Source organism: Saccostrea cucullata, unplaced genomic scaffold, assembly GCF_032062105.1.
Source record: "Saccostrea cucullata isolate Sc308-1 unplaced genomic scaffold, CSIRO_AGI_Scuc_v1 ctg2673, whole genome shotgun sequence".
Classification (NCBI taxonomy): Eukaryota; Metazoa; Mollusca; class Bivalvia; order Ostreida; family Ostreidae; genus Saccostrea; species Saccostrea cuccullata.
This window is the reverse complement of record NW_026935724.1, coordinates 1-66279: the sequence shown is the minus strand read 5'-3', so window position 1 is coordinate 66279 and position 66279 is coordinate 1. Positions and strand designations below refer to the sequence as shown.

At 33.4% G+C, this 66279-nt stretch overlaps 2 protein-coding genes across 2 annotated transcripts; both read right to left on the bottom strand.

Annotated features, from left to right (window-relative positions):
* Positions 1-15371: 15371 nt before the first annotated feature.
* On the bottom strand, positions 15372-39472 carry LOC134243629 (uncharacterized). Its single transcript, XM_062725874.1, has 4 exons — positions 39379-39472; positions 18726-19427; positions 18224-18263; positions 15372-15783 (listed from the first exon to the last, which is right to left on the bottom strand). Exons 1-4 carry the CDS (start codon positions 39427-39429, stop codon positions 15770-15772), a joined length of 807 nt encoding a protein of 268 aa, XP_062581858.1. The 5' UTR covers positions 39430-39472; the 3' UTR covers positions 15372-15769.
* Positions 39473-44825: 5353 nt separating this feature from the next.
* Positions 44826-59417, bottom strand: LOC134243628 (uncharacterized). The gene is made up of 9 exons (XM_062725873.1): positions 58398-59417; positions 55290-55463; positions 54471-54929; positions 53005-53253; positions 51258-51782; positions 50451-50548; positions 47311-48486; positions 46882-46930; positions 44826-45844 (listed from the first exon to the last, which is right to left on the bottom strand). Exons 1-9 carry the CDS (start codon positions 59254-59256, stop codon positions 45288-45290), a joined length of 4146 nt encoding a protein of 1381 aa, XP_062581857.1. The 5' UTR covers positions 59257-59417; the 3' UTR covers positions 44826-45287.
* Between the last annotated feature and the right edge of the window lie 6862 nt (positions 59418-66279).

Below are 66279 nucleotides of genomic sequence, written 5' to 3'. Positions count from 1 at the left end.
CTTTGACGAACTATGACCTCTTTATTCCCTTTTTTACCCTGTAAGTCTATGCCCCTCCCCTCCCGGCCGTGATGATTGGAACATCACAACTATGTTAAACTTTCATCGTCCCTTGTGGCCCCGTCCTTACCCCTGGGGCCATGATTTGAACAAACTTGAATCTACACTACCCGTGAATGTTTTCCTATAAGTTTCATCTTTCGTGGCATAGTGATTCTTGACACGAAGATTTTTGAAGTATGTCACCAAATTTTCACTAATTCTCATACCTAAGACGTAAACAAAGGTAGTGACTGTTCCTTCGCCAAGCGCTCGGCACTAGAAGTGAACGTCACGGGTCTTTCGGATATGACCTTAAAAACGTAGATCCCGTGTCACGGTAGGCGCTGGCACGATAAAGAACCCTCATTGCTCAATGGCCCTGAATGCCGAGTATAGGTCTAAATTTGAAGCCCATCACCGGCATACGGTGACGTCTCCATATGAGTGAAAAATTCTCAAGAAGGACGTTAAACAATATACAATCAATCAATCAATCAATTCTCAAGTATCTCCCTTTGAATTGGCGTGGCCTTTCATTTGAACAAACTGCCTAACTACCCAAGGATGCTTTGTGGTATGTTTGATTAAAATTGGAAAAAAATGATCTGAAGAAGTCGAAAATGTAAAAAGCTCACAGACGGACAGAGAGACGGACTACAGACAAAATGTGTTAAGAAAAGCCCACTTGAGCTTTCAGCCCAGGTGAGCTTAAAAAAAAAGAATGCACTTGTTGTGCCATTCAACTCGACCTTCATATATTGACGACGTACGTATTATCAGTTAACAATCAATGCGTCCATTCATATCTCGACATGATTAAGCCTAGTGAGCTAAGATAAAAGATACCACAGAGTCTGACACATCGGTTGCATATTTAATTAATAAATTTACTAAATATCTTACTTCAGGTTCATAATATTTTACTAGAAAATACATCAATAATAGCATACTTAACAGCAAAGCATTATGAAAAACGTGATGACTTCAACTTTTTAATCGTCAGCTTACCTAATTTATGGATCATCATATCCCTAAAACCTGTTAAATGAACATTTGAAAAGTTTAAATATCGTAAATAATCGGGATATGATCTGAATCTACAGAACTGCCATCTTCAGTGAGAATGCTCCCATATTTCTTAAACTAAAAGGCTTTTCTAAGCGCAGTACAGTTAAGGCAACACATGAAAAAAATATGGTAATGAAGTCATAATGAGGTCTGACGTCATGACAGTTGCTCCGCCCTGATTGATCCATATAAGGAAATGGTGCTCAAAATAACTATTTACCGATTTTGGCAACAATTTGTATTAAACAACAATATCTTCATGTTTAAATAGAAAATAATTAGTGATTTTCTCGTATATAAAATAGCATGTTTTTAATATAATTCTATTTTTAATGTGTCGTTTGTCTGCATTCGGCTTCAGCTAAGCGCTTGCACTCGGTGACTCGAAATGTTGTTTACATCTAAAAACGTGGCGACATCAGCTGAGATTTGCAGTGCACTTAAATGCAATAACCACACAATCTTTAAAGAAAATAGGGATGAAATAAGAGACAAGGCATTCCTTCTCCATTTTACAAGAATATGAGGGCATTATTTCGGAAAATAGCAGAAAACTGAGACGATTTGCACCAGCTCTAGCTCCGTAGATCAATCACTGCACTATTCCAGGCCAGGTATGTATACGCATATGTAGGTACATGCATGTGTATATCTACAATATAATATGTAGACATGCTTTTGTTAACATAAAAAACACCGAGTATGTTCATGTTCATTTAAATGTATTATTACAGTCAGTGAAAAACTGTAATTATGCAGTACCTTGTGTGTAACAACCCCCCTCCCATACTACGTTGCACACTTTTTAATTGCACTAAATATGTACTGAGTTCCTGTCAATTAGCTCATTTTCTTTGAGACAATATGTGTAATAATGGAGATCATCAGTAACACAAATTTAAACTAAATTGAATGAGATGATTTCATTGTTTCAGTCAATGATTCACTAGTGACTAGGCCTAAACAAACAATGATGTATTTTGACATACAAATATGCTACACAATTTAAAAAAAAATATCCCTAACATTGTGTTGAAAACATAAAAGCCCCACTTCAGATCTAAGGTTGTAATTTTCTAGAATTTCTAAATTAATGTAAAAAAAATTCATTTTTTGTTTAGATTACATGTACATTAAAAATATTTATATAATACTTTTATCATTGTAGCTGTCCAGAGTTTCAGGCTTAAAGAGTGAATAAATAAAAAATGCATCATTTCTTCCACATGGTATGTATACTTCTAAAGCATTTCACATTTTCAAAGTTTTCATGTGCTTTACATATTTGTTTTTTTTTTTTTCATTTTGTTAAAGAAGAAACTTAAAAATTTTTTTTAATAGAAAATATTCTATCAATAAATATTGTAAATGTCAGAGGTTTCACTTTCCTAGAGAAGTTTTGTAGCACATTTTTTTTTTCATTTATGTCAATAACATAAATTCACTACAATATAAATGTACTAGCGTAATTTGTTTTGCCAAATGTAATGCCATTTTATCCTACAATGTATATTTAGTAATCTCATAGCATATAACTGCATATATTGTGTTGTAGGCATAGCTCTTCCCAGATGTTGGACAAATGGATTCATTCAGGCAGCAAGTTTAGTTAATACATCATTTAAGGAAAATGGTATGCTCAATATAAGCTATAAACCATACAAAGTTTTGATAATAAAACTAACAGAAGAATTGAAAACATGTGTAGCGGACAGTATATAGGGAACTTATACTGCCTCGCCAGTGAGCTAGCTTTTCTGGTGATGCGGTAAGGTCTCCCTCTATTTCAGGCAAGTTAAGCAACGGCGAGCCTGTTGTACCTTTGGATGGGTGACCGCTTCACGCTACACATTTATGTAAATTCTATGTTAAATTTTTCCAAACAATTTTTTTTATTTCATTTTTTAAACACAAATTACTTTCAATAATGGTATTTCCTGATTTTCTCCTATTTTCAGAATTCATTTTATCCACAAGAACATGAGGTGATGGAAATAATTTGCACCTGCCCAGCATTCCTACAGTCTGTCATTAGATTTGAAAAGAAATGTTTATTAATAAATTTTCTAGATGAATAATAATTTGACTTTTTCATACATTTACTGTACAGGTGTTGAAAAGGCTATTAAGATACGAAAATCTTAACTTTCTTACTATTTTGTGTGGAGGGTACTCATGATCATCAATAATATTACCAAAAACAGGAGACTAGATATTTCCCTAATTGATTCAAAATAGGATAGGGGTCCACCATTTGTTCTGAGGGAAGGAGGGGGGGGGGGGCAGGCCAGTTTTCCCAAGTCGGATTTTTTTTTCATTTTCATGTCAATGAAGGACAGATTAATATTTATTTCCGATCAATAAGATGAAGGACAGATTATTTATTTATTTATTTTCCTCTTCATTAAAAATACTAAATGCAAAAAAAAAAAAATATAAAAAAAAAAAATCTGATTCGTAGTAGCGGGAGATCACTGATCTGCAGGTATTTATTTTTAAAATCTGCCAGTCCCTCACCCTCAAAATGAAATAGCTGTCCCCTTCACAAATACAGGAGTATACCCCAATTCTTTCTAATTAGTACCTTAAACTTATAACTTAGTTTATATCCCTTAATTAACAGTAAGCGGTCTGATTGAAAGCGATCGTAGAACATGACCTCGTATGCAGAAAGGAAAAAAATTAACACAAATGTGTGTATTATAGGCGTCGGAATCGTAATGAAAGGGGGCTGATTGAAAGAGGGGGGTGGGGGGTGGGGGCTAAGCCAAAAGAAAAAGGCAAATTCCAATGCCTATATTATGTATATAATTTGCAAATAAGTAGGAAGGCTAAGCCCCCACCCCCCAACCCCCCGGTTCCGAGGCCTATGCGTACAGAAGTGAGAGAGGGGAATATATATCTACATGTAATTAATTATTAATGAAAGCTATATTTGAATTAATCATTTGTATTCTACATAAATATATCGGCAATATTTATACCTATTTGTGTGTAATACTACGTGTATATACACATCGTTGAGGAAATGCGGGAGGTTTGAAAGACATTAAATGTATACAACGTATGGAGAACGAATACACAGAAAAGAAAGAAATGTCAAGGATTTTTATGCATACCGTTTGATTTAGTAAAAAAAAAAAGAGTCAAGTCCTGCCCGCATGTATATTTATTTTAAATTTACGAGGTAAACAAACTATATCAAGTACTCCAGAGTTATCTCCCATGCTGGGTCAGTGATGCGTTTGAAAACTATTATTAGATTGACTCTTCCAAGATTTCATTTTTTAATCAAAAAGTGCAAGGGCAAGGCGACAATCTAAAAAGTAGGTTTTTATTTTAAATTATTTATTTTAATGTATAGTTTTCAAAAAGTGATGCTCATTACTTTGTAATCCTTCAGTTAATTTATAATTCGTGATGAAATTAGGAAAATATCCTATTTTTCATACATTACTGTCTGTTTTAGCTGAATAACTTAATTATATCGGAAAACTAACTGAATGAGCATCACTTTTGAGAAAGTATAGATACATAGAGACAACATAAAACATTGTGCAGTAAATTTTTTGTTTGTCTTGCCCTTGCACTTTTTGGTTAAATTCGACATTTCATTTTTTGACCTAAAATCGGAGCCCACGTGACTTCAGGGGGTCACATGATGTCAAAAAATACCGACGTGAAAAGCGATGGACATACTCTTCAAGATAACAAAAAGCTGTTTTAACTAGAGTGTCTTGCTAAAAAATAAAACTGTTAAACATTATATGTATCGGATTCCGTGACATTTTATAGAAAATGTTGCCTTAACTGTACTGCGAGGATTTTTCCATTTAATTAAATTTACTTTGACTCATATTGTGGCCATGCAATATTCTATCCCTGGGTGTCACGTTTTGAACAAATTTTATTCTACATACAAACATGACCAATGGAACACTTTGATTGCTTCCCATAAGTTTCATCTTTCCCGGCCCAAAGGTTTTTAAGAAGAAAATTTTTAAAAGGAGAAAAAGGAGACTAATTTGTAATGCTCTCTTTCTGAAGAAGGTATCCTTTATTAGTACATTGGTCTAGTAGTTCTGTGAAAAGTTCACAGATGAATGGACATGCAGGTAGACAGCAGTTCGACGATGGAAAATTGTGATAAAAATAACTCACTTTGGCCTTTGGCTAAAGCTAGCTAAAAAAACAAGAATATACTAGTACTAGTAATTAATAAAGGCATGAAAACAAAATACGTATTGCCATATAACATAATATGTACAAACCTTTAATATTATTAAAACAACAACACAAATTGATTCATTTTTCAACTTAATATCAATATAGCAATATTATTGCTGAATAATTTGCATAAGTGTTCATTATCATATAACTGTTATTACAGTCATACGTCATCATCGATGAAACAATCGCCTTTTTAACGAAAAGCCAATATCATATCTCTCTACAAATGACAAAAATATCTATGAGAAAAAAATTTCAAGACCATAAACTGAACAATTAAAGTAAAATTTTAAGGTAAGTCACTCGTCAGCTTTTTAGAAAAGTTTATGCAGAAGCTTTTACTTCAAAACTACTTCTTACAATTCGATTTTTATAACATATTTAAATTCAACAATGTAAATTTTTTAACATTCAACGAAAAAACTGACCAAAAATCTATAAAGAAGCAAGATTTATGAGGAACTATTTTTTTTGGTGGAAGGATATTTAGCAGAAAATTCTGCAAATCTGCACATTTATAAAATTTAATGTAATGGAAATTTATACTCACATAATTTTACTAGGAGAATATTCTCCGTTTTGATATTACTTAAAATATTTAACAAAGGTCTTAATTTATATTTTTAGACTGTTTTACACCTTCCCTCAACAAATTTTTCCAAAAAATGAAAAAATATTAAAGAAGTCAAGATCAAATTTACACCATTTTTTGCCTGAAAATCACATATTTTTACAAATATTTCAAAATTTACATAACACACCCCACCTTTTTCTTTCATTATTTTAAACTACCCGATACTTGTGACTGATCAGCACTTAAGTCGTAAAAAGTTTGATATGAGTGTGATATTATGAAATCTATTTCTATATGTATTTATTCGTTTATATTTATTTTTTCATATCGTTTTGAGAAATAAAATCTTAAAATTTGATTAACCAAAAGTTCTATTGCGCACCTGGATTGAGTTGCCTGAGTAAAGTTTTCTTCTATGATTTCATTGGCTCTTTCATTTGATTGGTTATTTTCTATATTTTCATCCAATAATACATTTTCATTATAAGTATAAATTTACCGCGCTTTACTTTGTATATCAGAGCAGTAATACGTTTTCCAGAAAGAAGTATAGTTTAAATCCAGTGTCCATCATACGCATCTTATGGTATGTAACTTGTATATTTGATTATGTGTTTCATTGCCATATAAAGATTTGATTTACGTTATTATTTTGATTGCATACGTTTTACTTTATTGTATTTTTGCATTCAAGGTTGTAAATGAAAGGAGTCTGTAGGTTTCAATTTGAATTGTTTACAGTACACATTTTTTTCATGGAGTTTAATTTTTCTTAAACGTATACTGTAAGGTAAATTATCTCATATGTTATTTTCTCAATTTTTTGTAATTTTGACTTATTATGTATTTTGTTTATTTTAGATCAATGCCTTTATTTCCTGAATAAATTATGAAAACAACATCTGCCTTACTGCTCGGTTACATCATGGCGCTGCGAGAAACAAGACCAAGGCATTGATTATGGAACTTATATTCCACTGATGCATGTGTATGGTGATTTCTACTCATCGACAGTGTTCGATTTACCTGGGTTTTGTATAGTGAACTATTTTCATCGGAACGGTAAATGTTAATCGTGATCTTAGAATCAGAACTCTGAAAATGAATAAAAGAGATCTTCAAAACCGTATCCATGAATTGGAACAAGAACTTTTAGAAGAAAAACTTTCCAAGCCAAAAGTTGTTGAAAAACATACATTTATTCCGGAAAGTCGCAAGATTAAAACATTTTCTGGTCGACCTAAAACTGAAAATGATTTGTCAATTGATGACTGGATTGACGATCTTGAAGTAGCGTTTGCAGCTCGTGAAAGGACCGATGCACAGAAAGTCGATCTTATATTTACGCATTTGGAAGGCCAGGCCAAGGACGAAGTGAAATACAGAGAAGATATTCGTCATGACCCCTATGCACTATTGGATTGTCTACGGGCAGCATTCGGAAATCCGGAAAGTGTTATTACGTTACAACAACGTTTCTTTGAGCGACACCAGAAAGTAAGTGAAAAAATTCGTGAATATTCTTATGTGCTTTTGGATCTATTTCAGAAAGTGATTAAGAAAGACAGCAGTGTTTTCCCAGAGAAAGAGCGCACCTTGTGTGAACGATTCGCTAACGGCTTGTGTGACCTATTCATACGCAAGGAAGCGAAACGACTTGTTAGAAGCAAATACGGACCCGTTGATTTCTACACGCTACGAGATGAAATTATTCTATTCAGTGAAGAAGAAACAACGCAACACCATTCAAACACGCAGTCAAAGCTTCCAGACAGTAAACCGGTCGAGAAGATCAGCGATTAGGCAAATTTAAATGTCCCAACACCGGAATCGTCTACAGCGGATCAACTATTGAAAATCATCCAAGCACAACAAAAGCAGATCGACTCACTAACCAGCCTGATGAAAGATCGCAAAAGGAGTGAACAGTCTACGGAACGCCGTTATAGCAACCGTCCGAAGTGCTACAAGTGTGGAAAGCTGGGCCATATACAGAGATTTTGTCGTGTAAAAGTGAATGATTCGGAAAACAAGTAACATCTATTGACACGAGTCCGACAATAGATGACGGTCAACAGGACTCATCGTTTATGCAAAGCTTTATAGGGAAGTGTCCTGTGATGGATATTACTGTGTTAAATGTGAAAATCCCCTGCTTAGTCGACACAGGTTCCATGATTTCAACACTGACAGAAAGCTTTTACAAACAGTTTATTCAGCCATTAGGAACAACCACCATACAAGACAATCTAATTCGACTTAAAGCTGCGAATGGACTAACCATCCCATATGTAGGATATATAGAACTTGATATCCAGTACCTAGGAAAAACTATTCCTCAACGTGGTTTTCTTATAGTCAAAGACTCCGTAGATAGTGAAACGAGGAAGCGTAAAGAAGCTCTACCAGGTCTCATCGGTATGAATATTCTCAGTGTTTGGAAGGATATCTTATCTACTTGTAACATTCCAACAAGTGCACATTTACAGGAAGTTTTTACCGAAAGCAGCGTGTTCGATCACAGGATTGTTAGTGGATTTGCACGAGTGAGCGGGTCAATTCCTATTCGTATACCAGCAAATACTGCCATTGTTATAGAGTGCACTGGACCGCATATTGACAGTGATGTCATTGTTAATCCTTTGATTAATGGATCACATCTACACAGGAATTTCCGGACCGTAGATACGTGTGCTACCATAAACAGTGGGAAATTGTGGGTTCGTGTAGCCAATATCGGAGATGAGGATATTTCAGTTAAACCACGTACAAGAATAGGAACTGTGTCGAGATGTGAAGTTGATACCAACATATCAAATATTGGATTTAATCGAGTCGGCAGTGTTGAAGAAATATTTATTCAGAATTGTGACGTCTCAGAGGTTACGACCCTTGATGATAAATTCACTTTACCTGAGGACATTTACCATCTCGACTGTAGCAAAGAAGAAAAAACGTTAATAACTTCACTTTTCCAGAAATATAGTGACATTTTCTCCAAGAATGATGACGACATCGGAAGTACAGATACTGTTCAACATCGCATTCGCCTCACTGATGATAAACCGGTTTCTCAACAGTACCGCCGTATACCACCATCTCAGTATGAGGAAGTGAAACAGCACATTAGAAAGTTATTGGATAACGGTGTGATTAGGGAGAGTACCAACCCTTTTGCTTCGCCTATTGTACTTGTTCGCAAGAAAGACAATACTCTACGACTTTGTGTGGATTATCGCAAGCTTAACGAGAAGACAATCAAAGACAAATTTCCGTTACCCAGAGTTGAAGAAACTTTTGATGTGTTACACGGTTCTGTTATGTTTTCTACAATGGATTTAACTTCCGGTTACAACCAACTAGCAGTAGCAGAAGAGGATATAGAGAAAACAGCTTTCACAACACCTTTTGGACTTTATGAATTTATGCGCATGCCCTTTGGACTTACCAACGCGCCAGCTACGTTCCAACGTTTAATGCAGCACTGTGTCCGGGAAGAAGTTTTCAATATCATGTTAGTTTTCCTGGACGACATTATTGTATATTCAAAGTCTTTGAGTGAACATATTGAACGTCTTGACAAAGTGTTTTCTATTCTACGTCAACATGGCCTTAAACTGAAGATGCGGAAGTGTAAATTTTTTAAACCATCTGTGCAATATCTGGGACATATTGTGAGTAAAGACGGCATCAGTACTGATAGTGAGAAGATCAAATGCATTGTTGACTGGAAAACACCTGAAAATGTAAAAGAAGTGAAATCATTCTTGGGATTTGCGGGCTATTTTCGCCGTTTTATTAGACATTTCTCACAGATTGCGGAACCATTACTTGAAATTGCCAAACTTAATATGAAACATCCAAAGACAAAATTTGGTGATAAGTGGACTAAAAGTTGTCAGGATTCGTTTGAACAGCTGAAAACACAGTTATCTAGTGCTCCTTTACTTGGATACGCTGACTTCACATTACCATTCATTGTCGAAACTTATGCAAGTGCACATGGACTAGGAGCCGTTATTTCTCAAGTGCAGAATGGACGTACTGTCGTTATTGCATACGCTAGCAGAACTCTTCGACCTAATGAACGTTCCGCAAAAACCATGAGTAGCCTGAAGCTTGAACTTTTAGCACTTAAGTGGAGTGTGACGGAGAAATTCAGAGACTATCTACTAGGAAACAAGTTTGTGGTACTTACAGACAACAACCCGTTGAAATACCTTTCGTCAGCTAAACTTGGTGCTTATGAACAGAAATGGGCTTCACAACTAGCAGATTTTGATTTCGAAATAAAGTACCGACCGGGGAAACAGAATAGCAACGCAGATGCATTGTCAAGACTTCCCATGAAAAGTGTTGATGTTTTTAGTGAATGCATTCATGGATATATTGTTCCTTTGAATATTAAAACTGCGCATTCATCAGTGTTATTCATTGAATCAGCTACTGTCACTCATGCAGAAACATTTCCTGGATATTCAAAGGATAAGATCAGTGAATTACAAAGAAAAGACGCATTAATTTCAAAGTGTACGAATTTCCTGGAGACAAATACTGTTCCTAAACCAAGTTTTTCGAGGAAACAGAACAAGAAAGTGCAAGTTTTGTTTAGGCAGTTAAAGTCCTTATGTATTTCTGATGGTGTTATTCTCAGGAAGATTAAAGATCCAAAATTAGGAGAGCTCACGCAGATTCTACTTCCGGAGTGTTTGAAGGACTCAGTGTTAGAGTGTCTCCATGATCAGAATGGTCATCAAGGTATAGAAAGAACATTCAATATGATTCGACAGCGGTGTTATTGGCCAAAAATGTTTCTGGATATTAAAAACTACTGTAAAAAATGTGACCGTTGTGCAATATCCAAGATTCCACCACCCAAAGTGCATACCAATATGGGACACCTTACAGCATCCGAACCACTGGAGTGTTTAGCGATAGATTTTTCTGTGTTGGAAAAAGCGCAAGGATTTGAGAATGTGTTAGTGATCACAGATGTTTTCTCTAAGTGGACTATAGCCGTTCCGACACGAGATCAGACAGCCCAAACGGTAGCCAGAGTGTTAGTAAACGAGTTTTTCTTTAAGTTTGGAGTATGCAAACGTATACATTCAGACCAAGGAAAGTGTTTTGAAGCGGAGATTATTCAGCAGCTGTGTACTCTTTATCGCATTAAAAAGACAAGAACGACAGCGTACCACCCTCAAGGAAACGGACAGTGCGAGCGTTTCAACAGAACGCTACATGATTTACTTCGATCTCTACCCCCAGCGAGGAAGCGGAAGTGGCCGGAATACATCAAGGAGCTCGTGTTTTCGTACAACGTGACACCCCATTCGTCAACCGGATATTCACCCTATTACCTGATGTACGGACGCGACCCATACCTGCCGATAGATTTCCTATTAGGACGGAACACTAATCCTCCAACTGACGACATCAGTCTGGACCGGTGGATTGAACTTCAATCGGAAAAGTTACAATTCGCGTACAACAGAGCAAAGGCAGAGATTCAGCGTAACTAAGATGACCGGAAGCAGAGACACGATGCAGGAAAAGCGAATGATGAGTTACAGATCGGTGAACGTGTGTACGTAAGAAACAGAGGGATCAAAGGACGTGATAAGATTCAAGACAAGTGGAGACCAGAAGTGTTCATCATTGTTGGAAAACCGTTTCCATCCGTTTACAGTGTGCGTTTGGAAAACGACGATTCTAAGACCAGAAACGTGAACAGACAGGAGTTGAAGCCAATTCGTCAGTGATTGTGGTTGTGAATATGTGTGATAAGAAAGTTATTTCTTGTTCTGTGAAATGGAGGAATTCATTGATTCGTATTTATATCTATATGTATTTATTATTATGTGAATTTGATATTATTATAATCTGAGGACAGATTAACAATTTTCCAGGGGAGTATGTGATATTATGAAATCTATTTCTATATGTATTTATTCGTTTATATTTATTTTTTCATATCGTTTTGAGAAATAAAATCTTAAAATTTGATTAACCAAAAGTTCTATTGCGCACCTGGATTGAGTTGCCTGAGTAAAGTTTTCTTCTATGATTTCATTGGCTCTTTCATTTGGTTGGTTATTTCCTATTTTTTCATCCAATAATACATTTTCATTATAAGTATAAATTTACCGCGCTTTACTTTGTATATCAGAGCAGTAATACGTTTTCCAGAAAGAAGTATATTTTAAATCCAGTTTCCATCATACGCATCTTATGGTATGTAACTTGTATATTTGATTATGTGTTTCATTGCCATATAAAGATTTGATTTACGTTATTATTTTGATTGCAAACGTTTTACTTTATTGTATTTTTGCATTCAAAGTTGTAAATGAAATGAGTCTGTAGGTTTCAATTTGAATTGTTTACAGTACACATTTTTTTCATGGAGTTTAATTTTTCTTAAACGTATACTGTAAGGTAAATTATCTCATATGTTATTTTCTCAATTTTTTGTAATTTTGACTTATTATGTATTTTGTTTTTTTTAGATCAATGCCTTTATTTCTTCAATAAATTATGAAAACAACATCTGCCTTATTGCTCGGTTACATGAGAAAAATTTTATTGCCTTTTTTTTAATACCCCAAATGTGTTATTTTTAGTGCAAAAAGGTCACACAATAATTTACGCGCATTAATTTGCAAGATTTGTTTAATGATAAATATTATTCAAACTATTTTACGTAAAATAACATTTTATTTATTGCCATGCTTACATCTGATAAAATATAATAAGGGTTTAAGTAATTAACCAAAGAGATGAAATTTTAACGCAAAAAGGTCAACTTAAATGTACCGAAGATCAGTAAGATGAACACCGACCCCCTATTTTCTTTGCGATTTTGAGTAACACATTACGAGTACTTATCCAAAATATATTTCTAAAAAAATCCTTGATTTAACAAATTTCAGGAGTGACTTACCTTAAATAAATATATCATTTCACAAAATGATCATAAAACCCGATTTGTATCATGTTTATTTGAATGTTATCCGACAGTGCAACTTTTAGTTTCTTCAATCTGGTTGTTTAATAAAATTATCATTGTTTAAAATTTTGAGTAGAATTTGCTCTCAATTTTAGGACTTTGGGTCAGATTGATGAAAAAACATTTCACATTTCTCAAACTTTGTTCAATAAGGACTTGACACATCCGCAACTGATATATATCACATGTTAAAAACCCTTTCTATTCTCTCAAAATCGACTTCGTCTTTGAATTCTTAAAAGTAGTATGTACATTACAAACCATTGAAACAACAACAAAACTGATTCATTTTTTTTTGTTCAACTCCATATCATAACAGCAATATTACACTGCATTACGTGAAAATTGCACCAAAAACTACAAAATGAATTTCTTATTAGCATATCTCGTCACATAATGAAAATAAAAACGGTTTTCATTATGTATATTTGAATGTTATTCAATTTTAAGCTTATTAATTTGATTCTTAATTTAATAATAAATATGCTAACAATACGGAAGCCCATTAGTGCCAACCTGTATATATAAAGGAAAAGCAATATATATAAAGCAAACCTCGATATATGAAGGAAATGCGATATATATAAACAAAACCTCGATATATATAAAGGAAATGCGATATATATAAACAAAACCTGGATATATATAAAGGAAATGCGAAATATATAAACAAAACCTCGATATATATAAAGAGAAATGCGATATATATAAAGAGAAAATTTTCCACTGCGTGACCTGTAGAGCTCGGCTGTCCATCAAGATTAAATACAGATTAACTCCTGGCGGGGGGGAATCAGTTATACAGTACTCATTTATAACTTTCCCAGAATCGGCAAAATGTTGCTATGAAATAGTGTTTATTTGTTTGTACATGCATATATCAATGAACTGTAATTGTAACATTACTTAAACTTATGCAATTAATTGAGAAGAGGATCATTTACAGTGGCCGATCCAGGAATTTCGTAATGGGGGGGGGGGGGGCGCAGTAGAAGGCAGAGGGGTCTGGTGGCTGTACGGAATTTAGGATAATGGACCTATCAATTATATATACAAATATTTGAAACGGAGGGGTCGCACGCCCGGCGCGTCGGTCCTGGATCCGCCTTTGATTTAATCATTAGTATATATATTAATGAAATAAGTATAATATTTATCGTATTCTCTGTGCATTTATTGGCTTTACATGTATATTTACAACTTAGAGCTATCTTGTTTACTGTTTTACAAAAACTTGGGCGTACTACCTTTGGTTTCACGACCGAGAATTTATGAAGATAATGTTTAACAGGAAGACTCTTTTTTGATGCCCTAATTCAAATTTATTTAAATTCATTTTAAAAATAATTAACTAGTATGCCCATTTTTAAAAAAGAATCAATATCGTTCGGAATGGGTGAGAGAGGAAGGATGAAGGTACCCACTTCATTTGAATGTAAGGGAAGAAAGTGACAAGTAGAATTATACTGTAATAATTTTAGGGTCTTTAATGGTGTGGAAAAAATATCAAGTATTTGAGAATTAATTAAAAGAAACGAATTAGTGCATGCACACTCACATAATTAAACTGCGGATTTTTGTCCCATGTCGAAAATTAAATCGATTTGAAATTCTACATACATCAAGTAAAAAACACAGTAAAACGTTAAAAATCTTATAAAGCATGATAAAACACACTTGTATGTTTGCACCGAATTATAGTTCGATTGAAAAGACCCCCAGCATTAATATACATTTTAAGCAGAAAAGTCTCTGAAGTCTTTGAAATGTAAATCATTTCAATTTGATTCATTCACACACTGTAACTGGTACACAAGGTACAGAAACATAAAAAACATATATACATGTACATATAATACAGTGGAGCAGACACAGACAACACTATTAATTTTAGAGATAAATGTACATAATTTTTTCAAAGAATCAAGATTATTTTTGGCACATGAAGAAGAACAGCAGTTTTTTTTAGCTTCAGTTTTAATCATCATAATTATCAAGATACACAATAGGTTGATGTATACATAAAGAAAACAACACACTGAATACCATACTGAAACAGCCACACCAACTGATCGCAATCAAAACATTAGATCGGGAGCTGCTTATCGTATGTTGGCGAAGTCTCTGTTGTTATGAAGGTCATTAAACATGTTAAAGGTCAGGCGATGGAAATTTTTCTCTTTATATACATATATCGAAGTTTTGTTTATATATTTCGCATTTCTCTTTATATATATCGCATTTCTCTTTATATATATCGAGGTTTTGTTTATATATCGCATTTCCTTTATATATATCGAAGTTTTGTTTATATATATTGCATTTCCTTTATATAAATCCAGGTTTTGTTTATATATATCGCATTTCCTTTATATATCTAGGTTTGCTTTTATATATTGCTTTTCCTTTATATATACAGGTTGGCACTAATGGGCTTCCGTATATCAATGTCAAAACTTAAGGAAAAATTAAGATCTCAATTCTCAGATTGGTCAAGATTGATTGATAAAAAAAGTTTGATATTTATCAAACTATGCACACTAACGACTTGACACATCAGCAACTGATACATATCACGCATTAAAAACCCTCTCTATTTTCTCAAAATCGACTTCGTCTTCGAACTCTTTGATAGCAGCAAGGAGCTTCTTCACACTTGCTTGTCCTCCCTCTTTTCTTTTCCACTCACAAAATATTTGGAACACTTGTATCTTCACACCATGATTCTGGTAATCAATCCTTATTTGTTGGATTGTAGCGTTGTCTAGGCCAAGGGTAATCCCTATTCGGAAAATGGTCCCAATTTGTTCACTGACTGTCATCAGTTCTTTATCTGTTGGTCGTCGTTATAAAGTATTAACTGAAAAGAAATTTTTAGTTCAAAATAAACAGCAACTATTCGTCTAAACATCAACTTCATTGCCTTTTTAGCCAGAGAAACTGATGCATTATCTCCTTAAAATATAGATCTGATCATAACTGTAGTATGTGATCGTGATGGCATATGGTAAGAAACAATTGTAAATACACGTTGTTTTATAATCATCTGTCAAAACCATTTTAGGAATGACTCTTATTCTTGACAAAATTATCGAGTATAATCTGGTTTGGGTCAGTTTACGCTTTATACTCCGCGAAGCGGATTATAAAAAAGCGTAAACTGACCCAAACCAGATTATACTCGATAATTTGGCCAAGAATTAGAGTCATTCCTTATAATTTAATTTTAAAATAATTAAACAACTTTGGATGTAAAATTGTGTTGCTTTTTACAAGTTCAAATTTACCGCGCAATAATACAACCTTAGTAACGGAAGTGATGTAAAGCGAGGGGAGGTAATAACTGTTACATAGATCTAGCAGCCATGTTGTGTGTTTACATGAGGTAAGATCGAGTAAGTGTTTGAAATTAAAGATAGTTATTAAAACTTGAATTTTCCATGGATTCCGAGGACTGGAAATGAGGGGATTGCATGGATAAGATGATTAAGCTGGTCGTCAATTGGGTGTGTCCCCATACCAAACCAGATTATACAAAATGTTCTGCGTTCCTTTTTGGAAATCAACCAATGAGAGGCGAGAATATAAAAAAAATTAAATTAAAATGTAATGGAAAATGCATGTAGTATTTTAATCATCTGTTACAACTGCAGTTGGCTTTTATACATGTAGATTCATTTTTTTCCTAATTCTAGACTTGTGAGCTTCATTTAAAAAACAAATATCCAGGAGTCAAGATCACATTAAACCATACAGCAGAAACAGTAAACACAATATTGTTTTGTTAAGTATATTTTTTTAACATAAGATCAGAAACTAAATAGTAATTTACTCACCTTTTGTACTATTTTGTATCTCTAAAAAACAAACTACAATACGCAGGGCACTTCCAAACATTCAACCATAGAAAATGTATGTACTTTAGCAAAATTTGACTTAAAATGTGCCAAATAATATTTTAAAAAAGAAAAACAATTCTACCACGGTTATTGAAAACTTCAAAGGAAGCCGCCGGACATTATTCTCCAATTAATCACGAACGTCATCAAAAAATTATCAGATCAGAAACACGTATCAAATCTGAACAATTCAAATGCATGTTTGGCTGTAGAATGAAATACTTGTTTAGACCGCATCGATGTGTCGTCTTTTGCAGTATAAACACTGTAAATTGCATCAAGTTGCTGATGAATGTCGGTTTTTATAGCTAAGCCGGGCTATTCCACGGACCTCCCTACACATTAAACAACGTGATTTTAGCAGTAAAACAAGAACATGATTTTGTTTTTGTATATTCATTTTAACTGATCAATACATATTACGAACAAATTTGTAATTTAAAAAGACTATTTTAATGCAACGAAAGCTCAAATCGTCTGCATTCCATATATAGGTAAGTCAACAAAATTTCTCTCTGGTGTTTAATAGAACAGTGTAATCAAGAGATGGTGACCTAATTCGTTTCTCTATAGAGGAAACAATCGGCCGTATTTATCGCCCTTGGTAGAATAGAAATAAAGTCCTTGTTGTCGTGAATGATGCAGAATAACCTCCTCGGTCTAGAAGGGTTGTTTGAAATATAAAAGCCTCGGCTAACGCCTCGGCTTTTATATTTCAAACAACATTTCTCGACCTCGGAGGTTATTCTGAAACATTCACGAAAACGCGGACTTTATTTCTTAAATATAATCCTAGAAAAGCTGACATACTTTTATGTTTCCAAAAGGTCATAATTTAATGTTATCCATGTAATTGAATACGAGAAAAAGAAGTGATTGAATTTCTTGAAAAACCAATGAATATCCTCAATGCAATTTTGAGTACACAGTCAAGTGACGGTGTAAAATTCTGCAAATTTTTTTGACATCATATATAGGTTATAGCTTTAAAAGACGTTCATTTACAGTATTTGAAAAAACACAGTGCAGAATACGGTTCCATATATAATTTGTCTCTATGTGATAAAATTATATTTAAAATTCTCAAAATTAGAAATTAACAAAAATTAAAATAAAAACTTTACTTTATAAAGTGGACTTTATAGAAATACTTTTGATTTTTTATACACCCCTCCCCCTAAATATCATTTAACTGAGAAAATTTTCTTAATCAAGGCAACACACTGGGAAAGGGATCATTCAAAAACGAGAAAATAAATTCATGAACGGCTTGACCGAAGATTAGATAGAAAAGTCTATACAACACTACAACCAGTCAAAACATGATTTAAAATATAAAAGAGTTCTTTATACAAGTGTTTTGATTCAATAGAAGTGACAGTGGACAAAGATTTAACGTACCTGGACTTCCATCCTTGTCCAGATTCTCCTGTTGCTGTTCCTGTCAAATAAACAGATCATATTTCTTAGTTACTTAACACACAAAGTAAGTCATATTGAATAATTTCTCCACTTGATCTATTGAATTGTATAAGATAAAGTCTTTATAATCAAACGAATGACAACATATGAAGTAATTAAGCATTAAAATATGAAGGGGTTGAAAAATAGTCAAATATCATGTCTATCAAGTTTAACCTTTTTATACAAATATTTTTTTTATATAAAAATAATTATGTCATTTTTCTAAACCGAATATTGTACGGAAAATTTGATTACCTTAAAAATAATTATTGTAAATATAGTTAAGGCTTCCAAAAACTTGTGATATCTTTTGAAAATGTTACATAAGGCAAAATATAAATTACAAAATCCATAGAAGTCGACAATAAGGTTTTGTTATTTCTTTCGTATTTGTTTTAAATGTTAATATTCTGTAATTTTAGACCCTTTTTTACAATACCCGATTCCAATATTTTGTGATGTCTTTGACTTGTTGCATATTTGTTTTTAATTCTTGAACATCTGACACGACTGTCTTCAACAGTTCATGTTGTTCATGTTGGTCCTTGGCAAACTTTTCTATGATAGCTTTTATTCCATCCTCCCCTTCTTCTTTTAAAACCAGTTTCTGAACGCCTTTAAGACTATCTATGTACTTTTTTCCAGTGAAGGCTTCTAGTCTTTGGCAGACATCTGACATCATCGACCAAGTGTCATCGAATTCTTTCTGAGGGGTGGAGGCTGAGCTTACATGTGCGGTCAAACTGTTTCGGATTAACCTAATTCTCTCGATGTCATCACCCACAGATATCTCTCCTGCTGCAGGCATGTTGTTATCTCCCCATTTTCCTTTTGTTGGTTTAGGAATCGTTGAACAAATGTTTCTTATTAGTGTGTATAATAAAGAAATGTCAAAATTCTTATATCCCGAATGTTTAGCATCTAGCAAGATATGTTCCTGTTCTGGTCGCAATCTTTTATAAACCGAGACGGCCTTCGCTTTGCTTTCAATATCAGATGGAGGCACTTCCATCTCTAGTATATCTCTGTATGCTTGATTTAACGCATCGTTTGTTGCCATTCCAAGTTTTGCGAATCTAGATCGGCCCCCAAGGTCTTGTCCACCAGAGGCGACTGGAGTGCTTACAGTGCTCACTGGTATCTGTAAAACATTCCATTTTTTCACCAAATTCGATCAAATCAAATAAGTTAAAGTTTGATGCATAGCTTTTAAAGGTATATTAAAAATATACTTGAGGCTTGAGTGCGCATGCCCAACATGTAAGACACACATTCCTGGCAGAGGGAGAATTTTTGCCAAAAACCCTGTGAAAAAGTGAAACTCTGAATTTTAAAATGCAGTGATATTAATCAAGATATTCTTCTATGTGTTATGTGCAGATTTAAGTAGTTTACGGAAAGAAATAGATACACCAGAGAGTTGGTAAACTTTTCGGTAAGTCAGTGGCATTTAACTGTTAAACGGTGAGCGATACTCATATAGCTAAATACAGTGTTATTCTGTCTTCACAATGGCGGAGATCTCTAAAAAACGAGCGCTAGACAAAACAGATGATACGGGTGAATTGTCAATGGAACAAGAAGAACAAGGTAAACAGAAAACTGAAGGCTTTCAACTTAGAGAAATTATGCAGGGCATTTCCAGCATACAGACAACGCTAGCTAATTTCATGTTACGACTCGATGGTCAGGAACGCAGTATCGAGTCAAAAATCAAGGGTGATAAACTTGTATTTACGCAAAGCAACTCCGTTTACCGGGAGAAAGTCGGACCTTTGCCTACCGCAGACGAAGTGATCACAGATGACGTGGTAAATACTGCCGTTAGTACAGGGAAGTCCATAGAAGATAACGGGAACCGGTTCATAGCACACGCTACACAGGTCGACTCCTACAAACAGATCAAGAAATCGCTGGTGGATATCATGCGTGTCGAGACTGTGCCAAGCGCGAGTCACAATATTTACGCCTACCGTTTCTCAAGTAGTGATGGAGTGGTGCACGAAGGTTCAAATGACGATGGAGAGCATGGAGCCGGTAGGTTGCCATTAAAAACGCTGGCCGATAACGAAATTAACAATGCACTTGTAGTTGTGTCAAGATGGCACGGAAATAACATCGGACCCCGTCGCTTCTCGCACATTAAGGAAGCAGGCCTCGGTGCGGCAAAGAAGTTACCAGTCTCAGTTTGATATATATGTTTCAATCTCGCATATCAGGTGAATTCCGACAGTTATTTGAGTGGAACACTATCTTGAACCAATCTTATTACCGATAACAGTGTTTTAAAGTGAAATAAACATCAGGTGTGTTTATTGAAATATTCCGGAATATTTTTTTCTACCTAATTATTCCGGCTTTTTTTGAAATGTTGTATTTCCTGTTTTGTCTTTCGCATTTGGTAAACAATTTTCTTTTCATTTCAAATATTGCCTGGTGTTAACATAATATGTGAATATATTATTTGACTTAAATACCACATAACAATGGGGGAATCTATGCACATAGTCTCCATAATATCAAACAAGTATACATTATCTAATTGATACAAAATAATCAAGTTATGATTTGTTGAAAACCTGATTTCTCTCTCTTATTGTTTAAGTTATTAAACTTTTATCATAACTTTCTATGCTCATATCCTTTTTTGCTCTTAAATAGAAAAGTCTTTGTGCATAGTATTCTCTACAATCCGTTAGCATTTTAATTTTTATAAATGTGCCTACATCCAATTTATTATCATAACTTTATAAAAAGTTTTTGGCAAAATCCCCCCTCCAAATTATCAACAAAAAGAGGCATGTCTTTTTTTCCCATACTTTTTTCAATTTTTTTGCAATTTTTGTTTTTGACAACTGGGGGTCAGCATTATTCATATCATCATATAGACATTTATGGGACATAGGGAAAATAACATAAAAGTACTGTCAGTAAACTGCCAAGGCCTGGGGGATATAGATAAAAGAGGTGATGTTTTCAAAAATCTAAAAGCTAAGAAATATAATGTTTATTTTCTTCAAGATACACATTTTATGGAAAAAGATGAGAACATGATAAGAACACAGTGGGGGTATAAAGCTTTTTTTAGTTCTTTTAAATCGAATTCAAGAGGAGTTGCCATCTTATTTAATAACAATTGTGAAGTAAAAATATACAACGAGTTTAAGGATAATGAGGGAAATTATCTTATTTTAGATGTCATCATTGAAGACATACCTTTTTTATTGATAAATATATACGGTCCAAATTGTGATAGACCCAATTTTTTTTTAAGTTTACTTAATACAATAGAGGAGATAAACAGTTCTCAAAACATTGTTATTGCAGGTGACTTCAATTTAATTTTTGATAAAGAGTTAGATTCAACAAATTACAAAAATTTAAATAATCCTAAATCATGACTTGAAGTTTTAAAACTTATGGATGCTCTAAACCTAAAGGATGTATATCGTGAAAATAACCCAAACTTAAAAAGATTTACATGGAGACGAAAAAGCCCAATTAAACAAGCTAGGCTTGACTTTTTCTTAATATCGGAATCTTTGTTTACCATGACTCCTTCTGTAACTTACGAGAATAGTTATCGTTCTGATCATTCACCAGTGGTGTTAAATTGTAAATTAAATGAGTTCATAAAAGGAAGAGGATTCTGGAAATTTAATAACTCTTTACTAACTGATAAGGAATTTGTTAAAAAGATAAAATATAAGATTGAAGAGGTCAAAGTTCAGTATGTCTGCCCTGTTTACAATATGGAAAGACTTAGTTGTCTAGATAATGATGATATTCAATTTACTATAAGTGATCAACTTTTTCTTGATATTTTACTAATGGAGATAAGAGGAAAGTTAATCTCTTATTCCACTTACAAAAAGAAGGAAACAAATGAAAGAGAAAAACAATTAGAAAAAGAAATATTTGAATTAGAACAAAATTTAACAGAACAGTCAATAAATGAACTTTCAGAAAAACAAACAGAAATAGAAGAAATAAGAAAAAAAAGGTTTAAAGGAGAAAAACCATCAAAATACTTTATTAGTTTAGAATCAAGAAACTATGTCAGTAAGCAAATTCCAAAAATAGAAAGAGATGATGGATCATTTGTTTCTACTCAGAAAGATATTTTAGAGGAAACAAAGTCTTTTTATGAACGCTTATATAAAAAAAGGGAAAATGTTGAATCTGAAAATATTCATGAAAAATTAAAAACCTATAAAAATATTCCCAAGTTAAGTAAAGAAGAATCAAAAAGTCTTGAAGGTCCAGTGACAAATTCTGAAGTTTTTAATTTCCTAAAACAAATGAAAAATGAGAAGAGTCCTGGCCCCGATGGATTTACTTGCGAGTTTTTCAAATTCTTTTGGAAAGATATAGGTTCTTTTATTACAAGAGCAATAAACAATTCTTATGATCTAACACATTTTACAGAGTCAAATAAACTTGGAATTATAACTTGTATTCCAAAATCAGGAAAACCAAAACAGTTTTTAAAAAACTGGCGGCCAATTAGTCTACTAAATGTTGTTTATAAAATAGCTTCAGGTTGTATTGCTGAACGAATGAAAACAAAATTAGATAAATTAATCAATAGAGATCAAACTGGATTTATAAAAGGAAGATTCATAGGGGAGAATATTAGATTAATATACGATTTGATGCATTATACAGAATTAAACCAAGTACCTGGTTTACTAATGCTTATAGACTTTGAAAAAGCATTTGATACAATTTCATGGAAATTTATATATCAAACATTGGACTTTTTCAACTTTGGGCCCTCCATTAAAAAATGGATTGAGACTTTCTACTGTGGTATTAAATCATGTGTAATACAAAATGGTATTATCTCAGACTATATATTTCCTCAAAGAGGCTGTAGACAGGGCGACCCAATTTCACCATATCTCTTTTTGTTATGTGCAGAAATACTTGGAATTCTTATTCGAAATAATAAAGACATTAAAGGCATAACAATCGAAGGCGAAGAATATAAACTTTCACAATATGCTGATGATACATCCCTTATTTCAGATGGTTCACCTACCTCAATGGATGGTATTCTAAGAGAACTCGATTATTTTGCAAATATTTCAGGTTTAAAAATTAACTTCTTAAAAAAACAATTTTTGGATTGGAAGTAAGAAATATTCCAAGAAAGTTTTTCACCATTCTCGATGGAAGCTTGATTGGGATAATTCAAACTTTGATTTGCTAGGAATAAAATTTTCAGTTAATCTGGAGGAAATGCTTGAATTAAATTACATGTCAAAATTAAATGATATTAAAAAACTCCTATGTAGTTGGAGTATGAGGAAACTTACCCCAATTGGTAGATTAATAGTAATTAAAACTCTTATAATACCAAAACTAAATCATCTGATTCTTACACTACCAAATCCTAAACCTGAATTTCTAAAAATGTTTGAGACAGAGTTGTTTCTTTTTTTATGGAATAGTAAAATACATAAAATAAAGAAAAATGTTATAATTCAGGACTATAAATATGGAGGGCTGAAAATGGTAGATTACACAGAATTTATTTCTGCACTTAAATCAAGTTGGGTTAGAAGACTCATTCATTCAGATGCAAAATGGGTAAAGTTGTTTAAAGCTGAACTAAAAACAGACATTGAAAACATGTGGATAAGGGGCTCGGATTACATTTTAAACTTAACAAAAAATTTAACAAACAATTTTTGGAAAGATGTCCTTAATTCCTGGGTAAAACTTATAAATATAAACCAAGAAAACAAACATGTGTTATTAGAACATATATGGAATAACCCACATATATTGATTAATGGAAAATCTTTTTTCTGGAAAAGCTATTTTGAGGAAGGCTTTGTCTTTTTAAATGACCTTTTTGATAATGATGGTAACTTTTTAAGCTTTGATACCATAGTAAACTTGAAAGTGAAAACAAATTTTGTTGAATATAATGGTCTTAAGAGGGCTATATTAAAAAGACTGAAGTATGCAGGAATAGAGGAAATAAAAAGATTAAAGGTTATTGGACCAAATATTCCACATTCAACTTTCATTTTTTATAGAAGTAATAAAGGGTGTAAAGATATGTATAAAATATTTATAAATAACAAGAGAGAGCCAATCAGTTCTCTTTTAAAATGGAATGAAAATAATGTTTTCTTTGATGAAGCAGATTGGAATAAAATATTTGAACTTCCTTTCAAAGTTACTCAGGAATCCAAATTTCACTGGCTCCAATTTCAAATATTACACAGAATTATTCCAACAAATTATTATCTTTTTAAATTGAAGCTGATTGACTCACCAGCTTGCACTTTTTGTTTAAGTGACTTAGAAACAATTGACCACTTGTTTGTAGAATGTTTCAAAGTAAAAGATTTATGGTGTAGGATTGAAGAATGGGTTTTGGACAAATTTGAGATGCATTGTAGTTTTGATAAAATGTCAATACTTTTTGGTAAATACGAGAACAGGAATATTTGTAAAGTACAAAACTTGATTATACTTACTGTAAAACAATTTATTTTTGCAAGTAAATATAAAAGTATTCGAAAACTAAATATCGACATCCTAATAAAGAGGATTATAGAGAGAATTTTTATAGAAAAGGTGTTGTTATTACAAAGTTGCAAATATATGGAATATGAAAGGCACTGGCAAAAAATCTGTGATGTTCTTTGAAAAAAAATCATTTGTTTTTATGGTAAAACGTTATTATATGCTAATTTTAAGGATTTACATTAGCTAATTATAAACATTTAAATGCATTTTTCTACGACTGCTGACCCCCCCCCTTTTTTTTCTTTTGTTTTTAATAAAATAAAATAACTTTCACGTATACAAGTAAACTTTGTACTGCTGTAAACTAATGAAATTATCAAGACAATTACCGTGTATATGTGTTTATATGTTTTGCTTATATATATATGTATAGTCTGCTTTGTGTACTTGTGAAAGTCAATAAAAAAAAAAAAAAAAAAAAAAAAAAAATATTTTCTGTTCATGATTTTTATTCAGTTGACAGTCATATCGAGTCAAATTCATTTGTAGTCAATAAATTACTCAGGCTTCATAGACAGTATACGGTATACTTTGTTTTCATGAAAAACAAAAATCTGGTTGGCACAATAAGAAAAAGTATTGCCTAACAATTCTCCACAGTTTTATATACTTTGTCTTCATAATTCTCCACGTACAGTGTGTTAGAAGGTCTGGTCTCCGAAGATTACATAAATATTGTCAATAAGAACCTCGACCTTTTTATATCAACTTCAGTATACTTATTTGTAGAAGGCCAATGATATTGATGATGACCAATAACGTCATATGAACATTTATTTAAGAGGATGGATGTAATTTGATATTTTATAAAAAATATACTTTCAGGAATTGACACCCTTTATATTGCTTAAACATTAAACATTTGTAATTTTTTTTTCTCGTTTTACATTAGGGAACCTGTTTGTGAAATTTGAAATAGTTCAAATATTTTTTTTATTATGAAGACAATAAAAGTCGAGCCTTCAAAATGTGTAATCTAATGTTATATAATGCTTTTCTATTACTGAAAATAAATAATCATGTTGCTCGAGAAAACTCTGATTCATTTAGGACAGCACTCTTTCTGCTGTCACAAAATCCAGCAGGTTTACATTTGAACGCAACGTGGAATTCAGAGTTTTCCTGGAATGTGTTAGAAAGGTCACGTAAAACACTCTCAATTCTTTCTCTTATTTTGTGGCATATAGAAACATCAACATCTCCTTCTACAACAAACACCTGCAACTGAATTTCTGTCTGGGTCATTCCAATCAGAATGTTATGGTGGCGGTCCTGAAACATAAACTTAGCCGCAGTCTGGTATATGCATCCTCGGTCTTCAAAGGAAAAGATCTTTGACGTATTTTGCATGCAAGTTGCTACAAGGCGATGGAAAATTCCAGCAGGAAGAACATCAAACGTGTAACAGAGGATGGAAGAGGCGGGGTGTGATGAAAACGCATGAAGAGGAAATGGTTTTTTGTTCATACACGGAACATACCATCTTTTGTCATCCATTTTAGCCAATAGCCCCAGCTTCTCCATGTACAGCATGATCTCATCTTTGTGTTCTAGGTAGCCTTTATTGTTCATTTCCCAAATCTTAGACAACAAAGTGTCACTTAATTCTCCAATTTCATTGAATTTGTCCCATACAGATGCATACTCAAACAAATCCTGCTTTGCATGGTTTTTATCGGTAATTATATTTTTGAATGCATCTGCAAAGCACTAAACATCTAGGATGATTACTTCTCTCAGAAATTCTTGATTGAAAAACAAGATTTCTCTGATGTCATGGAAAAACTGCAGCATGTTATTGACATCATCAACTCTCTCCAACTTAATATCCTGTGGCAATGCTTTATTTAAATCAAAAAGTTTTCCAATCTTTATTATTTTGAGGTATTTCTTCTCCTGTAAGAAGTTTTCAAACATAGCCCAGGAATGCGGAAGCATTTCACCCCAGTGATCAAGTTTCCGAACAACATCAGCAATTGATATTTTGATTTGTTCAATGCCCGCATTTTCATGGAAACCTATTGCAAACACCCTCTTTTTGTCCAGATGCCTCTGCAGGGACTTGTCTTTTGTTTCCAAAGTCTTCCAAATCTCACGGAAAAATTCGCCTTTTTCCTTTTAAAAGAAAAAAGATAAAACACAACTGCAAGATAATTATAACCTTAAACCTACCCATGTTTGTTTTGAACTAATTGACAACAGTTTTGTTTTAAAGATTTAAATTAATTTTTGCATAACATGACCCTTTAGATACGCAAATTAATTAAGTAGATTTTTTCTGTATAATAGTTTTTCTCTGATAGTCAAGTTATTTAAAAACCGGTTTGGTGAAATTGCAATGTTCTTGGATTTTAAAGAAAACATGTGAATTTGAGTTTATTAAGCGAAGAATAAAAATGCTTGCATACCACACGATCCAAGAAATTTAATATCTTCTAGTATTAAGAAACAATTTAGAATTGCATGTTTGCACATTTTAGATCAGGGTTTGCACTCTTTCTACTTTACGCCTTTGTCCGTTCTGTGAAATTTTTTTTTCTGGAAATGGGGAAAAAAAATAAACCAATTTATGAGTCATCATGATGACATACCGTATATACTCGCCTATAAGTCGGTCCGCCTATAAGTCGGTTGTATTTAATAAGCTTATATATCAGATGGACTGACCTCATATAAAACCATACTTTTAATAGCTCGCCTATAAGTCGGACAAAGAGTTTTAGACTAGAGATTAACTCCCAAAAAACGACTTATAGGCGAGTATATACGGTAATACATTGACCAACCATTAAATTACGTCATTTTGACAGATTGGCAGATCGTCACCGACTGCTAAATACATTCTAAATAACCCTTAACAGTTTCAACAAATCAGAATTATACAAGAGCCAAACTACTCCCGGGAGGGGGGGGGAGGGGCAAAATTCATACAAACCTGACTGTACGCCACCAGAGGATATGTCCAAATTTCTATGATTATTCATGAATTAGGAGATTTAAAAAGATTTATTACTATTAGCTGATTTTTTATATGGCTCCGCTCTTGTCACAGGGATCATGCCCCTGTCTCTCCATGTGGAATTTCCAGAATTTCATCATTTGGATCCATTGATTGAATATCATTCATATTTTCATTTCTTTTTTTCTTTATCTTTCAAGAGCTCAGATTTTTTTTTTTGCAGCCAGAGTTTCTTGTCTTCTGCTCATCAATATTTGTGAACTGCTTCTCTTTTTCCTTCAAAAAGAAAGATTTTCTGAAAATACTCATGATTGTAAGAAGGATATGGAGATAACGAACAGTATTTAATCTCAAAGTCCATACACAATATACAAAATCAGAGCAGAGCAAACACGGACCTCCGAAACATCAGAGGTTGGATCAGGTGCCATGGAGGAGTGAGCATCCCCTGCCGACCGGTCACACCCGCCGTGTGCTCGTTGTCATGATTAGGAAATAACGGAAAAAAATCCGTCGTCAATTCAGTGTATAAATAATGGACTAACAATTGGTATGAAAAACGTCAGTCAGCATTTGACTCAATGATAAATTGTATTTGCTGACAAGGTCATTGTATCGACCATAGAACTTACGAAATGATGACTTTAAACGAGACTGCTGATATTCTTGTTTCATCAACTTGCTTGTCAATAATTTAACTCTGGCATTGTACATACGTAGAGCATGCTCTTGCGTATCGAATCAATCGAAAACATAAGACTTTTTTGTATTTTCTCACATGCATTTTAGTTTCATTTAATTTTGCATCAGAGACACTTCCAAGTTAAAACATTCTGATTGGATTTAAGCCTATTTTCTTGGACCGCCATTGTCTAGACTAATCAGGCCTATGAATGTTTTGAGTCTCAGTCTATAATTAATGTATGTTATATGGTTGGATCCAAACTCGAAGCAAAGTTAGACAAAACTTTCATTAAAAAAAGACATATTAATTTATTTTACAAATAGACAGTAACATTTACAGATTTCTGACTCAGTGATTGCCTCCATTTTTTGTCACTCACCAGTTATGAAGTAGATCGATCCTATATATAGACTTCCTTCTTCATATTCTGTTATTTTCTTAAAAAGTTGACAAAGATCAGTGACAATGCAAATTATAAATCACAAATACCAATCCTTCCACTCTACAAATTCCCACTTCCAACGTCTCGCGCGTTTTCAAGTTTGCGCCTATTAAAAAATGTACGGTAGAGCTAAGAAATACGTTAGTTTCGAATTTCCAAGATTTCTGTTTAAAAAAATAACAAACACTATCTGAATAATTTTTCGCTGAAAATACAATTTTTTTTAATATCAAAATAATTTTAATCAATGAAGAATCGATTTTTTACGTCATCAATTATACTGTATTGACTTTTAGTTTCGTATAGCATGTATGGCGGCCCCCATTAAAAGAGGACATATGACATGATATTAACAATCTCTTGCCCTCGGACTGAATATTCTGAGCTGTGAAGACGCATAGGAGAATTAAAACAAAATACGAATGTGGATTATGTCATAGATACTTTACAACCAGTCTGTGCTCTATCATTTACACACGAAGCAAGGAAAACTTTTGACATTTAAACTGCACCAAAATTGAAATGTATATAGCTTTTTGATCCAGGAATAATACGGTACAGTACAGACAAGCGATATAATTTTTTTGTTGCTATAAATATATAAAACTTTTTTACGAAGCTCACAAAGTTCTTTTTCCAGAATGTTTCATCTTCCAACAACTTGTTTAAAGTTTGATGTTAGAGAAAATTCGGTCGAACAAAGTTGTATGATGAAAAACGACATTATTTAAAGCACATTATGATGAATATAACTGTTTAATTTATATTATGAAGAAACATAAGTAATCAATTTGAAAAAAAATGCTGTCAATGGTGATGCAATGTTTGTTTAGAGATTCAATGATTTATTTTTTCAGATAGTTGGTGAAAGAATGTTATTAAATATAAATTATACCAGGGACTTGTTCAATAATTCCATCTGCATACAAAAGTTGTATTATGAGAGTAATGAGTGTTTTCTGGCAATCATTTTTGTCAATTATTTAAGTCTTCATGAAAATTCATGAACATTCATAATACGTTGAACTCTACATTTTTTCTGTCTTTAAAATGAAAATTACCAATATTCATATATTTTCATCATTTGTTCATGAACTACATTTTATAAATATATTCATGAATAAAATTCATGAACCATCTTTATAAACCAGTCATGAACCATTCATTTACACATCATGAATGTTCATGAACGATTCATAAATTTCCTGAAATCATGAATTTCACCTCGCAGGGGTGGCTTTAACAAACTTAAATTTACACTACCTGGGGATGATTCTTTATTATTATGACTTATCATGGCTTCGTTGTCCTTAAGAACAAGAATTTTAATAATTTTTCCAATATTTTTTTACATTTAACTTTAAAGCTGACATGAACTCTTAAAAAGGCATCAGTTTTCATCTTTGTACGACTTACTAACGCCCTTGTCCGCCATATTTCTTCAATTCCGCCATATTTATCGAAGATATTTGGCCACCTGTACCTGCTATATATAGCCTTGAAGAATTGTTTCACTTGAGTGATTTTCTAGCCTGGCTGCCGACATGTACACATCTCCGATAGCACAGTTTTTAGAAGTCCATAAACTGAATAAACTGACCAATACATGTTTGAAAAGTAAGAATTCAACCAAACAATAGAACTATACCGAGAATTAAATTATTTTTGAATGCATTTGCAGCAATATAGAAAATACACTAACACGGAATACATTCATGTACAGCAAAAATCCATGCAGGTCGAGAAAACGCGTCAAACGCAGTGATAAAACATTTACCTGAATATACTGCTATCGTTACAGGGATGTGCACATGTCGAAAGAATTATCCTATTTTACTTTTATTGAAAAATGCATCTCAGTAATCCATTGCTAACTCAACAGTAAAAGATGCTTGGACACACGTGGCCCATGCCGATCATTTTATTGCTCAGGGAAAATATCAAAGGTTGAAAGCTCAGTAAAATGCAAGTGATTTTTTCAAAACTAAACATTACTCTTGTCTGTAAATGTTGCAAATAGAATTTATGATTACATGGTTTAACTTCATTAAATTTATAATAAAGCATGCATTATTACGAATCATTCACCTTTTGAAGATATTTTCCTGTGATAGGAGGGGGGGGGGGTGTAATAAAACATGCATATTAACACTCTCATAAAAATAATTTAAGGAAACGTCTGAAACATATTAATTTCTTTATGATTAATTATTATCAAATAAATACTGTGTATTGGCTTTATTAGACCTAATATAATTTGATTTAAAGTTATTTATAATTTTATGTACAATGAATGAAAACATACCCCACGCTCCCCCAAAAGTCGAAGTGCTGAAATTCCCAGAAAAAAAATAAATTAAGGAATCGTAATTTTCTTGTTATATGCACATCTATGCACATTGTGTCCTAAATATCTGCAAAGTTTGACGAAATTGTGTGCAGCGGTTTATGAGGAATTGCGCTGACAAACTGCTCATCTTTATATTCAAGATATGGCCAAAATCTAAATGTAAAAGTGCGGAAATTCCCGAAAAAATAAAGAATTCGGAATTTCCTGGTGATGTGCAAATCTAGACAAACATTGACTCCTATAAATATTTCGAAAGTACGACAAAACTCTGTTCAGTGGTTTATAAGAAGTTGCGCTGACCAGAATTTAATGTAAATTAAATTAATAGACATAAATAATTAACGATTACTGGAAAAAGCAGATAGAATTAGAGAGCAACCCCCACCCCCATTTCTGGGGAAGTGGACTGGATGAACATGCTACACTGAATACCAAACCCAAAGCATGGCCTGGCTTAAATAAGTTGGGTCAGGTTATTATGTCTGTGGCTCAGAAGCACCGCCCGAAAAATCGCACTAATCGCAGTTTCTCAGTCCCGAGACAACCCGCACGTAAAGCGCCGAAAAATGTACAACAAGAGATAACCTCTTTCGTCAGTCAGCTGAAAGACGGTCCAACCAAACGCTCACGTGATAGCCTCCATGCAGAGGATGACAGCCAGCATCCTGACAGCGAATAAGGTATCTCTATGAACTAAGAATAATGAACGATCTATTGAAAATTTTTTCCCTTAATGTAAGGGGTTTAAATGATTATAATAAACGAACAATTTTATATGATTGGCTACAAGATCTAGATATTGATATTGTTCTCCTTCAAGAAACCCATTATATTGAATCCAAAGAATTTGTCTATAATGCTAGATGGCTAGGAAACAGCTATCATTGTTTTTCGTTTTCAATTTGAATTCATTAATTGAAAAATTTTACTTAATATTAAAATCAAAGTTCCTTAATTAAGCAACTTCACTTGATTGATACATGAGAAATTTAAATGAAAACAAATTTGGATTTACTTGGTGCAATGCACAACATATACCAAGTAGTCGAATTGATTATATTTTGATCTCGGATAACTTTTTCCTCTCCATTGACTCATTAACTGTGATAAACTCTCCACAAGTTAAACAAAATAGGATGAGTGATCATCTTGGAATAAGAATAGATTTCATATTGAACATAAATAAAAGAGGGTCAGGATATTGGAAAATGAACACATCTAATTTATTAGATAAAGACTACACTTCTAAACTAAGAAAAATTCTTAAAGAAAAAGATTCGGAATTAAAAGAAATAGTTTGTCCGCACGAGCGATGGGAAACTTTGAAATACTTAATAAAAGAATTTTCAATAGACTTCTCAAAGCAAAAAAGCAGCAGCTTGAAACAAAAAGTTCAAATGATAGAACGAAAAATCAAAGACATTGAAAATAGACCCTTTTTTGAAATAAATAACCAAGAAAAGCTAAAACTTGAAAAAGAATTGAACGAGATTTATGAGAGAAAATCACAAGGTGCATACATCAGATCTAGAGCTAATTGGATCAAATATGGTGAGAAATGTAAACCATATTTCTTGCATTTAGAACATAAACGGCAACAAAGTAATGTAATTGAAAAAATAACTGAAGAGGGAAAAACGGCATATAAAAACAATGAAATTTTAGGATCACTGTGTAATTTTTATGAAAATCTCTATACATCTAAAAACCCTCAAAAGAAGGAAATCACTAACTATATTTCGAAAACAGACATTTCATCAAAATTGACAGACAGTGAAAAAAGTTATTGTGATGATATTCCCACACTAAAAGAATGTGAAGAAGCTATCAGAAATATGAAAAATAATAAATCACCAGGGTTAGATGGGATACCAGTAGAGTTTTATAAATTATTTTGGAATGATATAAAAACATACTATTACGATGCTTTATTAAAATCATTTGAGGCTGAAGAGTTAACTGGGACACAAAAGTTGTCAATCATAAGTCTCATTCATAAAAAAGGTGATAAATCTATTCTAAAAAATTATAGACCTATAAGTCTTACTAATTGTGACTATAAGATTTTAGCATATGTACTAGCTAGAAGACTACAAAAAGTGATTTTAAATCTCATTAACAATGACCAATCAGCTTATATAAAAGGTAGATTTATTGGATGTAACGCCAGATTAATTCAGGATATTTTTGATTATTGTGAAGATCAAAACGAAAACGGAATTCTTCTTTTTTTAGACTTTGAAAAAGCTTTCGATACTATTGAATGGTCCTTTATGTTTGAAACATTAAAAGCTCTGAATTTCGGACCAAATTTTATGAAATGGATAAAAATATTATATAAAAACCCCAAATTTAGAGTAAAAAATAATGGATTTATTTCTAAAACATGTAATATGACTAGAGGCATAAGGCAAGGCTGCCCAATATCTGCCCTACTATTCATTATAACAGTTGAAATATTAGCTATACGCATCAACTCTTCGGAGGATATACACGGTTTTAAAATTGAAAATAATAATGAAATTAAGATGCTACAACATGCAGACGATTCTACAAATCCTCTTAGAGATATAAAATCTGTAAAACATGTAATTAAAGTGGTACAAACTTTTTCGAAAGTTGCAGGCCCAAATCTTAACATTAATAAATCAGAATGTTTATTACTAGACCCCTGAGAAATTCGTACAATAGTATAGAAGGGATAAAAGTGACTAACGATCCAGTGAAAACATTAGGGAAAAAAATTGGCAAGATAAAATAGATAAAATAGCACAGATTTTAGAATCATGGGAAAAGAGAAAATTAACAATCTTTGGAAAAAAAGAAATAATTAATTCATTGTGCATTTCAAAATTGCAATATAATGCAACCATTCTTCCCAATCCACCCGGAGAAATTATTAAACAAATAAATAAATTAATCTTTAACTTCGTATGGAATAATAAAGACCGTATAAAAAGAAATACACTTATTGGGGACGAAAAACAAGGAGGTATTAACATTATAGACATTGAATCTAAACCCATAGCATCCAAGGCATCTTGGATTCCAAGGTTACTAAATACAAATTCTAGTCTTGTATCATTCTTAAACTATCAATTTAACAGGGAAATATTGTCATTAGAATACATTCTAAAAACTAATTTAACAAATGTAGATGACTACAAAGAGCTAAAAAACATTCCCATCTTTTATAAGGAATCAATTTGTGCATTCAATGCATGTAAAATGATTAAAGATTTTCCAAAGCTATCCACGGATGAATTTCTAGCTTTACCAATATGGAAAAATAAACTTTTTACACATAAAAACAAACCAATTTATCTTGAAAATTGGATTAAATCAGGAATTTTGTACATAAGAGACCTCTATGACGCAGATGGGATATTCCATGATATTAGGTATTTCTATGATAAAATTTTATACAAAAATAATATCTTGTGTGAATACCTCATTATGAAGACTATTTTTAATAAATTTTCAAAAACATATGAGTGTGAAAAGGCAAAGTATATTAATATAAGACACAGTACTACTGTACTATTAAAAGGAAACAGGTATACACAAATAAATAAAATAAAATCATCTGTTTTTTATAAAATTTTCATCGAAAAAAATTTTTTGAGACCAATAACGGAAAATTACTGGAGTGAATTGTTTGATACTCCCAGGTATCTATGGGCTTCCATTTATCATGTGAAAATCTCGAAAATGTCTGATAAGCATATAGCAGAATTTAATTATAAATTATTTCATAAATTATTAAACAATAACCTGAGTGTGAGCAAGTGGAATCCAAATGTGCAAAAATTTTGTGCTTACTGTGGAGATATTGAAAATATAATACACCTTTTATTTAACTGTAATGACTCAAATTTTATATGGCATAGAATAAGTACCATTTTAGGTTTCAAAATAAGTTGGAAGCATATTGTAATAGGTTTTTATGAAAACACAGATTTTACAAACGGCATGAATACATTGATATCTTACATTGCCTTGAAAATTTTTAAATATAAGATGAAGTGTAGATTGACAGATACAACTTGTAACAAAGATTCCCTGTTTAATTTTGTTAAATCATCTTTAAATACATATCAGTATATTGCAGAATTTTCATATGACAATGTACAGATTCACAAATTGCTGAAAAAAGTTTGTATTAATTTGTAAATGTAAATATATGTTACCAGCAGGTCCACAAAACCAGTTGTGGAGTCTGCGTGTTAGCATGAGGGCATTATGGACTCTTGAAAGTGTAGAAGGTGGCCTATCATGCTAACATAGGAGCATACTGTATTCTTTATAATTCCATTATACAAGCTAGCGTCTCCTATCTATTATTATCATCATTATTAGTATAATTATCATTTTTATTATTGTCTTAAATTTATTATATCTTTTTTTTCTTCTTTCTATGTGAAAAGAATCATCAAATATCAATGTATGATGTTTATCTGTGTGTTATTTATAGCTTTTTTTTCTTTATTATATATGAAAAGAATCATCAAATGTCAATGTGTAATGTAGTTTATCTGTGTTATTTATAACTTTTCTTTTTTCTTTATTCTATGTGAAAAGAATCATCGAATGTCAATGTGTAATGTAGTTTATCTGTGTGTTATTTATATCATTGTTTGTTATCAATAAAAGAAAAAAAAAAAAAAAAAAACCCACCCCCACCCCCGGGAGAATTCAACATTCTACCTACAATTAGCTTTTTAAAAATTCTCTTGTCTGTTGCCCAGGTTCAGGTTCGACTCGTACGGTTGAGCATAGGTGTCGGAACCGGGGGATAGTTTTTTTTTTTTTTTTTTTTTTTTTTTTTTTTTTTTTTTTTTACAAATATATCCTTAGTATAGACAATGAACATTGCTGCGTAGGATTAGCCTCCCCCCCCCACACACACACACTTTCAATTTGCTTCCGATGCCATGCGTTTGAGAAGGTATTTGAGAAAGTTCCCAATGTACCCATTCCTGTGATGTATATTTCACGTTTATTATATCCCCCGCTTGAAAAGTGGGAGGGTATATAGTTATAGTTATGTCCGTCCGTCGGTCTGTTACGCTTTGGGGTACCCATCTCTTATCCGCAAATCCTCTTATACCACTTAGTGAAATTTACTAAAACTTTCACAGAATCTTAGGTTTATTACATATTACCATTGTGCACCTCCTATTTTACTTTTTGATCCGACACGTATTTTGGGTTTAGCGACAACAGCAAAATATGGACTTTGCCATTATAACCATATGGGAGGCGGGGGTATCATTTAGTGAGCTCATTGCTCACAATACCTCTAGTTTCTCTTTCAATTTGGCCGTTTGGGTTAACTTCTTGTCCAAATTTAAATTATTATTCAATTTATGAAGTTTCGACATCCCGCCTGCAAAAAAAATCCTTGATCTGTCCTAAGGCTTAATAAATGGTACAGCAGAAAGTGCGTAGGATCTTATACCTATTATTGCCCTAAGGGATGGTTACAGAGTGAGAGAGATGGAGAAAGAGAGAGAGAGAGAGAGTTAGTTCAATATACAAAAGAGTAAATAAAAATTATCCGTATTCAACCAGTGTCAAGAATCCCTACCCTAGCTTTTAAAATTATCTCCCAAATACTCCTACAGAAATTATTTTTATATTAAAAAAAAACTAAAAGACTATCAGGCAGGGATACTGAAATCTCGATAGAATCTCTATAACAACATAATTATAAAACATTTATACATTCCTCAAAATGCACATACTTTGTGGTCGGAGTGAGACATTTTAAAAAAATTCAAAATTGAATTCGGCAGAGATGTCTGTCTTCCAAGAATATTTATTTAACGGTCATGTCAATTATTTTTGCACGCCCCCCCCCCCCCGCCTAAAAATCAAATGCCTAGATGTCAATCTGAACAGGGGATGGCATTTCTTCCTGTGTTTGTCTGTTGAATAACGTATAGATCTATGTACACATAAAAAAAATTGTATTCTGGTTAACTGCTTTTAAGATTTGAAGTAAATAATTACCGTACATCAAATTACTTGGTTTAGATTTGAGATTAGTACTAAAATAATCAGTTATAATTGACAAATGAATTTTGCGACGCAAACCAACTGCAGACTATATACATGACTTTGTATAGAATGTATATTAGAACTACATTTAGATAGACAATTCACAATTATAGCTTATGAACAGCAGTTATAATACACCCCCCCCCCCCTTCAGCCGTGCAAATACCAAATAACTTATCTTTCCACTTGTGATATTTTCCCTGACCAAAATCTGATCAGCACGGACTAAGTGTATCGGCCTGCTAGTCTGTACGGAGTAATGACAGTATGTTTACTTTTGAGCTTTTACGGAGTTTATTTCTTTTTTGTGATGCATATTTCAATAAATGGAATTCAGGGTGTATATCACTTGACTTGTGCACATCTTCGAACGGATGCAGTAACCTTATTACCAGGTATGGGTACGTTTATAGCGTTCGAGGCGTTTTCTCGATATGCACTAATTGCATAGGGGCTGCAAATCAAAGACGTTGGTTGTTTTGTTCCATTCAAATGATATAATTTCAAAATGTGTCTGCAGATTTTACTGCTTTTTATTTCAAGTTTATTCTGCATAAATTGGCGCCCTGAAAAAAAACGTATGCGTGAGGTGCATCTAAATTTCTCACCAAACTTGCATTTTTTCTTTTGATTCAAATCAATAATTATTCAGAAATATGATTATTATGTTGTTTATTGTGGTTTTGAAATGTCTTGATCTCCTCATGTGTTCTCATATGCTTTACCACTGGAGATGTGCACAAGTCGATACCCAAACCAAAAAATCATTCAACTGTAACGAGCGCTTTTGGGTATATATCGTTACAATGAGACAAGGTATCTGAAAGAAATATGGCGGAATACGGCTATAGTTGGTATGAAACAAGTCGTACATAGATGAAAATGTTGCGTTTTTAAGAATTCATGTCAGCTTTAATATCCCACTATGGCCTCATTGTATGCACGGGGATTATAATTTAAAGAAAACTGAATCAACATTAATTCAGGATGCTCCCATATAAATATCCATAATCATAGCTTTGCCGCTCGTGATATGAAGACTTTTAAATGTCTTTTCTATGTAACTATCTAACTAAAACCTTAAGCCCATTGCGGTCAGTTTCGTGCTTAAGTGTCAAGATTTGAACAAATTTTAATCTTCACTTTAAGAGGATGCTTCCAAATACGTATGATCAATCATGGCTTTGCAGTGTATAAGAAGATGATTTTAAAATACTTTATTTAAACGAAGATTTCCAAATGTGCCCCCTCCCTCTTCTAAGTGTTCTATGATATGAATAAATTTGAATCTGCACTAAATTTTGAACATTTGGTGCTAGGGTTTTCATTCTTCACATGTGTATATCTAGTGAAAAAAACCTTCATTTGGATACCAACAACTTTGACCCTTTGACCTTTGTGTTTGAAAAGAATAACCTTGAAAAAAAAACTTTTGCATAGTTGGAGCTTGGGCTTTTATACTTCACAAGTGAATTTCTTGTGATAAGACCTTCCGGTTGGCATCTGTAATGTTGGCAATTGGATAATGGCCTTGAAATTTGACCTTCTTTTGAAAACTAGAACCTTTTTTCAAAATTTTTTTCAATGGCTGGTCCTAGGGCTTTTGTACTCAACACGTATACTCTTCGTGTCAAGAATAACCAATATTTTTGTTCTGTTGACCTGGAATTTGACTTAAAGTAAGGATAACCTTAACTTTCATCATAAGCTGAAATACGGGGGCATCAGGCTGTAACAAAATCATGTTATTTTAGCAATGCCTTCAATTATGAAAGATTTTAATTTTCTTGGGGGAGAATTTCAGCTACCTTGCAACCCATTATTATGGTTCTGAAGCATGTGCAGGAGGGGAAAAGAATATTATTTTAAAGATATTCAGACTGAAATTTAAATATATCAATTATATACTTTACAAGTAATAACACCTTGCAGCCATTAAAAACTCGTGTAAGGTATTGGAAATGATAGCCATCATATTGATTATAATGCATTGATTTAATTACAAGTGTGATTTTACAATTTTCACAGATATAATATGAAATACCTCTTCTGTCTTTTCTTCAGCATGCGTGCCGACCATTAAAACTGGGGCCATTTCACTGCTGTATTGGTGAATACTCTTTGCCCAAAAAAATAAATAATCTAAGAGATAAGAACCAATTACATTTAATGACAATGAAATTCGATCATCACACAGAAATCACTCTAAAACAACCTCAACTGACTAGTAACTGGTTGATTATAAAGTAGTTTTTTTAACAGTTATTCGATTTAAAGCGAAAATAAAAATTATTTCTGATCAACATAACCTTATCCAATTTGAAAATCTATGGAAAAGAAGAAAGAACAATGGGTAGAAATGAAACAAAAATTCTGCTCTTGTCTTTCTGACTCATTTGTCAACATTTGATAAACCATAAAGTCTTAGAGATAATAATTAGTAATTTTCAAAATCTGGGGGCAAAAAATAGGTCAATCAACATAACCTTAACACGTTATTGTAGGTGATCAAATTAAGAGACAAATAAACAGTGACTTATTTCTTTCTAGTCTAATTTTCATAGATTAGCTTGCATATGGCATAAGTTCAAATGAATATGAAATTCTACTTTATAAATACAAACCCTTGTGTGTCCATCCTTTGCAAATGGATCCTTCTTGGTTACAAAATCTGGTGTGAGGAATAATATGAACTGCCCTGCAAAGTCAACCATAGAGATTTTTTTCTCTGGTTCATCGGAAGCACTTTTTGAAACCTTTTAAATGCCTAAACTTTCGGAATTCTCAATAACACTTGGACTTTCCGTTACTTTTTCCTCTGTCTTTTCAAACAAGGGAGCTGCAGCTTCTTCTCCTTTGAGTGACTTGGTTTCTGCGTCCATGCTGTCACGTGCACTTGATATCTCTTCATCATCAGTCTCGTTACCGGTATATTCATAATCCTCACCAGCAGTGTCTTCTTCATAATCCCCAGTGTCATCAATCGCCAGTGTTTTCATCTCATCAGATAATTCTACAGGAAGGTCAGGAACACTGTGATGTTGACTTTTCTCATCAAGTCTAACCTTAAAGCGTTGTGTTTTGTTTAAAGAATTTACTTTAGGATAACAATAAATGATTAAAAATAAGTTTTTATTTGAACAAATGTTTGATACATGTCATACTTTAATTACCTTCTTCTATCGTTGTGTTGGTAATAAATATATAAAATTGTGTTCATCACCAAACAGATTGGTTCACTTTTTGCATTAATGGGCCCTGTAGATGTACACATTTATTAACTAACTAACCAATTATATACTAATTTATTATATGCCAAATAAAGTAAAGACTTAGCACTTTTGTTTCCTATTATTTTCTTTTCTGCATACGGAGTATATAAACCTCAGTTGATTCGATATGCAAAAGCATGCTCTACGTATGAACAATTTCTAAAACGAGCTAAATTTTTGACAAGCAAGTTGATGAAACAAAAATATCAACAGCCTCGTTTAAAGTCATCATTTTGTAAGTTATATGGTCGATACAATGATCTTGTCAGCAAATAGAATGTATCACTGAGTTGAATGCTGATTGACGTATTTCATACTAATTGTTAGTCCATTCTTTTACACTGAATTGACGACAGATTTTCCGTTATTTCCTGATCATAATAAGGAGAACACGGCGGGGATGACCGGTCAGCAGGGGATGCTCACTGATGTTTTGGAGGTCCGTGTTTGTTCTGCTCCTATTTTGTATTGTTTGATGGACTTTCAGATTGAATACTGTTTGATATCTCTATATCTTTCTTCACCTTAAATTCCAGGTCTTGGAACACAGGCTTTATGGATTTGCAATTTTCTTGAATTTTTGAAATGTAAACAGGATGTTTGAGTACTTTCAGAGAAGAAAAAGAATATGAGCGCACCCTCATATCTAAAAATGAAAAAAGTCTTGTGATCTTCAGAAACAAATCTATTATGTAATAAATGCTTTTTTTAGATTAGAGGTTGTGCTCTGTATATAGTACAAAAAAAGAAAGCTTTAAAAATTGCCTGTTTTGTAGACATTTTCAAAATATTAGGAAATTGACGCATTTTGTGACGTCCTAATGCATTCACTAGCCAGAATATTACGATATTTTTGCTAGACAACCAGTCACCCAGAGGGCTAATTATATCCAATGCAATGTCATTCAGCAGTTTGAGTTTTTTTCAGAAATTAAGTGCAATAAGTGAACACTGTTCTTTAGCTAAAATAATTATTTGAAATTTCATTTTCTAAACGAAGAACCTTTAGGATATGGAGAAAACAAACAGTATTCAATGTCAAAGTTCATTAAACAATACAAATGAGAAGCAGAGCAAACATAGACCTCCGAAACATCAGAGGTGGGATTAAGTGCCAAGGAGGAGTGAGCATCCCCTGCTAAACAGTTTCGTGTTGAAAGGATATATTCATTCGTTGGTGGAAGGAATTATATGGTCTTCTATTAAATTCAAATAATGTTTATAAATGGGCTTTAAATGGGTATTTTCTCAAGAATTTATGAATAACAAAGCAACATCTTTGTGCATTCACGGTATTTTATGATCATTTTCTAGATACTGTAATTTCTGTATTTGACATCTACAGGCATTTTTTCACCACCTGTAATTTTATATAAGGATTTTACAGCTAAAAAATCCTTAAATAATAAAGAGACAATGTCGGGTTTTCATTGAATGGAAGCGAGTCCGAAAAGGGTAGAGGCATTCTCAAGTAAGATTTAATCAAACATGACAAAAACGTACATATGGATCATTCTATTTTACTTAATTCATAAATGCATCACTTTTAATATATTTTAGAACACATTTTCTATATACGGTGTCGCCCGCGTGGCGCAGTGGTTAGAGCGTCTGCTCAAGAGTCGCGAAGTAAGGAGTTAATCCTTACGTCGCGGGTTCGAATCCCACTGCGGGACGTGGAGGCTGGTCCTTCGGATGAGACCATATAAACCGAGGCCCCGTGTCGCAGTAGGTGCTGGCACGAAAAAGACCCCTCACTGCTCAAAGGCCCTGAGTGCCGAGCATAGCACAAAATTTGTAGCCCTCCACCGGCAAGTGGTGGCGTCTCCATATGAGTGAAAAATTCTCGAGAGCGACGTTAAACAACATACAATCAATCAATCTATATACGGTTACATCCAAAGAAGGGGTCTCTACAGACTCTGAGACGTGCTACTACCCCAAAAAATCGTGTAACTTTCGTGCGCTTACCGTTTCGTGCAAATCGTGTTGCGTTTCGTGTAAACCGTGCAGCGTTTCGTGCAAACCGTGTAGCGTTTCGTGTAAACTTCTAAGCGTTTCGTGCAAACCTTGTAGCGAGCGTGCGAAAAGCGTGTGAGAAACGTGCGACTTTCCTGTAAGAATCGTGTAAGAAACGTGTAAGATTCATTTGAAAGTCGATTTCATTTTAATATGGCTTTCGATTGGTCAGAGTGTCAAATTGTTTTAGTATTTTATTAGTTATTCTTGTGGTATTTTTAAGGAATGAAGCTAATTTCAACTTATGTTATACGATATAACATAACTTGGGGCAGCGAAGCGGTTTATAAAAAAGCGTAAACTGCCCCAAGTTTTGTTATATCGTATAACATAAGTTGAAATTAGCTTCATTCCTTATAATTTAATTTCAATATAGACAATGAGACAATTTTTCCTCCAGAATAAGGCTTCAAATTGAGCATTATTTTAAAAGTAACGTCAAGCGGAGTAATACGTTTTTGACGTAACTCATTGTGACGTAGGCAAGTTATGTTATCCAAAATATTATATGTTCCTCTGAATGATTCAGCAAATGAAATAGCTTGATACAAGTGAAATTAAATTATTAGGAGTTTAAAAAATGGAAACACCATTGCATTTTCACTTTGTTACCATTTTCTCACCCGCCCCACAGGAATCACTGACCCTGGGGCCATATATTTCAAAATTTTTGAAATTGTATGAATTTTATTTCATCAGTAATTGTTGAATAATATCAAAGTTCAGATTTCAAAGCATTTATTTATATTAAGACTATGTACCCTCCCCCTCCAAATACCTCTGACCCAGGGGCCCGGCAATTAACCAGTTTAAGCTTTCTTCATCATAAATATATGCACAGATCATTGGCATAATACCCAGGAGCAAGGGAATAGATTTTCAAAGAATTCATGCGCCTTCATTACATAAACATTAGAGTCCCGTCCTAACACCCAGCCTTGACCCAGAGGTCCTGAAATTCACAAATCTCTAAGAGGCATCGTTCCTCCTCATAACTGTGTTTATAGTGTATTATTTTAATACATAGGCACAGAAATTCTTTTTAAAGAAATAATTCATTTTAACTATATTATCTTTCTAGCCCCTTCCTAGCACTAGAACCCCTGACCCTGGGTACATGAAATTCACAATTATGAAAAATACAGCCATATTCAAATTTACTATGCACTTGGTTATTTTATCTAATGTCCAGGAGGAGAAAAGAAAAATTATCAAGAAATAATGCATTTTTACTACATAATCTATTTGGCCCCGTCCTAGCACTAGAACCCCTGACCTTGGGGCCATGAATTTGACCGTTATTTCCCGATCATGACAGGGAGCAAACAGTGGGTGTGATCGGTCAGAAGGGGATGCTCACGCTGAGTTTACTCAGGTGACCTGAACAGTATAATACAAAACTTTATCACTAAAATATAATACAAAACTGTAACACTTAAGTATAATACAAAACTGTACAACTTAAGTATAAAACAAATCTGTTACACTTGAGAATGATACATACATGTATCTGATACAATTGAGTATAATATAAATCTGTAACTACCTATGCTTATTACAGGACCTTTCGCTTACGGAGACATGGAATTTAATTATTTATATTCTTAATTCTGACTCAAATCTTTGATTTAATCCAAAGGGCTAGGCACAGGAAATAATTTACAAATAAAAAAGGAAATGCATGTTCCCTTTCTCATAAATAAAGCACGGCCCTGACTTCGTAACACCTGACTCAGAGGTCAAAAATTCTACAAATTTTAAATAGGTATCCCTGCTTATCATATCTGTGCACATAGTATGTCTCATTTGCCGAATCCCAGTTGTTGAAATGATTTTATGTAAACAACGCAGCTTTACAATAGAGCTAATAGAGCCCCTATGACACACCCTTATTAATTCATCATTACTATAAATCTTTTAATTATTTTTAACTTTCACATTCTATATAAGTTTCGACCCTAAGACCAAAAATCTTACATTTTAAAAGATACCCTTGTTCGTCATAATCATGCTCTTATTTTATCTGCATAATAATCAGGGCAAAGAAGAAAAGAGATGTTTAAAAACTTATTATATCTCTGTATGATAAACAGAACATTATTTGAACTCAAAATCTTCACCCTCTTGAGATGATTTTCAAAATTTGCAGTGCCATTATATCCAAGCCAACAGTTTTTCGCTTTCAAATGCAGGAGTATAGAAGAACGATTTTTAAATATTGCATTTGATTTGATGGTTTAAACCCACATCCCATGCTCCTCAGGAGATATAAACTTTGATCAATTGATGTTATATTGTATGCCAAATTAAGTTAAACGTAATTTAACACACATGAAAAAGAAGTTAAAGTACATTTTTCGACTAGCACCCAATTCAAGGAGACAAAAATAGATTGCAATTGGTGAATGACTGAGATAACATAATCAAATTCAAAATAAGCAGTATATAGATTTATGCACAAATAATCAACAACAACAAAAATAAAGATAAACATCTTTTTGAAACAAATATGCTCATCAAAGTTGAAAATAAAATTTTACTGAGATTGTTTAATTGATTTTACAAACAATGATATATTGAAAATATTCTGCATGTTCAAAGTCCGAAACAGCTTTTCGTGGAATAATTGCACATATTTCTAATATTCCTTTTTTGTCTTTCATCAATTTTTCCATTTAGATTTCCATAGAGCATTAAGAAAACCAACGAGATCATTTCGTTCAATGAACTTCAAACCCCTGCAAATATCCTGACGACTCAAACCTTGACGCATTTGTTTCAATTTCAAGAGCGATTGATATATTCTTTCTTTGATGTAAGGAATGTTTGCTTCGATATGTTCTATACAAATATGTGGGATCCCTAAAAATCGTACAAAATGAGTGTAATTTTTCGAAAGTTTTGCAGAAAGCACGCTGAATTCTCTTTCTGAAACCGCCTGACAAGGTGAAACTATTTCACTGCATTCGAAGTCAAACACCTGAAAAAACTCGATGTAATCTGCTGCTTCTCCTTGTTCTGCCTCCCGTAAAATTGTCTCCAACTCCTTTTTGTGATCCACTTCTGAGTATTTGCATTTCCATTTATAAAGAATTCTGAACCTGTCTTCTTCAAGACAAGTGGAACTTTCTTCCATTTTTACTCCAAAAGTTGCAGCTAGTAGAGAAGAGGAAATGTCACCCAGTTTTGTTGATACTGCATTTAAAATCAACTCCATTTCTAAAATTAAAAGGCCTTGTATATGGTCAACTATAAATTTGTTTATAAAACAAAATATATCGAATTCTACTTGCAAACAATCGAAGGTTAAAAATAAAAAAAATGTCGGGTTTCTTCTTGACAAAATCTATGTTGTCAATTGAGACAATGTCTTTCAAATATCTGGTGAAGACCCTATTGGTACTTTTATGCCCTATTACTTATACGTATTACTTGATTTCATTTTCTTTTGTAGCTTAACATTCTTAAAGAAACTCTTGCTATCGCCTGCAAGTAGAAAAATTAAATATATCAACAATGTATTATCAATTAATATTTTCTTACATTTATTTGTCGACTAGATGAATTCTAGTTAACTCATGATAAAAGAAACAAAAACATCGTTCAAATTTTTGTCATGGTTGTTGTTTGAATGATAAATGAAAATGATGGACATCATTCACCCCCCCCCCCCCACACACACACACACATACAAATACACATGACAAAGACAAATAAATAGAATTCAACTTTCCCGTCATGAACTTTCCTATGTTAAGTAGACATATACAATTTTCTTCTACTAATATGCACTTTTTCATCACGTCACGTCTGGCAACATATTAGCAACGAAAGAGCAAGCAGGTTACTAACAAAGAAGAGATGTCATTATCCTCGTCGTTTAAGGTTTGCATTTCGAAAATTTTCTTTATATGATAACGTGTTAACAAACATAACTACATAAGCAATCATTGTGTCGTATTTTGGCTGACCGTTTCATACAAATATATTGTAAGGTCTTTGTTTTTTTATATTAAATTAACTACGAATTATTCCGTCTTGAGTTAGTTGTATAAACATTGCCTGCGACTTCACCTTGGCACTTGACCACACAATTTTCGACGGTCCGTATTTTATGCCTTGTTCACAATTTGTATTGTTGAAAATACAATTTGTATTGTCATCAAATTTATCATTAATTTCGTACTTTTTCCTTTTATTCAACCAAACAAATGTTTTAGACTTAACACAATGTAAATTACAAAGATAATACATACCTTCATTGGGTATTTTTTCTTCCTCGCTAACATTCTTTACTTTCTGCTTCTATTTAATTAAAATATTATGGTGCTATATCCATATGTGTAATCATTGTATCTTATGAGTTTTTCTATAATATTACCCAGCAAAAAAAGCCCACAATTTCTTTACTTTATGCATAAAACAAACATCACTGCGCATCCCAAGGGATATCAACCATATTTCTTTTAGATTTGAAAACAGTTTTCACTCAGTATTTAGAAAAATCACATTCAAATGATATTTTCTCATTGATATTTTTAATGTTTTTCTTCAAAGAATTGTCTTTCTCAAATAATAAGTGAATACATTAGTGCCACCAATAGCACATGTACTTCTATCACTGTCTATTTTCATCGCTCTCTCACTCTCTCTATCTCTTTGCCAAAAGTAATATGCTACATTACCTGTGTCCAGTACTTGGTGACATCGTCTGTGATAATGAGATGTTTTTTTTCTAGTGGACAATACGGACATTGAAAACTCGGTTCTTTGAGCTCAGATTCCTTGATCACGTGACCTCTTTCACTATCACAGAAGCCTACAGAACTACACTTGAAAGCAACATTAAATTTCATGTTTCTTTGGAACGTATTAGAAAGCATGTGCAATTCACCCTCAATTTGCCTTCGTATCTGGAAACATGTTGATACATCAACTTCTCCATCAATAACAAACACCTGCAACTGGATTTCTTTCGAGGTCATTCCTACCAAAACGTTGTGGTCTCTTAATAGGAACACAGCCGCTGTCTGGTAAATGCAAGGTTGATCTTTTCCTCCCTTCATTTCTTTGACAATGCACCAAGGAATTTGCATACAACTTGCTACAAGGCGATGGAAAATGCCCGCAGGAAGAACATCAAATGTGAAGCAGAGGATGGATGAAGCTAATTTTGAAGAAAACGCATTAACAGGAAATATTTTTTTGTTCATACAGGGAACATACCATTTTTTGTCATCCATTTTAGCCAATAGCCCCAGCTTCTCCATGTACAGCATGATCTCATCTTTGTGTTCAAGGTATTCATTATTGTTCATTTCCCAAATCTTAGACAACAAAGTGTCATTCAATTCTCCAGTGTCATCTAATTGGTCCCACTCCGATGTAAACTCTAATAAATCCTCATTTGCATGGTTTTTATCAGTAATTACATTTTTGAAAGCATCTGCAAACCACTGAACATCTAGAATGATTACGTCTCTCAGAAATTCTTGACAGAAAAACAAGATTTCTCTGATATCATGGAAAAACTGCAGCATGGTATTGATATCTTCAACTGTCTCCAATTTAATATCCTGTGGTAGTGCTTCATTGAAAGCCAAAAGTACTCTTTTATTGATTATTTTAAGGTATTTCTTCTCCTGGAAGAAGTTTTCAAACATAGCCCAGGAATGTGGAAGCACTTCACCCCAGTGATCAAGTTTCTGAACAACATCAACAATTGACTCCTTGATTTTTTCAATGCCTTCATTTTCGTGGAAACCTACGGCAAACCCTCTCTTCCGGTCAAGATGTCCCTGCAAAGCCTTGGTTTTTGTTTCCAAAGTCTTCCATATCTCACGGAAAAATTCCGCTTTTTCCTAATAAGAAAAATATTTTTGAAAGTATATAAAGAAGTAATACGATAAAAAATAAAAAAAGGACATCAGTTCCTCCCTTCATGCGTATGTTCAACTAAAAAGATAATATAGTGAAAGAAAGTAAATAAAACTAAATGTTCTATGGGCAAGCTGAAGAAGTGGCACCCCTTCTCATTTTCTTATTTCTCAAATACAATGATTTTTTTTTACTTAAAAATATAAAGGCAATGCAATTTTTACTTTTCTATCAAAAAGCAAACATGCTGAAGATCATATCACTTCATCAGTAATCTCTGGCCTTAAACTCATGATAAAATTTAAACTACTATGTTTTAATTTGTTAGAAAAGTTGGAGAGGACATGAAATAAAGTTTGTCCGTCAATGACCTTGAACTTGTATCTGGGACTTGTTTTAATGTTTTCAATTTATTCGTAAATTCTTTACTTATTTTTGTGTGAGGGTAAACATCTAACCTCTTTCTGATAAAATGTAATTGCCATAAAATAATTTTTTCTCTTGTGAATTGAATTTTCTAACTTGTCAAAGACCTAGATGATATCTTCTCTTAATTTGAACAATGGGTCAAAAAACAAATTTGAACGAGGGTGCTCTAGATTGGGATTCGGCAGGAATCTGGGCGAAATTGAAAAGTGAAAATTCTATCGACGTTTATCATGAAATTTCAACATTTTTATAATTGATCAGGTTCCTGTGCAACAGGAAAGGAAAATATTTTCCCGAAATTGAGCTTTGTTTTGCTAAAAAATAACTTGAAAATTGACCAGATCAGACATTTGGTACAAAATGGTACATTTTTAACTACGTTTTTCTAAGATTTTTCTATCTCTGGGTCTTCTCTCCATGATTTTGAAACGTTATCTATGTGTATTTTAATCCAGAGGAACGAATACACATTTTAAAAAAAAATTGAGAGAAGACCCAGAGACCACCAAAAATGAACTTTTCCCCAAAAAAATCCAAATGTGTGAATGTGGTGCTTCTTTGTCCCTTTTAAATCATCTTTAAATGTGTAGCAGTGATTGCTCAGTAAGTAGCGCTACGTGTTCAGTGCGCTCAAAGTGAGAAGTTTTTGGTTCAAGCCTGGCATTGGGTGTTAATTTTTTTTTCATGCAAACAACCATTTATTTTGTCAGTTTCGTTTTATGTACTGATGTATTAAAATTCTGATTTAGATCAATTTTGGTTCAGTTTGGTTCTCGAGCGAAAATCACATCCAATCTTCTATTATATAATGTACACAAACACGTATCATGCATCTATGAATTAAATATTTTATAGGTGTTTATTTTTTGTGAAACATTACTATGTTATAGTACCTCCTAGGAAAAACGGACATAAATGTTACAATCTCACAAAGTCTTTCCAACTAAATGAAATGAAAAAAATGAAAAATGAAAAAAAAACCTTATGGACGTGTTTGTAAAATCTGACCAACAATATTCAGCCAACCGAATCATGGACATTAAAAACCATAAATGTTTCGTACAAATGATTCCTGCAGATCACACGCCTAATACGCCCATCTTCTTTAATAAACATTGTTTGATGTCTGAAATTCCATTTTTTTCCATTTAGAGTGTCAGTATTTTTTCTGTCAGTGGCCTTGAACTTTACAATACACAATCCAGTCAACCTTTTCGATCAACCTTACGATAGCAATGTCCCAATTTTACAGAGTTTTTGACAGAGGCCTTCAACTTTTCTGACCCTTGGCCAATGTTCATGAGAAATTCTCAAATTATAACGAATCTCTGGTTCAAATGTGTGTTACGTATGTTTCTTCTTTAGACAGAATGACAAACTGATGTCCCCATATTAACCAAACTTTATTTGCAGGAGTTATTAGAAAGTTTCCTTTTTTTATAAAAACAAGGCCTATAAACCTGTAAAGTTCACAATGAAGTCTTTTTTGTAATTTTGCACCAAAATATTCTTGAAATACCTGATCTGTCTTTTGTTCAGCATGAGTGCCAACCAGTATAATGGGAGCCTTTTCGCTGCTGTATTGGTGAATGGATTTTGCCCAAAATGTAAGATAGTCTGAGAAAGATAAACATTCATGTTAGTGCTAGACTTTTTGTACATTAAACGTTTATTCCTCGTGATTAACACATTCTTTGCTACAGATATTTTTGACTTTTAGACGTTAACTTTTGAGTCTTACTCACTTTGATAGTTAAGTTAAGCCATAAGTTTGAATGGTTGGAGCTAGAGCTTTCATATGATTCGTGTATTTTTTGTTACAAGACCTTTCATTGCAAACCAACAATTTGACTCTTTTACCTTGAAGTTTGGCCCACTTTTGGTAATAGGGTTTAGATGATTGGTGCTCGGGCTCTTATTTTTCACATATAATTTTCTTGTTACAAGGCCTTCATTTGCGTATCAATAATTCTTACCTTTTGACCAAGAAGTTGATCTACTTTAAAAAATACCTTAGCTATTTCCTTTGAATGTTTTTTTTTCGGTAATTCATATTTCCTGTAACAAGTCCCCGTTCTATATATATTGAACGCTCGCCTTCGGAAAGTTTCTGGCATATTCATCATTTATGTAGTAAAAGTCAGCGTCCAATAAAACGCAAAAATATTGAACGTTAATCATAGATTTTTGTAGTTTTTTTTTTCATAAAAAATATTTATTAGCTTTATAATAAATTATATTTGCCATGAACTACGAAAAGGGCATCAGTGTTTCACAAACAAATCTTCTTTTAACCGCTTTCAATGTATTTTGTACCAAAACAAACCTCTGTGGGTGTATCCTTTGTAAATGGAACGTTCCTGGCTACACACGTCCTCTCCTACCATTTCATCAAAGTTTTTCTCCATATTGAGCACCAGAATGAAGAACGCGCGTGGACTCAAAAAAATCTGGTGTGAGGAATAATATGAACACTGGCCCGCAAAGTCAACCATACTAATTTTTTTCTCTGGTTCACCCTTTTCTTGTTTAGAGACTCGTATAGTCCCCAAACTTTCTGAAATCTTAGCAACAGTTTGAGTTACATCAACTTTTTCCTCTGTCTTTTCTAAAAATGGAGCAGAGGCTTCGTCTCCTTTGAGTGACTCGGTTTCTGTGTTCATGCTGTCACTTGACATCTCTTCGTCATCAGCGCTCTCACTAGCAGTGTCTTCTTCATTATCCCCTCTGTCATCAACTTCTAGTGATTTCATCTTACTAGATAATTCTTGATGAGGTTCTGGAACCCTTTGATTTTTACTTGTTTCATCAATTCTAACCTTAAAGCGTTGTTTTTGGTCTGATGTATTTACTGTAAGAAATATATAAATTCATTAAAATAAGTTATGAAACCAAATTATTGAACACCCCCCCCCCAAAAAAAACAACAAAGTTGCATTATACGTATTTAATACTAAGTTTGGTCACATTATGTGTATTCATTCAAAGTACTACATTAACTTACACTATTAATATCGTGTCAATAAAATTTACATGATGATAATGGAAACGAGAGTTTTAAATTATGCTATATAGTACGAGGCTCGTTGGCCACATATCTAACCTAAGCACTACGGCTAGGAAAAAAAATAGAAAACAGTTCAGTATTTAAAACTTTTCATGGTCCCGAACTATCGGGGTGGAAGTGGGTATGATTCGAACAAATGCAATCTACAATAACTAAGGATGCTTGCATATTTCTCCGACTAATTGTGACTTTTCCACCTTTTTGTTTGAACTTTCATTGTAGTCCAACCTACCCCTTGGTGTCATGATTTGAAGAAATCGGAATCTACGCGACCTTTACAAGGTCGAAATCCAGTCAGAAATGATGCTTGCATATAAATATGATCAATCATGCCTATAATATTCTGAGAAGTCGAGTAGAATAACATGATATCATGGTGGGGGATTATTTGAAAAAACTTAAAGAATTCAACACGAGAGTACTTCCTGATCAATATGACTAATAATTGCATTTCTGTTCTTGAGAACAAGATTTTTAAAGCATGCCACCATATGTTCACTCTACTTCTTAATTATCTCCCCTTGAATGTGTAAGTTGCTCTTCATTTGAACAAACATGACTTTCCTTTACCAAGAGATTCTTTCTGGCAAGTTGTGAATGTTTTAGTCTATATTAAAAACAAACATTTACGTTCAGAAAAAGGGGGTATGTTTCCATTTATTCCCCACCCAAAATTATATATTTTCCTAACATTATGCTAACCTGAGTGGGATTCGGTAGCTTCCCAAAACTATTTGTATCAATTTAAAATTTCTAAATCTACTTTAAGGCCAATGTACAGTAAATAAATCCTTATAATCACCTGGAAAGGTCACGTGCTGGTTGATATAAGGATTTATTTTCGCCGTACTTTTGGACCTCGGCCAATCAAAGAGCTAGCAATTATCCAGTCGAATAATAAACATATTGTAACAAAAAAAACCTTATCCCAAAATAAAGTTATGACAGAGTCTTCATCAGAGGTGAATCAACATTTACAAGTATTGATCTAAAATTGAAACAATACCTTCGATGGTGTTTGACACATCAAAGACGTCGGTCTGGATATCAATTCCCCTGGTGGATCTTGTATTATTTAGAATATCATCCAAGTCAATGCCTTTTAATCTTCCAAGTAACGTAGTCTTCCCACTGCCTGCACATCCTATCAACATCCCAGTGGCGTGGTACATCGTTGTCTTTCCTTTCTTCAGATTTTCAAGGAAATTTTTCACGGAGTCATCTCCTCTCATTATAACCTGTACTGGTATACCCACTGTAAGAAGACAAAGCATCTCTTACAAGAATGAAACCTCTGTTAATTAGTCCTTTAAATCACAGAAATGGGTAAAATTTATATTCATGTCTTTTAATTATTCTACTTAAATGAACCAAAAGAGTATGTTGAATTGGTGTAAAAGTTAAAAAACGTTGCTCTATAATGTAACACTTCTCAGCTTTAAGCCTAACAAATATTAAAGGGTAAAGACCATTATTTATTAAGATACAAAAAAAAGAGAAGGGACATGGACGGCAACAATCACTTTATGATCTGTTTACCACTTGTTCTTCAGAAGAACTAATTCCATATTCCTGAAAAAATGTTAAGGTATCCTATTTATGTATTGCAACCTATTCTATATGGTTTTTTCTGTTAGACAAGAATTTGAATAAATATTTGCATGCTTAGTGGATATCACATCTTGTTTTATTTCTTCTTAAATATCCTGACGTATATTTTTCTGGTCTCCACTTATCCAAGGAGGCAGGAAATGGGGGATCCAATCTGAATTTTGTTCAATTTGAAGCTGCTTGTTTATTTTCACATAAAATGAAGTCAGAATGAAGTTTTTGTTATATCATCAATATTGTACCCTGCTATGTTTTTATAGATAATGTTATTCTCTTTCTGCGTATTTCTATGTCACACAGTGCGATACTTTATTGTGGTCAAACCTATCACCCAAGATTAATGATTTGTACAAGTTTTTATTCATGCATAGCTAGCTTTCATGTGAGTGTTGATTTAATTTTGGCCTACCACTTCTTGAAGAGAAAAATTTTAAATGATACTATCACTTATTCATTATTTTCAATATTCAGAATCAGAAAAGAGGGCTTGGTCCTCCTTAAATTTCCCTTTTAAAATAAATATTTACTCCTTAGTGGTTCTAGAGAAAAGACAATATCTACAGAACACTTATAGAAAAGGGCAAATTTTGGAATAAAAATGGTCACAATGGATGAGCAAGAACTGACTTAATTCATGAATTTAACCGGAGTCAATGGTCAGATACAAAGTTTGTAGAACGCATCAAAGTTTGAATCCATAGATGTACCAGATCCTCAATTTGGCTTGAATACAGTTTTACCTTACATCTTAATAGAAAAAGAGACAGACTGTTGTACTTTACACCTTTAATTCTTGGTGTTAAGGAGATTGAGAAGACTAAAACATTGAAATATGCAAAACGATACCACAAAGAAACGTACGCTTTCTATACACTAATTCATGTATTGATCGGTCCCTCATTGTGACTTGTGTGAATATCTCTTCCCCAAGTCTATCTATCAGTTGTTCTGTTTGATTTGGCAATAACCAACAACAAACTTCTTCTTCATCCTCTCTTCTCAGATAATTGGATGATCTGCAGTACCTCGAAATGTTTTCTTTTTCTGCCCAAATTAGAAACATATCTACAAATTTTTGTTCTTTTGCAAATCTTAAAAAGCTTGTGTCTCTGAAGAATTTGCAAGAAAACTCGACATTGTAACCATCCTTTTTCAGCACTGGTTTGTACTTTTTTATTTTGCTGAGATTAGATTTCTTCTTAATCTTCTTAAATTTGAAAACTTCAGCCACAGCATTATATTTCTCCATCCATTGTTCTTCTTCAAGATTTATTTTGTAATTCTGGCAAAGAAGAAGGCACTTCAAAACTGCATCTCCATCTACAAAAATATATTTATATTACAGTTTTTTTTTACCCTCAAAACTCAAAAATACCTGATTTGCTAAGGTTGATAAAGATTTAGGGCAACACTGAAGTTATTAATGCACTGGCTAGTTTAAAGGTTAAAAAATCTTAAAGTTAACTTAAAGGCCACTGGTATTGAAGTCTGGGACTTAAAGAAAGGCATATTAGAAAAAATGAAATTCAGACGCAAAATTCTTAAACTTCTTAAGGAAATGGATAAAATAATCATATAGTTGAGGGTTTCAAAAAATTTTCAAACTTCTTCAGTTCGAGATATAATAATCATTTTGTGAAGGTTTTCAAAAGTATTATTCGCCTGTACATAGTTACTAACCTTTTCTCTTGTGTATGTCACGAAACAATTTCTCAACATCTCTAACATCATGCCTCTTATGATCACTAGAGGTCGTGATGCAGATTTCACACAAGGCAGCCTCACAAGGGACACAGAACTTGGACAATGTACCACTGGGATGCTTCTCACACTCAATCTTCTCCACAGGGAGTGCTGAAATTTTTATAAGAAACATTAAACAGAGGAAAACCTGAATCTATTAGTAATATCAAATTAACACAGAAATAAAATAGATATCCAGAGGGAGAACCGCTAAAAGGCTTTAAACATGAGCACCAGAATCTATCAATATCTACAAGAGGCCCATGTTCACCTGAATAACCATGGTTATATATATATATATATTGCATTTTTGTGTGTTCCAAATAAAAATAATACCCTGTTAATTTAATTACATGCAAGGTTTTTTTTATTCGAACAATTAGCAAATAAAAGTACAATTTAACTATCATATGCTTCCATGATTACAAATTTTAAACTATGTTTGCCTCTTAGATACACAGGAGCAAAGATTATATTTAAACATTTACATAAATTTTATATAATGGCATTTAGTTTGGCTCTATAATATATATTATTCACTTATTTCATCTCTTCAATATCAAGCAGCAGAGGAGGTTTTCATAGAATTAATACATTTTAACTGAAGAATCTTTTGAACCCTACCCTAACAGCAGAATCCAGGAGCCATGAAATTCACAATTTTGGAAGACACACCCTTGCTTATAACAACTGTGAATTTAGTTTTTTCGCTTATTTCCAAAAGACAGAGGAGAATATTCCCAAGGACTAAATGTTTTTCCATTATAATCAATAGAGTCCTGCCCTAACAGCAGATAGATCCCCTGAACCAGAGACCATTAAAATCATAATATTGGAGGAGGTGTGCAACTTTGCTTACCGAGTAATACTCAGGAAAAAAGGAGATTTTTAAATTTGTTTCCTTAATTCGTTGTCTATAAAGCAAATAGTTCTCAAAACACAAGTTGACAAATCTTGCTGTATCTAGTGCCTGTGTTTCTAGCTCTTGACCTTTGACATTGTGAAGCCATAAAGGTTAAACTAGGTTACCTAGCTTCATGTCTGTCAAATAAAGGGTTCTCAAAATATTCAATTTTCAATATCTTTCTCCATATAAGCGGTCAAAGTACCATAACTCAATTAATAGAGCACTCATTCTGTGATGAAGAGGTCGTAGGCTCAAACCCAGGCCGTAAGTAACATAATTTGATAAAAATTTGTTCCTTTGGCAAATGGAGTTCCTGTCAAAACCGTGTCAAAACAAGCTCAAGACCTCTCAATGCTTTGTGGCCCCGAATGTCGAGTAAAGGGCTTAATTTGAAGCCCTTTCACTCATATGGAGATGCCACCATTTGCCGATGGAGAGCTACGAATTTTGTCCTTTACTCGGCACTCAGGGCCATTGAGGAGGGAGGGATCATTTCGTGCACCTACTGCGACACGGGACCAGTTTATACGGTCTCATCCGAGGGATCGGTCTCTGCGTCCCGCAGTGGGATTCGAACCCTTGATGCAAGGATTCAACTTCTTACTTTGCGACTCTAGAGCAGACGCTCTTTCCACTTCACCTCGCACCTCCTCAATGTCTTTGATGATCATTTACTCCTCAAGGAGAAAGAATATGTCATGTTTGATGTCGTTTTTGAGTGGTCAACATCTTTAAAATTAATATAAACCATCTCATTTCTAGATTAAACAAGTGCATACACTTTTATGCCTATCAATCAAACTGTTCTTAATTTAATCTTCCTAAGTTCAGTTTTTTATGTCCTTTGATGTCGAATTGTGGCGCAGTAGTTAGAGCGTCTGCTCTAGAGTCATGAAGTAAGGAGTCGATCTTATGTCCCCGTTTCGAAAACCATTATGGGACCAGAAGACCTATCCATCGGATGAGACCGTATAAACCGAGGTCCCGTGTCGCAATAATTGCTGGCACGTAAAAGATCACTCAGTGCTCAATGGCCCTGTATGCCGAGTGTAGGACAAAAATTGCAGTTCTCCATCAGCAAGTGGTGACGTCTCTAATTTAAGTGAAAAATTCTCAAGAGGGACGATAAACAACATACAAACAAAACATACAAAAAAAATGACCTTTGACTTGAGACCTCAAAAGCCAAAGAGATAATTTACTCCTTAAATGGAATTAATTTCAATGTTGATATCTGTTAAACAGAAGGTTCATTAGATATTAAATGATCAATGTATTCCTTTATCAAATTTGACCATTAACCCTTCACCTTGTGTCCTTGAAATCAACAGATCAGTCACTTCTCCATAACAACTAGTGTACCAGGGTTGATGTCTTTCTAGCAAATCTCTGTGTCTAGATAGTTTTGCTCCTTGATATTTATCTTAAAATCTTAAGGTCATCTACTCTTTATAGGGGAGTAAGTTTGGTTTCTGTCAAGCAAAGGGTTCTCAAGATATTAAGAAGAAAGCTCTTGGATTGCCAGCCAACCTAAGAACAAGTCTCTTTTTTTAGTATACAAAAAAGAAGAAATATGTTTAGCCTTTGATCATTCTATACCTGCTTAGTTCTTTTAAGTCCAAAGTAACAACGATATTACCTATTTTCATTAAAAAGACTGAGGTAGGGGAAACTGCTCAAAGTTTTGTTATATCGTATAATATTAGTTGAAATAAGCTTCATTCCTTATAATGTGATTTCAGTGCAAACAATAAGACAATTTTTTTCTCACAATAAGGCTTCACATTAATTAAATTTTAAAAGTAACGTCAAGCGCAGTTATACGTTTTTGACGTAACTCATTGTGACGTAGGCAAGTTATGTTATACAAAATGGATAAAATCTTTTATCCAATCAAATGACGTGTTACAAGTAAGATTAAATTATTTTAATTTATCTGTATCGCTCTGTTTAATTTTATCTTGTTACTTAAATCAACAAATCATAATTATTAAACAGATAATATATTTATACATAAAACAGTTATTTATACATTATTTATAAACAACTTGTAATTACACTTAAATAGTTATCATATTGTTAACCTAATATTTTAAAACAATAAGGAGACATTAACACAATACAACAATCTAACTTACCGGTCATAGAAACTCCATAAATAAGACTATAGATGTTCACTTTGTTGTTTTTCTTTGATCCGACCCAGAGTAAATGAGTTCTATAATCATAACTCAGGCTAAATGGCCATTTTCTCAGGCCATTTACTGTTTCTATGGCGCGTTGTAGTGTGCCTGTCTGTGAAAGGAAGCGGCCGTCCCTATCCAGGATCTGTACTGTGTCAGTGTTATAATCATACAACAGGATGTGTGACAGCGCGTCAGTACAGATTCCATATGGCCGTAGTCCTGAGCCTGATGGAGGACCTGTGTAGGAGAAGCGGTATCTTCCTTCACTGTCTGTCACCACTACAGAACCATGATCACCATCCATATCAGACACAACAACATCTCCATTGTGGTTCTCTGTGATGTATCTAGGATATCTGTAAAGTTCCTGGCCTTTCTTGTTGTGCTGTATGGTCTGTATGTGTTGTCCTGTGTTAGTGTAACGGTTTATCTGGCCTGTCACTGGATCATCATTACACATCCCGACCAACAGGTCTCCAGTGAAGGGGGAGCTGTAGACACATAGTGGTCTCCATGGCGCTGTGTTGTTCGGTATTAATAGTGACTTTACTGTGTCATCTTTTGACAGTTTGGTGATGTTACCCTCCCTGTCTATATAAATTAAATCGCCGTCACTTGTCACGGTGTGTACTCCATCACCATATTTAGTTATATCTGAAACACGATCTATTTCATTGCCTGCTGTATTTGTCAGGACGAGATTTTTATTATCACTGATCCAGACGCGGTCAGAAGATACATGAGAAATGTGATAACCACGACTAACACCTGGCACTCTGAATGATGTCTGTGACTCTAAACAAGACATCATTTACAGCAGACATTTTTTTGGCTTTTCGTGTGGTTTTTATGCATCCCGTGTTGATTTCCTAGAGTCAGAGAGATTTCTCTGTAAACAACAACATTCTGCTATTATTATCTCCATCAAAGCTGGCCTTTCTTTATAATTTTATGTTTGATATACTAGGGACATTTCAAAATCTGGGAACTTTTGAGAACTGTTTAATGAAAACATAACCGTTTCAAGTTTATATTTTTCTGTCTTTTCCAATGATATCAAACTCATTAATTTCTCCGAAACCATTAAGTTTTATCAAGCAGTTCTCATAATTTTTGAAATTCCCTCGTAAAAAAAACTTATGTAACACATGAAAATATTAATTAATGTCTCAGAGAGAGTCACTGTACTCTTGATATGTGGTATAAATTTTAATTTTACATGAACCTCTTTAAACTATATGTTAATGGACCCAACCCTCACCTCCCTAAAAGATTCTGAAGTTTGGGGACAACTGATTGATTATTTAAGTGAATTGTTTTTTTTTATCTTTGATATTATAAATGTGTCTGGTCTTTTTTTCAAATATAGATTAAGAATTCCAATACTTATAGAAATGGTTACGATTATTTCAGGCTAATTTCTCATTTTATTTGGGAATGATTGTAACATATTTATCATAGTTTGCTAAGGGCTATTCGAGGAAAATATGAGTCGTTTAATTTAGTCAAATATTTAGATATATAAAATCAAATTATAAGTACTGTTATTTAAAAAATATCATAATTTTTATGCCTTCAGATGAGTGTTGGCTTTTAGCCTCTCTATCCAGAGAAGGATTCCTGGGCAAACTTAAAGAATTGTGCTCCTTATCCGTAAGTCTTTAATACAAACCATTAAAATCCTTATTCTAATTTCTTTATGTTTAAACTCATGACTTTGTAATCTGTAAACGCAAAATAAAACTAATATATTACTACAATTCATCAGAATTTGTCAATTTCATCCTTTCCTTGAAATCTGTTTGTTAACATATCAATTTACTAAGTGATATAGGCTTTTTAGGGGAAGATGACAACTTGTTGTGAAGGGAATTGTCTTATATGAAATTAAATATATTTGTTTAATAGTATAAATCCTAATTGTGTACAAAATGTTAGACCATTGTTACATCGTTCTATTATTACATATTAAAACTTAACAGGTTAAGGACTAGTACATAAAAACATAATACGAGGGTTGTCCAAGAAAAACGCGAACATTTTCAACATCACTAGGAATATATAGTTAACAAGAGGCCCATTGGCCCTATAGGTCACCTGAGCATTGTGCAACAACTTTCCAGTTAATGCAGCCCGGAGGACCGGGCTGCTCTTTACATATAAGTTTAAGTGTTGGTGTATGGGGATTGGGGTGGGAGTGGTTATGTAGAATTAAAGGTTTTCTAAACATTGAAAAGATTGATAATCAGAATGTTCTTTCAGATTATAAATTACAAGATACATAATATATTTATTTCCATAAAATGAATCTGTAAAAATATATGTTTTTCATATTTAATATATAAAGTTACTTATCATTAACTATCGAAACAACGACAATTCCCTTTTTTTAGAACATCGAATTTTACTTCTCGGATAAAAACATACTCTGCACAGTTCGTGTTTTATATTCTAAAATTGAAAATTAAAACATTTTTAAATATAAATGATATGCTTGTGTCTAACTTCAATTTATATTTTATGTAGCCAACATTTACTTTAGGAATTCATCAAGTTTAAAATGGTATCGTTTTTGATTGATTTTTATCCGATTACAAGTTTTTTTTAAAATATTTGAGAGTATCGTCTCCATCAATTAGACGCATGCCTTTTTACACATATCGAAGCGGTTTGTTGATCAAGACTCATTTTCATTGTTTACTTTATATATTTCCTGGACGAGAATTGATGGTTACATCAATATTTTCTTGTTGAATTTTATTCATGTTTAAGCCAGATGCTATGGCATTCACAATTTTGAAAGATGCACCATTGATAATCATAACAATACATTTAGCAGTTGCTTAGCTTGGTTACTTAATACCCATAGACAGGGTAGGGGAACAAAAAATGCATTTCAATTTATCAGTAAAATTCAGCAATAATTAATAGTGCACTTACCACACATGAACCCCTGATCCTTAGGCCTATATCCACACACTGAACAATTTTTGAAAAGACATCCTTGCGTTTCAAAAATATTTTATAAATACCAAGGAGAAGATTTCAAATAGTTCATTCATTTTCAGTACATAAGTACAGCCCCCCCCCCCCCTCCATGGTATCCCTGACACTAAAGCCTTGAAATTCACAGCTCTGGAAGATTAGGACCCTTGCTCATCATAACCATATACTCCAGTAGGTAATTCATCTGCTTCATACCCAGCGACAGAGAAAAAATTTTTCAAAGATTTAATGTAATTTTTCACTGCATAATCATTATAGAACTCGCCCTGACACCAGAACCCCTGACCATGCGGCCATAAAATTCTAAATTTTGGTAGAGGCATTCTTGCTTATCACAACTATGTACGTAGTTAGTTTATTTAATACCGAGGAACAGAGAAGAAGATTCTCAAAGAATTCATGTACTTTTTACTATATAATCTATAGAGCCCCGCCCTAACACCAGAATCCCTGACCCTGGGGCCAAAAAATTCACAATTTTGGTAGAGGCAATCTTGCCTATCATAACTATGTACTTAGTTAGTTTATTTAATACCCAGGAGCAAAGAAAAAGATTTTCAAAGAATTCATGTATTTTCACTATATAATCTATAGAGCCCCGCCCTAACACCAGAACCCCTGACCCTGGGGCCACAAAATTCAACATTTTAGTTTATTTAAGCACTCTTGCTCCTCATAACTATGCACTAAGTTAGTTAATTTGATACCAAGGAGCAGAGAAAAAGATTCTCAAAGAATTCATGTATTTTCAATATATAATATATAGAGCCCCGCCCTTACACCAGAACCCCTGACCCTGGGGCCATAAAATTCACAATTTTGGTAGAGGCACTCTTAAGCATCATAACTATGCATTTGGTTAGTTTTTTAATACCCAGGAGCTGAGAAGAAGAAAGAAATAATGCATTTTCACTATATACTTATTTAGCCTCGCCCTAGCACTAGAACCCCTGACCCTGGGGCCATGAATTTTGGTAGAGGACTCAATGCTGACTACAATCATTTGGGTCCATTTGGGTCCATTTGGGTCCATTTGGGTAAATCGACGCACCCATATCATGCAAACGGTTTGACTGCTTAATGTCCAGGAGTGAAGAAGAAGATTTTTAAAGATTGCATTGATTTTAATGGTTTTGGCCCCAACCTTCAGGCCCCAGGGGGGCAAGAATCATGAAATTCACAATTTTTGTTCCCCTTCACCCATAGATACTTTGTGCCAAATTTGGTTGAAATTAGTTCAGTGGTTGCAGAGAAGAAGCTGAAAATGTTCAAATGTTAACGCACGACGGACGACGCACGACAACGGACGCAAACAGATAGCAATAGGTCAGGTGACCTAAAAATTGGCATACGATCAACATGTTTTGAGCGATGCCTAGAATTTCAATGAAATAACTCTATAAATAAAAATTTTCCTCTCCGGTAAACGGATCTAACAAATCAGCTGTCGGCGCAAAACCGACGACATCAATACGTATCTCGTAGTGTTTTTTAATTTCTAAATTCTGTGTAATGTTTAATTTTTTTAGGAGGTTATAAATCTCAAATACTAGTGTTATAAAAGATTGCGTAGTTAATTCATAAATAGTCAGTTTCACAATAACGATCATAAACCTACTCGATCGAATTATTTAACAGCGGTCTTCACGTAGGCCCATGACGTTCCGGTCTTGTAATTTAAGTTTACTAGTATTCTTTTCTATTGAATAACCAGTCAAGTCAATCTCAATCCCCTCCTTCTAGAGATAGACCCGTTTCCTATAATTATGTTTGTGTTTTTTCATTGTGAAAATCTCTTTTCTCTATACATGTGTATACAAAAGCACATTGCTCAATGCGTAATCGGCTACTCAGTTGTTATCGGGCAGTCGGTACATAGTAGGGCTGTGTATTGAGCAAAAAATTTCGATACGATACGATACAATATTTTTGAAAGCGATATGCGATATATTGGATTCTAAAACAAGTCCATCAAAAAAGGCTTATTAATCATTTAATGCATGGATTTCATAAAAAATTAATGTTTTATTACCCAGTTCAAAGTTCTTATCCCATAGTCAGTAAAAAAAACACTTCCAATCGAAACTTTTAATGGCTGTAAAATCAACATGTTAAAATAAAATTGTTATGTATTTTATAATAACTATAAAAACTGTGTTATTTCTTTTATAAATCTATAATCATTGATCAGTTTTAATTCAAAAAGGTGAAATATAATCTTTGCTGATTAAAATTCCCATCTTTTTAGCATAATTAGAAGAAAAAGTGCTTGTCCGATATGTATTGGAAGTAATTTTTCGATACGATATTTTTCTAGAATATCGATACGTATCGATATATCGATATATTGATACAGCCCTAGTACATAGCAATTTATGATAGGTTAGTAAATTATTGTGAAAAAAACTCTGTAAAAAACAGAATGTTCATTTTACTTTTTGTTAACATAAATGAATACAGATACAAAATAAAGTTTCGATACATATTATTATAGCATTTGTTAGACTTGGGAGGAATTTTTAAAAGTCAAAACTGTTATATTTTGCACGTTTTTTACCAATTGGCAGTGCTGTAAATAGTTTTTTTCTTCAAAATCCTTAGATTTACCTTACTTTAATGATTGTCCATGATAAGACATTGTCAGAATCTTGCAAATGTGTAATTAAAGAGAAAACATTGCCTTATTTAAGATTTCAGGATATGGTCGGAAATACGATTGAATGATTCACTTTGTTATCGGAAATTTCTGTTTTTGTTATCGGATACAAAGGTTGTCATAGATAAGGGAAAATGTATCAAAACAAGATGTGTTTGTGAAACACTATGCGCCCGGCGGCAGCAAAGTTCAAAAATATATATTTAGCATATTGGTCACAGTCAAGGTCACAAGGTCATTGACCTTTGTGTCATTTGAAAGAACTCAATCGGTGGAGTATGCATACCAAATATGAAGTCCCTATCTCCTATGGTTCAAAAGTTATGCCAAAAAGTGTAAAAAGCTATTTTTAGCATATAGGTCACAGTCAAGGTCACAAGATCATTGACCTTGTCGTCGTTTGAAAGGACTTTATTAGTGGAGTAAGTATAACAAATATGAAGTCCCTATCTCCTATGGTTCAAAAGTTATGTCAAACAGATGAAAAAGCTATTTTTAGCATATAGGTCACAGTCAAGGTCACAAGTCATTGACCTTGTCGTCGTTTGAAAGGACTTTATTAGTGGAGTAAGTAACAAATATGAAGTCCCTATCTCTTATGGTTCAAAGGTTCTGACAAACAGTGGTAAAAGCTATTTTCAGGATATAGGTCACAGTCAAGGTGACAAGGTCATTGACCTTAATTTCATTTGAAAGGACTTTATTAGTGGAGTATGCATACCAAATATGAAGTCTCTATCTCTTATTGTTCAAAAGTTATGACGAAGGTTAAAGTTGACAACAGACAGACAGACAAACAGACAAACAGACATCACAAAAACAATATACGCCCGGGATCTATCGATCCGGGCGCATAAAAAAAGACATAAACTTTCATGAATTCTAAATACTTAATACTTAACGTGACTGGGACACAACTCTAATTTTTGGCTAATATCTATCTCTTTTAGAATATTTAACTTTTAAAAAATAGGTGTTTTGCATTTCTTATTGAAATGTGCATGCTCTTGACCTATTCGAAAATATGGTACAAGTTTTAAATATCAATACAAGGTGCCGAGGTAGACCGCATGACGCAGTGGTTAGAGTGTATGCCTTAGAGTCGCGAAGTAAGGAGTTGATCCATACGTCGCGGGATCGAATCCACTGAGGGACGTGGAGACCGGTCCTTCGGATGAGACTGTATAAACTAAGGTCCTCTGTCGCAGTAGTTTCTGCAACGAAAAAGATCCCTTACTGCTGAAAGGCCCTGAGTGCCGAGTTTAGGACAAAATTTGTAGCTCTCCAACAGCGAATTTAGAATCTACACTACCCCGGATTGTTTCATAAGTTTTAGATTTTCTGGCCCACTGCTTCTTGAGGGAAGAAGACTTTTAAAGATTCTTTCCTATATATTTCAATGTCTTGAATTTCGTATGCAGACCACAATTTTAGCAATATAGAATCTAAACCTACCGTATGATGCTTCTACATCAGTTTCTGCTTTTCTGACTAAATGGGGCGGTCCTTCGGATGAGACCGTATAAACCGAGGCCCCGTGTCACAGCAGGTGTGGCACGATGAAGATCCCTCCGTGCTCAAAGGCCCTGAGTGCCGAGCATAGGCCTAAATTTGCAGCCCTTCACCGGCAATGGTGACGTCTCCATATCAGTGAAATATTCTGGAGCGGGACGTAAAACAGTATACAATCAATCAATCAATCAATCTGACCCAGTATTTCTCGAGAAGAAGATTTTTCCTATATATTACAATGTAAAACTTGGATTCCCTATTTTGGCCACATCTACCCCCAGGGTTCATGATTTGAACAATTTAGAATCTACAATACATCAGAATGCTTCCAAATAAGTTTAAGTTTTTCTGACCCAGTAGTTTTTGAGAAAAAGATTTTTTTATGACCCCACCCTGTTTTTGTCGTATCTTGATTATTTCCCCTTGTAGAAGGACTAAGCCCTTCATTTTACAATTTAAACTCCCCTACCACAATGATGCTTTGTACCAAGTTCGGTAAAAATTGTCCCAGTGGTTCTTGAAAAGACGTTGAAAATGTGAAAAGATTACACAAGGACGAGAGGACAGACGGTCCCCAGTGTGTCATGATTTGAAAAACATGAATCTACATTACCTTTCGATACTTACTAATAATTGATAGCCAACCATGGCTTTGCTTTT

Bases quoted from the DNA above. Each gene is read 5' to 3' on its own strand.
- LOC134243629 (XM_062725874.1), bottom strand. From the start codon at position 39,429: ATGGCCCCAGTTTTAATGGTCGGCACGCATGCTGAAGAAAAGACAGAA. The intron at 19,428-39,378 runs GTATTTCATATT...AATGTTTTACAG, and splicing joins CTGAAGAAAAGACAGAAGAG to ATACCAGTGAGCACTGTAAG. The intron at 18,264-18,725 runs GTATTGTAAAAA...TTTATTTGACAG, and splicing joins TCACAAAATATTGGAATCGG to GAACAGCAACAGGAGAATCT.
- LOC134243628 (XM_062725873.1), bottom strand. From the start codon at position 59,256: ATGATGTCTTGTTTAGAGTCACAGACATCATTCAGAGTGCCAGGTGTT. The intron at 55,464-58,397 runs GTAAGTTAGATT...TAAAAATTTCAG, and splicing joins TTATGGAGTTTCTATGACCG to CACTCCCTGTGGAGAAGATT. The intron at 50,549-51,257 runs GTTTGTTTTGGT...TATCTTTCTCAG, and splicing joins CAAAGGATACACCCACAGAG to ACTATCTTACATTTTGGGCA.